Source organism: Lepidothrix coronata, unplaced genomic scaffold, assembly GCF_001604755.1.
Source record: "Lepidothrix coronata isolate B3197 unplaced genomic scaffold, Lepidothrix_coronata-1.0 Scaffold3, whole genome shotgun sequence".
In the NCBI taxonomy this organism is placed as follows: domain Eukaryota; kingdom Metazoa; phylum Chordata; class Aves; order Passeriformes; family Pipridae; genus Lepidothrix; species Lepidothrix coronata.
In genome coordinates this window covers 6,291,369-6,343,164 of record NW_016690183.1, presented here as the reverse complement: position 1 = coordinate 6,343,164, position 51,796 = coordinate 6,291,369, and the positions used below count along the sequence as shown (strand labels likewise).

The 51,796-nt window shown below is 38.5% G+C and overlaps 1 long non-coding RNA gene across 1 annotated transcript; it reads right to left on the bottom strand.

The window, feature by feature from the left end:
- Positions 1-17,855: 17,855 nt before the first annotated feature.
- On the bottom strand, positions 17,856-35,382 carry LOC108499928. The gene is made up of 3 exons (XR_001875698.1): positions 35,336-35,382; positions 35,124-35,210; positions 17,856-17,942 (listed from the first exon to the last, which is right to left on the bottom strand). It is a non-coding gene; the product is annotated as an uncharacterized LOC108499928 (long non-coding RNA).
- Positions 35,383-51,796: the final 16,414 nt, after the last annotated feature.

Sequence of the window (51,796 nt, the reverse complement as noted above, 5' to 3'; positions counted from 1 at the left end):
AAAAAAAAAAAAAAAAAAAAAAAAAAAAATAGCACAGTATAACCCAGTCACATTGGCTAGGGATAGTGTGTTAGCACCTTCATCGCAAGAACCATTTTTAAACAGTGTAATCAGGGCCTTCATTTTTGTCAGCCAAAACTGTTTGTGTGTGCATGTGTGCGTGTGTGTTCTGTGTGTGTGCTTATGTATGTGCACATGGGCGCATGTCCGTATTTGTATGTATTAATAGAGAATTAAAAAAAAGGAAAAAAAAAAGAAAGAAAAATTTTAAAAAAGCCCTTTCCTCTGTTGAATAGCTATCAACATACGTGCTTATAGCTAAGTTTTCTATCTAATTTATTCCACAATATTTAGATTGCATAATACAGCTAATGGGTTATACATTTATGTACTTTTTATACAATGCATTTTTTACAGACTTGTTTGCAATTTGCAAAAAAAAAATTAAAAAATATAACAATTGGTTAAACTCTAAATTTACTAAAGTATTCTGTAAAATATCAAGGCTTTCTAATTTAAATTATTTGCAGAAGTTTGTTGGGGTTTTTGTGTTTTCTTCCTGGGGAAAGGGAGGGATACCAAATGCTAGTAGGGAAATTATTTTAAAAAAAATAAAATAAAAAAACAAACAACAAAGATGCACAACTAATTTATAACTTAAACCAAGTTCCTGATGCCACTTATTTAAAGCAAGTAGCAGAATTTCAGTTGATTTTTCTAAAAGCAGAGCCAGGCTTTGAAACAGCAGGAGCAGGGACACAGTCTGTGAGAGTCATTAGAGAGCTCCTTTTAGTTCACTAGACTTTGGACTTTGCCTTAAAATTGGGCGCTCCAGAACCCTTATTCATATAATTGGATGTCCCAGAACCATTACTCATGTCAGCAGGCTCTTTGATGTCTACTGGTCTCTGTGCAAGAGCAGTAACACTACTGGAGTAAAGGTACGCGAGGGCGAATCACAGGTTTCTTTTGCTGTGGGCATTGTGAAGGTAGAGAAAGGATTTTGAATGAATGGCACCATAACCAACATTGTTTAATTCAATTATTTAAACCAGGCTGCTTGCATCATCCTTCATCTCTGAACGTAGTGGCCAGGGGAAGCAGGTGAGATGGCTCATGTTGATAAAAATTATTTTCTACAGTGATTATTTAGAGAGTATCAGAGACCTGAAATTCCACAACCTTCCCCTAGATGAGAATGGCAAAACTCCCATTGACTGCAAGCATAGTAGGTTTAGGCCCATGGTTTTCCTGGCCAAAGGAGAAATACCCTTTTAAAAGAGGTCTGATTCTGAGTTTGATACCAGCTTTTATGTGATGAATGTTGACTGGCCCTGGAAAATATGAAACTAGTCTGAGACAACTTCCAAGTGAGGAAAGAAAATAAGATTTTAGATGTTGTGAGCATGTTTCATGGTAGATACATCAAAACCAGAAAAAGGTTTTTAAATCAAGAAGTAACTTTTCCTAAGCCCTCCTTTTTAGCTTTCATTTGTATGTGTATATTGGTCACAAATTTTAAAGATTTCTCCTTCCAGTCTCTAGATTCAGTCATGGGGTTTTGATTTGTGGTCAGAGTTATTTAAAGTTGGGGAAAATGAAAAAATGTATGATAAAGTAAAAGAAGAAATTCGGATTTTAATCAAGACTGACTGATCCCAGCAAAACACCTCATCCCTGATAATTTGATTTAATTAAATCTGCAGGTACTTATAATAGCATTAAAAATACCATATTTAAGCAGTTGTCCTATGGCACGTAGCCTCAAAAATTACTTCTCCTTTCAGGTGCGACTATATCAAAAAAAGAGAGAAGCCCTTAACTACTAGCACATTCATTTCCATATAATCTATTTTCTGTTTATATTGAAAATACATTTTCAGTATACGCTTAATTATAGAAATATATTTGTTTAGTACATCCACAATCTTCTTGCTTCACTGTTGACTACAGTTGGTTGACTTTCCCCGTCTCCAAGTCAGATGCTCACTGGATACAAAGCCTACAAAACTGACAGAAGTGCATGTTAAGATGTTTCTTTGGGAGGGCTGAATGTATTTGTATTCTTCAGATTTAGCAAAAGAAAATGCTTAAAAATGCTTATAATTATTGTGCACTCTTATCTCACAGCAGAATACTGATCTAGGGCCCAAAACTCTAGAACTGAATGAAACGGGAGTTTTGTCATTGACTTCAATAGAAACAGCCTCTTACCAAATCACTGCAAAGTAGGACTCCATTATATATACCTCCTTCTTTTTGTATTTCGTTGAGATTTAAGCCATCAAGTTCATTTAACTGTGACGCCACAAGATCATATAGAGGCTGGCAGCAATATCTCTTAAGGTAGAGAAGTTCAGGCATCTGTAAAGTCTGTGTGCAAGATTAAATTTTTTATGGACTATTATTCATGTGGAATTGTGCCTTACTCTGTAAGCAATGCCGTTTATTTTCAGAGGGTCTCCTTTCATAGAACGTTACCAGTCAGCATCAAAAAACTGAGCAAAATCTATTTCTGAGGCATAGGTAGATGTGATGGAAATGGTTAAGTTCCTAAAGTTAAACCTCATGTCAATACTGTGCATCAGTAAAAGAATCAGATGCTAATCACTTTCCTTACACTGAAAAAAAGCTTTACTCCCCATCTGCTCTCACTACACTACTTGTGGAGTAAACAGTTTTCAGTATGAGTAAATAAAGTCATAATCTGACCTTTTGTGAACAACTATAAACAAGGTTTTCATGGGCTGAAACAAGCAGCACTTCTGGGTTATATAGCTATTTATTTTTTGAGATATAGTGAATCTGTGTTAATTCTCAGTGGGTTTCTTTGTATTTAAATACTTTCAAAAACAATACATTGACAATGGGTTGAAGATATATATATATGTATGTATACATACATCTTATATATATATCTACAGTATATATATACACACAACTATATATATGTATATACATATATATAAATTATGAAAGCCAAGATATTATGAAGCCTATTTTGTTTTTATCATTTTGTGTTTTGTTGTTGATATTATTATTATTGTTATTATTATTATTTTGCATACTACATGCAGTGCTTTAACCAATGTCTGTTTGGCTAATGTAATTAAAGTTGTTAATTTATATGAGTACATTTCAACTATGTCAATGGTTTCTTAATATTTATTGTGTAGAAGGACTGGTATTTTTTTTATTTACATTATGTTTAAAGAGGTAACAGTTTGATATGTTCTCATTTGTTTATATTAGAAGTTATTTATTTTCACGGCATTCCGTCTGGTATTTTGATATTTGGAAGGCATGCTACCTATACTTTGTACAGTTAGTGGGCAGTATTCAGCAGCTCCCAGTAGATTTTTAGGCCCTCTGTTAAGTAAAAGACCTATTTGGGCTTTTTATTTTAGATCTTTCCTATTGGTTTGCCAGGACCACTCAGTGCACTTATTGCCAGATACTCTGCCTGTGTGACCAATTTATTCCTACTGTATTTACCCAGGACAGAGGACCAAAAACCACCTCTGGTGTAAGTCCAATGACTTCAGTGAAGTTATACCAGAGATGTATTTGGCTCACAGAGAAAATGCTTGTGCAAATCAATGCAAAGAAAAGGCAAAAAGAAAGAGTCTTTGCATTTGGAATGGGATTTCAGCGTGTTGAAAATGTTTGGATCAGCTATTATTTTAATTTACTTTGTTCTTTTTGTTATTTTGCTCTTTCTTATACAACAGCAGCAACAACACAAGTGAAATAAATAAAGGGAGTTTCACCAAGCATTGTGTAATCGTCCCTTAATATGCTTTCCTTGTTGGGAAATTAACGGGAACTTGGGAAATAACAGAAAAAAATTCACCTTAAAGGTGAAACGCATGGATGCCTCTTTGGAATGAACAGGGTGATAACTTTCTCTTTGGTGTGACTTTGTTAAATGGACATTTGAATTCAAGTAATGGAATTTTATGTTGTTCACTACTTCTGAAACACATGGAGTACAAAAGCTAAAGCCAGCTGCAACTTTCCCTTGCCTGCAGGCTGTTAGGTCTTCAACTACCATCACCATAATTCCCTTGAATAATCCAGAATTAGATGCTCACACAGATAAAAGGAGAATTTTCATTACTGAGCCAAAATTGCAAGGCTGTCAGCTCACATGCACTAGTTTATAAATTGATTGGTAGTCAGATGAAATGATCAAAGAGACCTGATCACAAGCAGCTGATCCCTGCTCTGAGTGGGAAATTATTTGAACACTCTCATATTTGAAAGTAAAGTGAATTTATGAAGGGTTTTTACCAGTCATTGCATTCCTACGATGATAAATGGACTAGTGCTACATTCCAGTGGGGTGAGAATCAGGTAACAAGAATTCTGAGGTTGATCTTTAAATGGATTATTTGCACAGTGCTCAAGCATAGCCCACCACAGCTATAAGCAGAGCTTTAAATAATCATGCACGGAAATCATACATTTTCTACAAAAGCTAGAAAACTGAATTGGCTTCCCATCACTGAAAATATATTTTCAACAAATCATAGAATCAACTGGGCTGGAAAAGACCTCTGAGATCGTCAAGTCCAACCCTTGATCCAACACCGCCATGGTTACTAGACCATGGTACTAAGTGCCACATCCAGCCTCATCTTAAAAACCTCCAGGGATGGAGAATCCACCACCTCCCTGGGCAGCCCATTCCAATGTCTGATTACTCTCTCCGTAAAAAATTTCACCCTAATATCCAACCTAAACTTCCCCTGACAGAGCTTAAGACCGTGCCCTCTTGTCCTACTGCTGGTTGCCTGGGAGAAGAGACCAACGCCCACCTGGCTACAACATCCTTTCAGGGAGTTGTAGAGAGTGATGAGGTCTCACTTGAGCCTCCTCTTCTCCAGGCTGAACAACCCCAGCTCCCTCAGCCTCTCCTCATAGGACCTGTGCTCGAGTCCCTTCACCAGCCTTGTTGCTCTTCTCTGGACCTGCTCCAGCACCTCAATATCCTTCCTGAACTGAGGGGCCCAGAACTGGACACAGTACTCCAGGTGTGGCCTCACCAGTGCTGAGTCCACTTCCCTGGACCTGTTGGCCACACTGTTCCTGATCCAGGTCAGGATGCCATTGGCCTTCTTGGCCACCTGGGCACACTGCTGGCTCATGTTCAGCTTCCTGTCAATTCAAACTCCCAGATCCCTTTCTGCCTGGCTGCTCTCCAGCCACTCTGTGCCCAGCCTGTAGTGCTGAAGTGGGTTGTTGCGGCCAAAGTGCAGGACCCAGCACTTGGTCTTGTTGAACCTCATCCTGTTGGAATCAGACCATCCCTCCAGCTTGTCCAACCCTCTAAAGAGCTCTCCTGCCTTCCAGCAGATCAACACTCTCCCCCAGCTTGGTGTAGTCTGCAAATTTGCTAATGGTACACTTGGTCCCCTCATCCAGATCATCAATAAAGATATTAAACAGAACTGGGTCCAACACTGATTCCTGAGGGACACCATTGGTGACTGGCCGCCAACTGATGCAGCACTGTTCACCACCACTCTCTGGGCCCAGCCCTGCAGCCAGTTCCTAACCCAGCAGAGAGTGCCCCTGTCCAAGCTGTGGGCTGCCAGCTTTGTCAGGAGAATGCTGTGGGAGACAGTGTCAATGGCCTTGCTGAAGTCCAGGTAGACACATCCACAGCCTTCCCCTCATCCACCAGGCGGATCACCTGATCGTAAAAGGAGATCAGGTTGGTCAGGTAGGACCTGTCCTTCCTAAACCCATGCTGGTTGGGTCTGATGCCTTGTCCATCTTGGAGGTGCTGTGTGATTGCACTTAGGATGCTCCATAACCTTGCCAGGCACTGAGGTCAGGTTGACAGGCCTGTAGAGCTAGAGAAAGCCTTTGTTTTGGTTAGAACTAAGACATGTTTGAATATTTGCTTTCTTTCCTTTGTTATGATCACTAAGCACTTGGACTCAATGATCTTAAAGGTCTTTTCCAACCTAAATGATTCTATAATTATTACTGCCAGCAAAGATTAATCCAGCTGGATTTGGAAGTTGCTCTAAGAGAATAAAATCGTAAAGATAACTTGATTCCAACTGCATAAACTTCCAACTGTATTCCAACTGTATAACCTAGTACAAATGAAGCTTACATTTCAAACGTAAAACAGGGAGCTATCCTTTTTCTGTCATGACATAGAATGCAGTACTAGATAGTGCACAGTTTCTTTTTCATTTTCTGAAGCAATTTTGTTTCCTTTTTATTTTAAGAATGCTATTGAGAACTGCTGCTATTGTACAAGCTCATTGAAACACTCCATCTGAAAAGAACAGTGGAGAACTAAGAACTGCCTTTTGCACAAGTAAAACAATCTGCTAATACTGAAAAAATCCTGTTCTAAACAACTTAGACCAAGTTAATAATACACAGACAACAGCAGATAACACCTCATGATTTTTCAAAACAGATACACAGATTGTGTCACTGGGTTAGTTTCAGTGCATATCATGATTCTTTGCATGCTTGTCACAGGGTTAACAGCGTCAAAGTTTTGGTAGTTCTATGGCTGTCCTCAGTGACTCATTTCTTACCTAAGTTTTTCTGTTTCCTAGAAATACACAGACTGATTTTAAGTACTGCCTAGGTATCAGATTGACTGTCCTCCCCTGCGCTGCTGATAGAAATATAGCACAGTGATCAAATCCATGGCTTGCAAATATCTGCTGCCCAGCTTCTATGACCTCTGTGTGGTTCCTGGTTTCAAAAGAGCTGTATCACACAATGTCACCATTTGATCTCATCTCTCCTGTCTACTATTGTTTCTCATCAGCTTTGCTAGAATTGCATTGGCTGGAAAAACAGTGTAGAAAGTCATCATCTACTATAGTGTCCCAAATACTCTCTACAGGACAGAGTTAAGTGAACAGTGAGATTTCCCATTCCCATAAGACAGCCAGCAACTCTGAGCACCTGAAGTGAAAGGTTTGAAAGAAAAGTCCACATGACTAGACAGTATCTATGTATCTTTGTCTTATAAAGACTGTGAGAGGAAATGGGTTTATTTTGCCTTTGAACAGTGACACTGCAGTTCGTGGACACAGGGGGAAATTCAATCCACTCCTGTGAGACCCCACGTGGAGTACTGCATTCAGATCTTGGGTCCCAACATAAGAAGAACATGACCTACTGGAGTGAGTCCAGTGGAGGGCCACCAGGATCATCAGAGGGATGGAGCATGTCTCCTACAAAGACAGGCTGAGAGAGCTGGGGTTGTTCAGCCTGGGGAAGAGAAGGCTCCAGGAAGACTCAGGGCAACCTTCCAGTACCTGAAAGGGGCCTACAAGGACACTGAAGAGGGACTTTTTACAAGGACATGTAGTGATAGGACGAGGGAGAGTGGCTGCAACAGGGTAGATGTAGATTAGGTGATAGAAATGAATTCTTCACTGTGAGGGTGGTGAAACACTGGCACAGGTTGCCTAGAAAAGTTGTGGCTGCCCCCTCCTTGGAAGTCTTCAAGGTCAGGTTGGATGGAGTTCTCAGCAATCTGGTCTAGTGAAAGGTGTCCTTGACCATGCTGGAGGATTTGGAACTAGATGATCTTTAACATCCCTTCTAACCCAGGCCATTCTATTATTCTATGAATTATTGATATTATTGATATATTTATATATTCATATTTATATTTATATATATGAATCATATAGTTTCTATTACATGAGAAAACTACTCTGTTTCTGAGAAGATAGAAATGTGTATCAAGAGAGTTATGGCTTCCAGAATGTCATATAACAGCAGACAAAACCAATGTAACAGCTTAATTCAAACAAACAAAAACTATTCAGAGCAAAGTTAGCAAGAGATACTAGCCCCCTAGAGGGGTTCTTGAGCAGACTGCTCCTCCACAACTTAGGGACACATAAGAATGCCTCTTATGGCTGAATTAAGATGCACTTGTCTCAATCTTAATGAAGTCAGATGGGCATTACAGACCTGGATGGCTTAAATGAAAGTAAAATGAAGTCCTATTTTCTGAGAAAGATCACTGAGTATAGAAGAGCAAATAGTAAGGTGGCAGATGACATGGGCACTTTACTGAACTACATATGAGAGTGATCAGAGTTGAATGCCTTTGGAAAAAGTGAAGGTAACTGAAATCAGGGTAGAGGTAGAAAAATTCCCAGTTACAGAATGCAATTTCACACAGTCTTTCTACTGAAGGAATCCATTCAAAGGTTGAAATCTTAGTTCTCAACTGAGTTGTTTGTATTTTTCACTGACACATCCCTTCCCAGGGTCATGTTAGCCTCAGAAATGACACATTGCAGGAAGAAGACACAGCACCACTTTCAGACTTTCGACACTCATTGGTTTTGCCATCATGAGAGTGTACGAAGGCTACAAATGTATCTGAAGTCTGGGCAGACAGATTGGCTAACAACTGAGATATCACACTATTTCAATTTTTTAAAAAAATTTCTAGCACATGACATAACCCTCAGAAGCAATTCAGGCCTTTCTCAGCAATGGCAAACTATCTTTGTATGAATCAGGTTCAAATTTGGCATGCTTTCAAACGCATACCTTTTCATACAAATCCTACTCCTTTCTCACGCTTTCAGTGGACAGCCTGGTCATTTGTACACAGCTGTTGTGGCGAAATCATCTCTAGGTTTAGGCTTCAGGCTTTGCTCCTCCATTTCTATTTCCATAGCCTAAAAAAATACTCTCAGGTATAGAAGCTTTCTGCCACCCCCACGTCTGGACAGGAAGAAGAAAGATCAGATAAATAAATTAATTATGTCAACAAATAAGAGACATTCTCTACAAATAGAAACTCCAAGTCCAAACAGAAGCAGCTCAGTACCAGACCTGCCCTGCTAGTTACCCACTGCAGATACCGAGAGGGTCTGCAGCATCTGAGGAAGAGTAGAGGGACTGCAAAGAGGGGAAACACAGCAACAGCGGGTGTTTCCAATTACTCCCATGTAGTAACATTGACATCAAGTCATGATGCAGAGATTAATTTTTTTGCTATCACTCATGAGCTCTTCAGAGAGCATCTAGACAGATGCAGAAAAGAAGAAAACTTCTATGCATAACCCAATGTAATATTCTACTATCAAAACATTGTTCCGAAATAGGAAGAAGGTAAGTTGTACTTGTCCATATTTCTACCTACCTCTACTACAGTAAAATGCGTTTTCAGAAAGAGAAATTGCAAAAACCTACGAAGACTTCAAGAAGCTGAAAGGTACAGCTGAAAGGGCAAAATATTTCAAAGCAGCTTGCAGACTATTTAAGGATACTGTATTAAAGTCACAGTACTGGAAAAGACCCCAAAAGCCAGTATGATGGGTCAGCAGGATAAGGTAATATTTAAGCGAGGAAAAATTTAAAGGAACAGAAACATCAGTAAATAATTCTAAAAACATATTACATTAAGTTTGAAAAGAATCAGAGCACCCTGTAAAATCTGTAATATCTAAGAATGAGTTAAAAGGTTAAGAAGATAAGTGCAATAAGGGTCAACGTGTGCTTGTTATATGGAAAACCTATTTCATTTCTCTGAAGGAATCAACAAGTTCATGGAAAGAAAAACACACTGATATAGTCAGCTTGAATTTTCCAGGAAGAATTTACAAAGACTAACTCTTCCTAAAGAAACCAACCCATCATGCAATAAAGAAGACAACACACACACACAAAACTAATTTATCTTTTTTTTTTTCCTAATTTTAATTAAAATAGATGAAGGAAAAGGAGAGATGTTATGAGTGTCTGGCTCAGCATTAGGGACTGTGCTGTGAGCATGAAAATCTGAAAAAGGGAATGAAAAATGGCTGATGGCATGGAGTTGTTGAAGAACTTGACAAAATAATGAAAGAACAGCTGAAAATCAGTAATCATAGAATCATGGAATGATTCACATTGGAAGGGACCTTAAAGATCATCTAGTTCACAGCCCCTGTCATGGGAAGGTATGCCACCCACTAGACCAGGTTACTCAAATCCCCATCCAACCTCACCTTCAACACTTGCATAGAAATTAGCTGCTCCTCACGAAGGGACTTGAGCATTATAATGATCAGTGTGAGCTAAATGCTCATCATCAGTAAGAAAAGCAAGCTGAACATTAGGGGATTGCTAGTCAAGACAGCGTTTGTTGCTTTGTTAGACTGGTTGGTTTAACTGGAAAACACAGGCATGGTTTTGGGTATCTGTGGTAGTTTGGCCTAGGCCTTCCTTGGTGACCAGTTTGTAACCAAGGAAGGGTCCAGATTTACCCAGTATTCCCTAAGATTTTTACGTAAGCCAGACTATAAGAAGAAAGGAGGAGAGGCCTTCGCTCTCTTTCCTTCTGGCAGCTTGGAGGTGCAGGTTCCCTGCTGTTGAGTCTGTCGTGTTGGGGAGCGAGGCCTGGTTAGGCCTTGCCAACCTTGGGGACAGAGGTTGCTGGCGATCGGTCCAGAGCGACTCTCGGTTGTCCCAAGGAGAGTAGTGAGATATTTCTTTGCTAACTCTTTTAGTTGTTAGATATTGGGCTACTAATCAGGGTATATATATTTATATATTTTATTTTGGTTTTGTTCCTTTTCCCTTCCCCCTTCCCATTCCCTTGTGAAATTGTATATATTTCAATTGTATATAACTGTAACATAAGTGTAAATATATTTATATATATTTATATATCTCACTTTAGCTGTCTCTCTCTCGTTTCGGGTTTTCTTAGTTGTTTTTCTCCCTCTTCTCCCTGAGGTTTGGGGGGGGACACACTTCTTGTGGTAAGGTTTGGAGACTTGGCAGGGAGCCAGCTTCAGTATCAAAAGAGAATGGTAGACGAGGGTAAAACAGAAACTCTCACTAGACAGCTCAAGAGAGCAATTGGGGCTCCCTTTGCTCTCTCAGAGTACAACTCACTCTAACTCCTCACATACAATTTCCTTAGAGGAATAGACGGAGGGAAGAAAAATAAGACACAATTTTTAGGTCATCGTGTTTCTGCTTGGAAAAGCTGATTGCTTCCGATTCTCAGTTAGTTATGTCACTTTTACCTCAGTATAATACCACACTTTCTCTGGTAGAACAGCATGGTGGATCATATTATGAGCAAACATTGACCCTGTGTGTGCAGAAAGAATTCACTCCATGTCACAAGACAAAATTAAAGTTATGCTGCAGCAAACCAGACAGTTTGGTTATCCTTCTGATGCAGCCGACTATTTGTTTGTTTGGTTGTTGTTGAGCTTTATTTTGTTTGGTAGGTTTTTAAGATCCCTTCCTGTTAAATCACAAAACTGTATTATTCTCATTGTTGAGCAGTTACAGCCTCTGCTGATTGTCTCTGGGTCTTCTTCAAAGGCCAGTCATATTTCCTTCAAACTGTTTCAAGGCATCCCTGGGGAGACAGACCAATGGGCACATGAGCCTGTGAACAGCCAGGTTTGCCTTGCTGCATTCACGCAATAGCAACAGAGATCATGTTGTTTACATTAATATTCTGGGCCTACACTTTCTAAAAAGAAAAGTAAGGGGGGTGGGGGGGGAGCAAGGCAAGCTAAAATAAAGATGAGACTAAAACCAAAACTAAACTAGTCTTCATAGCATTTCCACATAAACAAAATTGTTTGACAAGATTCTTTTTTTTAACAGGGAAAAGGAGGGAACATGGACTGAAAAGGAGAAGTGGTTGTAACTTCAAAGATAGGAACACACCAGTGGGTAATAAATATTTATAAAATAAGACATGCATCAGCCTGACACATATGCTTTCTACAAAATGATATATGGATGACTAAAGTGTGATAAAGAAATGCAGAGTAAAGTAACACAGACCCTAAATTTAGACATGTGTAGATTTTTCCAAATGTTGCATTTTCAAGTATATTTAAAAAAAAAAGAAAAAAAAAAGACAAAAATGGAGGGGAAAGATGTTGGGTTCTTTTTTCCCCTCCATACTAAACACAACTGCTCCGTGTCTTCACTTTTGCTTTGTTTCTTCCTTTTTTTTTTTAATTTCCCTCAACTTCCAGCCTTAGTTCCTTTGTATAACATGTTGTTATTCTCAATATGACAAAAGTTGTACTTTTAATGCCAAATTGGTTAATATATTTTATAAAATAAAATGAAAGGCAGACCTCTGACTGCAAGGATATGTGGAAGTTTGCTTGGTGCTACATCCATCACTTTCAGGTAACCCCTTTCCCAGCCAAGTGCTGCCTATGCATCCTTAGAAACACATTTCCTGCCAAAGCAGCTGAACAGATCATCACTTCTGAAAAACTGAAAGGTACTGTCTTGATTTTCTTAGATTCTCATTGAGATAAAACTAAAGCTTTTCTGGTACATTTAGCAGAATTGTGACCAGATCTCTATACTGAAAGTTCTATGCCTCAAACCTGGCCCCCAAAGAATGACCTTGAGTGGATCTATGTTTGTTTCTGGTAGGAAATATAAAGTTTTACTGTTATTAATACTAGTGATCCCTGCCATTCTAACACAAAGCCTGAGCTGCATTTTTTTTCTGCAGTGTATGTTTGCCTTGCATTTTGTGTTCCTTTAGACCTCCAACGTGCTTATGCAATGCAAAAGGTCTGTCAGTGTTACCAGGGGCATGATTTGAAGAAGACAGGGTGGTGCAAGCAGACAGAGGCTTTACAATGCAATATAGCCTACACTGGTCGCAGAATCTGATGATGGTGTGTCAATAACTTGAATCATAACACTGTATTAGGAAAGACAGCTTTTTAACTTATAAAATGAGCACTTCTGCAACAGAAACAACTGTCAGACAAATATAGAACCCTGAAATGTCATTTTTATGCTCTTTTTTTCAAAGTAATACTACACTTTAAAGTACAGCAGAACATAATGACAGTTTTAAAGAAAAAAAGAACAGATTTGATTTTAAAGACTAGGTATAGGAGAAGTGAGTCAGACCTGATCTCAGGGACACCAGAAGGGATTCGATTTACTGCATTTTTATTGCTTCTGATGTAGTCCAGGATGACTGAAATCAGGATCTAGCAAACTGAAGAATAAACAAGCACAAAAATATCCTTCATTGAACACAGTCAAGAAAAAAAAAAAGAAAAAGAAAAAGAGAAAAAAAAAGGTACATAAAGCAAAAAGGTACATAAGCACAGGCACATAGCTTCTTGAAATGCTTTCTGATGCCTGATCCAAGCCCAGGTACTTTCAGCCAGTGTGAACAGAGGCTCTACAACTCTGCAAGGATGTTCAGGGTGTCATTGAAGAAAACTCTGGGGTGGAAGGAGCATATACTACTTATAATGCTGATCCTGGCAATGCTTGTATATACTTTGTCAGGCAAGAGAGTAAATAGGCAGGAAGTCAGAGAAGTATTCCAAAATATAGCAAGCAGAACAAGACAGATTTTGAAGACCAGCGTGAGAGTTCTGATTTGGAAGTAAAGCTGCATATAAATTTAGTTATTTGTTTAGACGAAAAATTGCATGGAGCCCTAGTCCTTGTCCTCCTAAACAAGGTAGTTATGGTGCTTCTGTCAAAGGAAGGTTTGCATCCACTAAGGGAGTTGTTGAAAAGTAAAGGATTTGGTGCTTTAGTGATTCATGCAAAGCTGGAAGGATACAGAACCAAAGAATATATTGCCACTGAAAGATAGAAAACAGGTAGAAACATACTCTTTCTCAGCAGCATACTTGACCAAACTGAAATATAACAATAATAAAAACATGATGGTTCAGTAAAATCTCCACATAATCATAATTCTTTAAGATTAGGAGTATTTGACAAAAACTTGCCCAGTTTTGGAATGTCTTTGTGTTATTTGGCATAGAAAGGAGAAATGGCAGAGATTGCAGCCACAAGAAAAGCCCTTTGCTTTGGTCCATATATGTTGCACAGTCATTCCAAAAGAGAAAGGCAAAGAAGTACAGCCTGCTTCAATTTCCCTGCACTGCTTTAATTTCTGATATCAAATACCCATTTCTAATTGGGCAAAAAGATCTTTCTGTGGTGGTCAGCAGTCACTTCTTTCTATTGCAGTTTCAATAACTGCTACACTTCATGAAAAAGCAATTTTTTCAGCTTTCCAATATGTATATATTGCTTGTACCTTTTATCTCCAAATACGTTTTAATCAGTGCCCATAAAAATACAAACCATCCTTTGTCATCAAATTTTGTCTTTGTAGAAACTGTTGCTGGCAGCAATGCTAACACTTTACTCGAATTTCAAGAAATGGCTAGTCTAATAGAATTATGGCAATGATGCCTGTTAGTTGCTCTTCTACACTCACTACATTCTGCTCATCTAACGTCTCAGCTATGTGCCATGTTACTCACTTTTTTACCTAAATTACTATGCAATCTTGCTTCTCGCTATTTAAAAATTTCCTCATTTCACCTTTAATACCACTAAGCAATGACAACTGAAGAAATTCCTAAAATGATTCGTGCTTAGTTTCTGGAATCTATTCAGGTAACAGGCCATACCAGTGTCTGACTGATTGCTGTGCACTTGGAATTACTCTGAACATCTAGTTTGGACATCCGAAACAATCACAATTTTCCAGAGACAAGTAGTGAGCAAACACCGTTTATAACAAATATAAAAACACTATTTCAGTATTGGCTAACAAAGGGATTTATGAATTTTTTTTACCAGAAATGTAAAGATACTATTTTGTATCCTCCAATAGAGAGATTGCAGAGAAACTGGTGAGAAAGTTTATGTTTAATAGTATCATACTGTAATTACACAGTAGAATTTAACCACACAGCTGTGAAAACAGTTATGGTGAGACACAATTATGAGGCATCTCAATCCCACATAGGTAGTGAGATGAATCCTGCTGTCCTTGCTAAGTCTTTTTCCTGAGAATACCATTGAGCTAGGCACGTGTTTCTCTGGCCCGTTGCTTCAGTGCAACAGGATTGTACCTAAACCATTTTACAATGTTTAGGAGCTACAGGTTCCCTACGCATGGTGCTCAGGGCAAAGACAAAGCCAGTCATGAGTACAGAAGCAGCATGAACTCCTTGGTGTGTTGTTGCAGAGAGCCAGCCTATTCCTGTGATGGCAATGCAAGGCATGCTCCTTCCCCCCAGCATAAAGCAGTGCTGCAAAAATAAACCCAAACCATATATGCTTTTCTAAAATGGGACCATGTATCAAAGATTGGTATTTTAAATCTCAAGTGGCTTGTGAAGATAGAAGTCACTGCCAATGGGCTAGCACAGATTGGGCTCCTTTGCACATGCAGAATTGGACTGAAAGGCTGGGGAGAGGAGAGGAGCCACGTATGAAGCTGAATCCTGAGGAAACTGGTCACCAGTATGTTAGAAGATAATGTGTCATTAATGCATTGATGCCCCTGGGAAATGGTTATTTAAGGACCTCAATGTGATTTGAACCGTGATTGAAAAGTTCAGTGTGGTAGCAGTGACCTAACAAGTCTTTAGGTACAGAAATGCTCTGTAGTTACAGTATCCCCGTATAGCACAATATTTAGACTAGGCAAGAGCTCAAAAGAGCTTCACAAAATGGAGTCCTCCTAGCTGTTGCACTTTATCATGGATATGATCAAAACATAAAACATCCTTTTAAAATAATCTCTATCCTGGTAGATAGAAAGTGACTCAGGATCTAATGCATAGGAACTAGGATTCCATAGCCCTTTCCTAAAAGGACTGGAATTGTCCAAGATGAGGCCTCTAGTAACAACTAGAGGCAGTTGTTTGCTCTAGTTCTTGCCGCAGGTCTTGCTTGCTCCAATTTATTCAGTACTTATTGCACCCGGAATAAGACAGCAAAGGGTCTGAGAGATCCCTATCCAGATTATTTACAACTAAACACAATCAGGTGAAAGCTTCTCTCATATTTATTAAAAAAAAAAATGTGCCCAAGAGAAGCTCTTTTCCGCCTATACTCCCTTTGGTTATTATTTTGTAACTCTGTATAAGCAAAGTTTCACTGCACCTGGTAAATATCTGTGGGGGCAGGATGACTCAGTCACTTAAATATGTAGCATGGTTCCCCCTATTTCTGCATTACAGCAACACCCCAGTCTGACTCTGAGCAAGTCACAGGCTGTCTTTCAGATGGTATTTAATGTGAGGTTCTCACTGCTTGCTAAGAAAGATCCCCTGGCACTTTTCACAAAAGTAGGGCTATTAACCTCTCTGACCTGACCATATTCTACTATTCATTAAGCACCATGGGGGGAAGAACTAGTTTAGTACTGACTGAGAAGGAATAGTGCCACCCACTAAAGCAAAAACATCACACTTAGCAGCAGCCCGAGTATATACGTACATAGACATATGTGTGTTTATAGTATATATACACACAGTGTATGTTGAACAGAAACCAAGGAGTAATCTGATGTGGTAGTTATAATTCACTGTGTCTTAGATTAATGTGTTACATCGTTCAGTGGCAAAACTGACAAGATGTTACACGATCATGTTTAGTCACATTGGGTATGTTGTAAACCAAATAAAGAATTTTCTCTGATGCTCAGAGTTTCAGCATCCAGGGAGAAACCCCTAGTCCATGACTGCAGCCTTAAACTGGTGAATTTATACCAGCAGAAAAGCAAAGCAGAGGAATGAGGCCCACGTTATTTCTCCCATCCCACTGTTTCCTCTCTACATTATGGCTGCTAAGAACAACTTTTCAGCTTGATATGTTTTCTTTCTGCCAGCTGCCACCTTAAATTAGCTTTTCTTGTGCAATTTGGTAGTAAGGATCTTTGGGTTCATGTCAGGAGATACATTTAACATGCTTCCAATACTCCAGCATAAGCAGCTGTGACATGCAGGCAACTCTGAACATCCACAACCATCACCATCAATTACCCCCTTTATTAATCTGACCTTGCAGTGGATACCCAGGGAGAATTTCACTGTCAGTCTAACATTTCACAGCTTCCTATGTTTCATTAATATATACATATATATTTATTTATTTATTTATATATATATGTGTGTGTGTGTGTGTGTGTGTGTGTGTGTTGTGTTTCACATTTCACTTGTTTGCTGCCCTCCCAAACACCAGCTTCTTAATTTTAGCTGCTTTGGTATTAAGACATAAATCACTTTTTTATGGCTGCTGCACCATTTTTCTGCTAACAGCTGCCATATTGCATTAGGCTACATTATACATGATGAAGAATGAGGGAGAGGTGGAGCACAACATGTGCAGCCTAACAAATTTATTATGCTGTTCAGTTGACAGGCTTATTCATCTTTCAACACTGAGAGTACAGTAAGTCCCACTAACCCAAACTAACAGCGCTCCGTGAAAATGTTAAGAATGTAGATTATATACAAATCAGTAAACTCTGATACTGTGTATTCAGCTTGAATAATCTACTCCTTGATAATGGAACCAATGTATTTTAGGCATCTGTTACCCTTAGGATGCCTTTATGGAAAGGCATTTATAAATTCAGTTTCCAAGCACAGCACAAAACTGTATTGAACAACGAAACTCTTCAGCTTGTGGTTATGTTCACACAGCTCAAAAACACTCAGGACTTGTCTACACTGCAAGCTGTGGGGTGACACAGAGATACCATATCTCAGCTGAAGTAGCTTATGGTTTCCTAGTGTAAAGTGGGCATTCCCTGGGCCCACATTTTGGAAAAAGGTGCGTACCCACCTAGAACAATGCAGGAAGTCCCTAGGGTGCCAGAATTGCTGCTCTCCCTTGCCTGAAAAGTCAAGCCTCATTCCTGTGTTTTGAAGAGATCATCCACAGTCTGAAGCATCCCCAGTCATGTTTATCATTTCAGCGCAGCTGGGCTTCTTTGATATTAGTACATATTTTTAAAATGGGCTGTAAAACCTGGCAAATGTGGAAACCTGTTTAAAAGCTTTGACCTCAAACCTGTCAGGAGTTCTTACAGCGTTTTTATTGGTTCCGGAAGTTGGCATTTCCAAGTGGAATTCTTCCAACAGAAGAAACAGTCACTTCTACATGAGAAAAAAAAAAGAAAGTAATTAAAATATGTAAATTTGGAGTTATAGTATAGATTATTTAAGTTACAATAGTACAGACTGTAGAAAATTTCATAAGTGGAACAAAGTTTACGGAAGCTCTAAAAAGAAATACTATTCTTCCTTTCTCATGTAAAGCCTCCTGCAGCTTCTGCGCTTATTGGGAGTTTCTTAAATCACAGCATTGAGACTCCCTATTAAGGAATACAAAATTCAAATTTTTACAATTCAACCTTTTCCCTTATTATCTACTGTGGTGTTCATAGTGTGGGGATACTGTAAATCATGTAATAATGTTAATTATGTTCAAATGCTAATTGTAAAGGTTTTAATAGTGATCTCTGTAACTAGAAACCTTATTGATCATGCCTACATTTGTATGTATAGTCACTTAGTGCTGGCTGAAACACCTAAATCCTAGCCTGGGTTGTACTGAAATCTGAGTAAAACCCGGGCTGGACTCCTAAGGAAAAAAAAATCTTGTTTGGGTGCTTCTCAGAAAGTGTTAAATGTCTCCCCCTTCCCCTCAAGAAACTAAAAAGTTGAGCAATATTCTATATTATTTTATAGAACTATATAGTTCTATTTTATAGAACTATAAAGAAAAATTATTGATTAAAATTTTGTACAAAGTAAACCATGCTGGTTTGCATTTAGAACATTTGCAAAACAATGCCTGAAAGAAGACTTTGGCAGATTTTTTGTTTCCCATCAGGATATCAGCACTATTGTACCTAATGAGGTCCTCTTATTTCTTATGTTTTCTGAGACCTATATACAATTATTTCAGTCTCTGCTACTTCAAATGGCTCTGTATTTAACACACACAGAGTTATTTTAGAATACTAGTCTCCTTTTTTTGTGGTTGTTTGACTTCTATTGGTTTGGGGGTTTTGGGGGGGGGGCATTTTGTTTTGTTGTTGGGTGAGGGTGTTGTGTGGAAACAGTCTGTAGACTTGGGACAAACTGGAGAGATCTGTTTAAAAATTCACAATGCATCAAAGCACAGATTTTGTGCTTTCCATCTCTGTTACTAAGCTGTGCAGGTAGCCAGGATTTTCCTTCATGAAAGTTTTTTTCATGATCCACAAATCATTTATACACAGAGCTGAATAAGCAAGGGTCAATACCATGTCACAATATTTGGGCAATATCTCAAAGGGTCTTTCTCCGGCACATGGGAGTTAAAGCTCCTGAAAATTTAGATTTTTTGCTAAGATTTAAAAGAGCATTGGACACCACTATGTTCGGTCAAATTTGCTGGCTGCAGTGAAAAATAAATGAGACCACATTTTTTGTTGTCTTCATCTTTAAAATTAAGTTCATGTGAGCTGCCTTCTGCACTAGCATACACGCTCAGAAAATCTGCAGTTACAGCTTACCACTACATAGGGGTGTTATTACTCACTCCCTCAGTGCAGCCATACAAGACCTAAGCACATTTTGCTTTGAAGAGGTTAACCATCTCTGAACCTTACGAAGTGTTTTGAGTGTTAATGGTCTCTGTTCAGTTCTGTATTGCTTTGAAACAGACCAGCTTATGCATCTGTTTATTTGAACTTAGATTAGCTAATGCAGTTGTTTATTTTTCCTTAACTAGAGCACTAAAACACTTATTCTATATAGTTTTAAACATTAATTCCTAAGAAACACATTTTGTCAGCGTAAGAACTTGGAAAAAGTTGCTTGCTTTGAGTGGGAAGAGTAAGATGATTTTACCCACATTTGGGTCTTATTGTTTTAAAAGTGGAAGAGAAATGACAAAATCTTGAGACCATTACCTATATGCAAAATTATTTGGTTTTTGATTTTTTAACTTAGTGAAATGCATGAATTTATTTAAATTTTGTTTGGATAAAACTTTCCCTTGACACTATAGTCTATCTATTTTAATTTGGTTTACTGCCTGGATGCTTTGCATAAAGCCACAATAAAAAAGTACACTCTCCAGCTATACATAAGAAGATTGTTAGTTAACCACTTTTTAACCTTTCCATTCCTATGTAAGGAAGCATCATCAGTATCAAAAAGCTTGCTCTAATTTCCTTGCAAGGAACAATCTTTATAACTGCAGAATGAAATTTTTGTGTTAAAAGAAACATTTTGAAACATCAGAAAAGAGCATATTGATTGTTTTCAAACAGAAACTGTCCAGTTTTCATTTTGCATTAAGGATTTCTTTTGAAATTTACCTATATTCATCTTTAATGAATGTTAAAAATCCTACATGAAATGTCTTCTGACCTGAAATGACATTTCTTTCAAATTTGTGTGTTGCTGTTTGGCAAGAAAATAGACAAATTTTAATTCTGGGTGGACCAAAAGAATTTTTTTTATTGTTGTTGATTTTTTGGTTTGGCTAGCAAACAAATACAAATAAATAAATTTTTTGTACAACTCTAGCCTTCAGATATAACTTCATCAGCAAAACTCTCCTTTCAGTTTTACACATGTAAACAAGTAACTGTATTTGTTTTCACAGGGTTACATCATACTTATGCAAGAGAAAAAGAAGCAAGATTTCCTGTCAAAATAATAATAAAAAAAAAGGTTAAAAAAAGGAAGGAAAAGAAAAACAAATCAGTGTAATAGAGCCACATCTCTCCTGTGTGTTGCTTGACACAAGCTGAAACAAAACTGGCTTGAGACTCTGCAGAAGCATAGTTTGGAAGCGAGAAAAATAAATTGAATCCTGCAGCAGTATAGCAACTCTCCCAGACACTGCACTGGGAGGAATCAGGGGAGTTTCAAGGGGCTGTGTGTGGAAAAAAGGATTAGGAAGAGCCAGTGGGACTTGGCCGACCTTTCTTAACTTCCTGACCCCCACTTTCCACCCCTGGGAGCCGGGTTCTGGTTGTGGGAACAACACCTGCCTTTCCCAGCCCCATCTCCACAGGGGCTGCTGCTGCTTCCCCACGGGTATGTAGGGCCAGAAACGACTACGGCAAGGGGAAAGTCTCCTGTGCTTCATCTGCCCTGCTCTGGGGTCCACAGGGAGGGGGTAGCAGTGGGGTGAAAAACATCTGATGTGTGGTGAGCAATGTGGTTCATTGCTGAAGGTTTTTCTACAATGCCACCAAGCAGAGCATCCAGCCCCATCTCCTTGAGTAAGATCTCAGCTGGTGGGGTCCCAAGGGCCTGAACCAGAAAGACAGCACACAAATAGAAGCTGCTATCATCTTTAACTGTGCCCAAAGGTGGTTTTGGGTCACACAGGTGGACAGCAGAAGTTAGCCACTTATCTTTTTGAGTCATCTATAGCTATACCATCAGTATTTCCCTTACAGCAAATGTTTACAGATATAAGCTACAAGAAATAGATAGGACTGGACAACATACACAAACTGAATACTGAATGCACTTTCTGTATCACTTTATATCTCTTACTGTAATGCAAAGAACTATAATAAGTTACACACATATTTTAATACATGTGTGCTACAGACTGAAAATGTATCCACACTTGGGTCATCACCTATATTTCTGTCAATTTCTATACAGACAGATTTTCATATATAGTCCTATGGGTGCACTCTGAGCACGTGTGAGTCTGCACACGTTTATCTAATGTGCACATTGGTTATCCTTAAATTCCTGCTTAGAGGAATATTATTTACCCTACAGTTGTTATAAATCACATACCATATGATGTGTCAACACAGTGGTCATAAATGACCGAGTATCCATACAAAACACAGGCCAGTGACATCACTACTATCAAACATTTTGGCCCTGTAAGGCTGATTGCAGACCCAGGGCAAAAGCTGAGAGGATTTTTGTTGAAGCACACTTTCTCTCCTTCCCTGCTCTCTATTCTTCCCTTTGGTTTTACCCTTCCAGTTCTCCTTTCTCCAGCTCACCTTTTCCTTCTTCTGAGTAATACAACTATTACATATTTTTCCAAGTGTATAATGCCTAATCAAATTAACAAATCCTTATAGTAGCATTACCATAGTTCTTTTTATATCTCTCTTCTGTAATATTTCTCTCATTTCTATGACTTACACAGAAATAATATTTACATTTATTTGCTTTTTTTCAACAGGAAACTACCAGATTATTTGTCATGTAAAACAAGAAAGGCTTGTAAATGTCCAGATACAGGACAATTAAAAATAATATACAAATATTGTGTTATTACACAGATACCCACACATATTTTGTATATCAAAACACAGGAAAGGTGTTTTAGCAAGGTTAGTTTGCAACTTGCCATTACATCTCTGTGCTTGCCTAGCCTAGTGTCAAATCAAAGTTAATTAAGTTACTGTAAAAGTCAAGTCTTCCTTTCTGGTTCCCTACTTAACTTAGTAAGAGAGAAAAAAACTGCAGCTTTGGATCCACCTTAATTACAGAAGTTGTATGTTTCACAGAATCACAGAGTATTATGAGTTGCAAGGGATCCACAAGGATCAAGTCCACCTCTTAAGTGAACAGCCCATACGGGGATCAAACCCATGACCTTAGTGTCATTAGCACCATGTTCTATCCAATGGAGCTAATCTCAGTTGTTCCCTCTTCCATCATGACTCCTGCATAATGTCAACCCACCTTCATGGCACTATGAGGAGTAGATTCATAAACTCCTCGGCCCTTAGGAGCTGTGGGTACTACAGGCAGAGCAGATAAGGGGAGGAAGCCTGCTCCCGCCTCAAGTGTGCTAGTGGGCAATTTGGATAAATCAGAAAGGAGATAGAGTTAAAACACAGAAACACTCCTAACCTTTCATTGGCCTTTATTATTCACTATTTTATTATTACTATGCGCTATATATATATCCCTTTTATTTTAATAAGTAGAATGTAATAATGCAATTAAGATACAGTGTGAACATACAATTATTCAATATTGAATTCTACATGCAAGTACTAGAACTTGAAGCGGGAAATTATTAATGCAAATGAAAACTGGATAGGTTGATGTCTGCAGATAACTACAGGTTTTGAGATAAACAGTGAAGCAACTCACTGTCTGAAGAATCAGCAATGGGAGGGAAAGAACTGTCTCTCAGAATATCAGATCTTGGTGGTTACTGCAATGCCTATTAGGTAAATAAGATTTGGATCTGTCTAGAAGTATAAGAGAAGCAGGATGAGGAGAGACCTTCATTCTGATTTTGATCTTGCATCTTGAGACCTGTCCATGTCATGATTTTTTGTCTTGGTACATTTCTCTTCACACCTGCTGCCCCTTCCCCATCCTCGGAAGGGCAGAAGTTGGCAGATAAGGACTTAGGTGCCTGGTTGTTGGGCCCCTGTTACATGAGAGCATAGTCCACACAGGCTATGGTCATAGGTCTGATCTAGGAGTGGTACGTTTCTTGTAGAGTAAGAGATCTTGAAAAAAGTGAGTTGAGGAGTTCCCAAAGTGAGTTGCCCCAGGTGGTAGTTAGGCTAATGCCATAAAAGTGAAAGCTCTTTTTATGAGCCTTTAGTGAGAAATAAAACTGCAAATAAGTTGCCGAGATTGTTTTCAAGAAGGCAGGTCCAATAAGGTCTTATATCTCTATTTCAATAACAACACAGAAACCTGCTGATTTACTCCGATGTGTTTTTAGAAACTTTGGGATGCTTCAGGTGGCTACAAGTAATGCTGGAGCTTTAAGCAACAAATGCTTGGATGAGCTCAAACATTCCGGGTTTTCCTGTGCTTAATATGTTGCATTGCTATCTTGGTATGTAATGTCACAGATGGTAATATTAGTCATGAAAGAACAAAGAAGCCAAGTCCATAGAAAAATTAAGGTAGTGGAGAGGCAGAGAGAGAGAAAGGAAAGAAAGGAAAGAGAGAGCAGTGAATGCCTACAGCAAACAAGTTTTATTTTAAAGATTCTTTATACACACTGAACACCTCCTCAAGAGCTATGTGTTGGTAAGAGTAGCCATAGAAGGCTATAAATCCTTAACCTGGCTGGTATCCACTGCAAAAAGTAGAGTAAGTAGTGTGGTGAAAATACTTGGAAATTAATAGATGAACTTAATTTAACAATGGGCAGCCGTCCCACAAATCCCCATGCAAACTGGTGGTGGCTTCCTCCTTTTTTTTTTTTTTTAATTAACTATACAGCCCTTTTTTTTTTTTTTGCATCTAACTTCTTTGTGCCTTTCAAATGTCTTTTTTAACTGTTCACATACAGTTCACATTATGTACCATGAAGGGCTTAAGGGAAACAATCAAAATTATTAAGTTCAAGTACGAAAAGGAAGACTAGACCAGTGATCGAAGGCAAGTTATAAAGCCCACAAAACTACATTTACTGTATGGAGTTGTGAGTGAACCTCTTCCAGTTCCACATACAGCATGCTCACTAGGGCTTCTGCTTGCTAAGTTAACTCTTTCCATGATCCGAGGAAGTAGAGCTCATGTTAAACAAGGTAGCACACTTCCATGAAAGAAACATACATCTTGAGCAATTTCTAAAGGCAAATTTGCACTACTATTGAAACAATTTCAAGTGTAGAACTGTACCAGTGAAATTGCCCTTCTAATTTCTGAGTCATTTAAACATTTGGGAAGACATTGAGAAAGATAACAATTGGTCCAAAGAGTTATAAATGGACACAAATGAGAAATTTTGTGAAAGAGGAGTAAAATATTTCACATGTAGTAAAATGTAACCATTTGTCCATAAATTCAGCTTAGAAACAGATTTCCCACTTTTCTTTTACACTTTCTCACTTCACAGAGTCTGGAGTATATATCATGACAATTTGCAGGAGTTTGGTAGTTGAATTCTCAAGAAGGAAGGACAGAAAAGTGTGGCTTACAGGTGTGAATAAGGCAATACAAATGAACAAACCTATTTTTAGGAGGAGTAGTAGGGAAAATTTCCAACACTGATTTTATTGTGCTGTGGAATTCAGTCTTCAAGTGAAAGGGTAGATGCCTAAGAGCCTGAGATAGAAAATACTATATACTGAGAGTACACTTTCACTGGCAAGGAAATGCAAAATTTAATAGGTCTTTTCCATCTCTGTGATACTATAACTTGGGGTTGTTCCAACAAGTAAGGTAAAAGGAAAGATATATTGAACTTCTACATCTCTTTCATAAAGCACTTGACCTATCTTGGCATATACAGACATATATATTAAAGCTATTTTGTTTTAAATATTTTACTATTTGGAAGGAGATTTGATCATTCTCCAGAGACTGGACAAATATAGTGAACACAGAAACAATGGCAAGTGTTGCCTTCTCCCTTTAATACTATTTATTTTATAATCCAGACTTGACAGTCTTGCTGAACTGCCTGGATTTCCTTGAAAAAGAAAGAGCAAACTAAGTTGTATTGCACATGATGATTTTGTAATCTTCCTCACATTTGTCATACATCACTCTCATTGTCTGTACCCAGTGCTTTTACATAGCCATAAAGCAGAAAGTCAGATTTTCATTTATCCCTTTGTTTTATTCTATACTTAAGGGCTAAGACAGAAATCTACAGTCACTTCTCTGATACTGCAAGAACTTAACAATACACAGAAATTGGGCCCATTCAAAGCCTTCTATTCAACTGAAAGACCAGAACATGGATAAACTTTTTTAAAGACCCAATTCAACATTTGGCAGAAACATATTTTACTGACATAAAATCAAAGGGTTTACATGGTTACAATGACTGTTTCTGAGTGATTTGGGACAACATAAACATCATCTCAGAAAACAAGAATACAAGAATATTAATCTTTGGTCAACTGCAAATGTATTGCAATTAAGTAACACAACATAGAGGTCCATTCCATGGGGTGTTGTTTCAATGTGCTAGATGCATGAGCACAAAAGTTGACCATTCACAACACTGACATCAGAGGATCCCCTGCCTTCCAACATTCTCTCTGATGTAATCTGTACAGTTGGACTAACTCACACATCTTTTCCCGGACCATGAATCTTGTTAACTATACTTCAGGAAAAAGCACTAAGAACTGCTTCTGCTCCAGAACAAACTTCAATCCTTGGACACCAATGATTATTTCTATTCAGGATTATACTTCTTTCCAGTGAAAAGTGAGATTTTAGAATCTTACTTCTTAAAATAACAAAATGCCAAAATGTGCATGGGTAAATAACCTCATTTTCCTTCACACTAGCATGTACAGTTTGTAAGAACTGGATTCACATGGATGTCTAAAGAAGTGGAAGGGTGGAAAAGAATTTTTATGTATGTATATTCAAACAATGTAGACTTTATGAAAATCTATCAGGGGAGAAAAAAAAATATGAAAGCAAGAAAAAAAGAAACTGAAAAAAATACAACATGATCTTGACCACCTTGCAGTGTCAGAGGTATTTAATGTGTCAGTGGCCAGCTGACTGCCCAGCACATATCAGGTTGTGGGACATGGTTCTATTACCATGGATCCCAAAACCCATACTACTGTAAAACACTTAGTTGGATATTTAAGTAAGTTCAGGAAATATTTCTCCTGTAGCTTAAGAATGAATACTATGACAGTTCTGAAGATTAGGTGTCAGAGTTAACAGTACATGACAGAGTCCTGTTAGAGAAGGTGTTCTTACAGCACAAGAAATATAGTTACCCAACGTAAGGTTTACTCTAGGTAGTAAAGAAGGTTAAATGTTCTCTTTTGTGACATTTCAGGATTTGACACACATGAACAATATCCTAAGGATATTGTCTTTAATATTCCAAGTTGTATATAGTTTCATTTTCTTGAAAGAGATTTGAGCCTTCTGTCTAAACATTTGTCTTTGTGGAGAATTCATACCACTGGTTAGAATATATTACTTAAACAATGGCCTTAGAATTACACAGAAAATAAAACAAACCAAAAAGCCTCAAAGTTCTTCTACTTCTATATTTTTCCTTTTTTTTTTTTTTTCTATTGGGATCCATAGAGTAATATTACTTCCTTTACACAGGATTGTAATTCTATCTGGTCCTGGAGGGAATAGGAATCCTTTTCTCTTCTTTGGCAAGTCTAAGATTAAAGATCTGGGGTTTCTTCACCTGATCTGACAGTCATAATCCCAGAGACAGCGTGGCATGCATCACGTCTGGGTTTCTTTGCTATCTCAGCATCACTTTGAGGAACAATGGAAAACATGGACTATGAACACATAGATCAAGGAACTTTCTGAACTTTATATCATTTATCAACTCACAGGTGAGGTCACAAGATACAGATGGGTTACATGTGCTTTTTGTTGACTGTCCCGATAGCCAAAGATGTCAGCTGCTGGCCCTTGAAGCTGTGCAAGAAAGCTACCTCTACATGCAATTCTTCTGTATGTGCCTTAGTGAAATTGCTTTGACAGAGCTGGAGAGCTGTAGCTCTAGAGGAATCATCACTTTTGAGGTTTTGCTGTTTCAATATTGATCACTCCTGCTTTATTCCAAAAGGTGCTAAACAAAACATTCTTGATTGCATGATCAGCTTTCCCTCCCCTCCCCTCTTCTCTCTGTACTCTATTCTCTCCTTAGGTTGAACAAGAGAGCAAAACTAAGCTAAGAAAATGGTCTAAAAAATTTTTGAGGATAGGTCTTTGGTAAAGAACCCATATTGTATGTTCCACATGGCTGAATACTAACTAATGGGCCTTTCTTGGACTTAAAGAGGAGAATGGACTAGATGAGCCTCGAAGGTCCCTTCCAACCTACATTTTTCTGCTGTTCTATGTGATACAACCCCCCCCGTATTTCACAGAAGAAAGGTGGATCTGTGTTTCTCCCGAAAATGTCAGTCTGTGAAATGATTCAGCAAGGTACATGACAGGTTAAAGAGGTGGTAGGTCCAAGACTCTTTGCAACACGTTCTGGCTTTGGCCACCCCCAAGCATCCTGGACCTCTGGGGAGAAAGTTGTGGAGAGATATAGTTAAAGCATGGCAGCTCATGCAGGCCCTAAAGATGTCAGAGGCATGACAACAACACAGACTTAGATAGCTTTTGTGTCTGCATTGTATAGCAAAGCATCCATACATTTGAGCACAACCTGCTGCACTTTTGCCCTGCTACACGGCCTGTTGTAAGAGGGGGCCTGGCTGTCCTGCAGCTGTGGCTTCCAACTCTCTTTATGCCTTTTCTTAAGGGGACATGAGGGCCAAGGAAAACGTACCTGGTTGAGGCTGTAGGCCAAGGGAACACTGTTGACAGATCAGGGCCAACCTTCCTGCTGAGACTCTCAACAGAGGAGGAAACAAAAGGCACATATGGCTCATATGCCTGTGGCTTTTCTTGGACTAACTTGATCCCTGAAGCCTGCAGGAAAGCAGAGCTGAGGAGGCAGACTGCTCCAAAAGTAAATGCCCCCTGGGGACTTGGCTGGGAGTTAGACAGACATGTTACAGATCCAAAGTGTAAATCTAAAATTTTGAAATAAAGTTTGGAATTTTCCTGAGAAAAGCTTGGCCACCAGGAGGTCTGGCTGTAATGCCAATGCCAGAGGATGCAGTAAAAACTGGACTGAACTTCAACAAGCAAGATATTCCCTGATTGCCGGTGATTGACAAGCCTGGCTTCAGCTCCACTCCTTGAACACACTAGAATAGCTATGAGAAAAAGGCACCTACTGTAAAAAATACAGAAGTTCAGTGGGTGGTGAGTCTGCTTTTCACTCAGGAACCCCTTAGGAGTAAGTTAGGAGCAGCACATAGGTCTCAGTAGCAGCAGAGAGCTTATACAGTTGAGAAAACAAAGTTGAAAACAAACAGCTGCATAATGTATTGCAGTAAGGCTTTCACAGCACAGAGATAGTGGGTCATAAACAAGTCCCCCAGTAACTGGATATTATCCAACAAGGCACAAGGCCTAAAAAGAACTATTTGTTTTTTTACTCTTCATGGGATGAAATGCACACTGCAGGAAAATCCCGTTCAAATCAACATAGCGTCATGGAAACCACGAGACCATCAATAAAAGTAATAAATGGAAAGGGTTATAATAATATATACTTAGCACTTTACATTTTCAAAGTGCTGACAGGACATTAATCCTCAAAATACCCTTGTGAGGGCAAAGGCAGCTTTAACATTTTGAGGTGAGCTTGAGAAACAATTTTTGGTCTCAAATTGATCTGACCTGACTTCTGTTCACTAGGATCATACTAATCAAAGTTAAAATGGAGTATAGTATTTTCACAGCAGAGAACATGATGCTACAATGTTTCTCCTTCTCTGAATATGAGAAGCAGAGCCCAGTCGCTGTTTGCTACACTACACGTTAATACTAGCACTGTAAAACTGCTTTCTAAGGTCAGTTCTTCCTCTCAGCTTGGGCCTATGGCCCACTGTGTTTATCATCAATGGAGAATCTTATTACATTCAATTACTCTGCTAACCTTTTTCTCATTCAAAAAACTATGCAAAACATAGTTGCCAACAATTCATATACCAAAATATGCAGATTAGCCATTTCTAATGAACTGACAGGAGAATTGCCCCCAAGATAGTCAGGAAGGAAAACGAGTTATATTTTATAACTTCAAAGGGCTGCTTTTTATCTTTCACAGATTATTTGTTCAACTGCAGTTTTGAATTAGCTCTGGCTCTCCTTTAGTTCAGGTCAGGGACAGGGAATGGGGGCTGAAGTCAGTTGTTCAGTTTGCTGCACATTTTTGCTCCCATTTTCAGTTGTTTTTATTGGGGCTGAGATTCTTCTACTACTTCTGTTACTGTTTATGATCTCAGTAAGTCAAAATGTCATAAATGCTGTATAATCCTCTGTAGCTGTGCAGGATGGATTTAATTTAAAGCATATGAAATGAAGTAGATGGCTATAAATAGAGTACCTGTCTCAAAAGCACAAAGGTTAGGATTTTTTTTTTTAATTAAAAAATAAAAAAGGAAAAAAATGAGTCCAAAATTTTATCTTCAAGAGGACCTTGAGATTAGCTCAGTTGGTTAGAGCATAGTACTAATAACACCAAGCTCATGGGTTTGATCCCCGTATGGGCAATTTACTTAAAAGTTGGACTCGATGATCTTTGTGGGTCCCTTCCAATTCAGAACATTCTGTGAGTCTCTGAAATGATAGAAATGATTCATTAAAACCAAAACTAGGAGAGGTGAGTTGGTGACTGTAGGAAGAGGAAAGATGGAGAAAGAGTAGAGATCTAGAGACCACATAGACATGTACTTCCTAAACATATGTGTTACACTCCAGATTTTAAGCCATAACCTACCCAGAGTAGTTACATTTTATTTAAGACTTTTTAAAAGCCTTTTGGTTTGTTATAACCTCGAATTCGCATCTGGAAAAAGAGTCACACACTTCTCTAAGGGAAATTCTTTTAATTTAGTGAGAAAAATAAGATATTTTGGCAAAAGGTTTTACAGGAGTAAAATACAAGCAAGAAAAAATATTTCACTAAAACACTCATCACAAAAAACCCATTCCACAGGAAAAAAATGCTACAAATAATCAATATACCAGCTTTAGTAAAACACTATTCATTGGTTTAAGTTACCCATAAGGGAAGGAAAAGAGTAAAAGAAGAACAAAGATAAAAGAGTAAAGAAAGAGAGATGAAAGACAGAAGGAGAGAGAGGACAGGAAAAATGGTTACCAACAAGATCTGATGGTTCACGTGGTGCAGGCAGCAGGAGAAAAGAGAGAGACAGAGCTCACATGGAGTCTTGTGTATTTACAGAGTTCCATTTTCCCTCCCAGGCAGGATATCCAGTCGGTGCCTTCCAGGCCAGAGTGAGGTGTGCTGCAGGCAGTCACAGGCTCCAGGGGCTTGGTGTGGGTGGGCTACCAGGCAGGTCTGCCTTGACTGACAGCCCGGCTGCACCACCTTCAGTGATGCCGTGGGCTCTGCATGGGCTGAACCGCCATGTGGGCTGCAGGACCTTCCAGCTCTGCCCTGTGCCCTCAGCAGGCCTGATGTACAGGCCTTACCATGGACCTGCAGGTCTGGGCCCAGCCCTTCCCCACACGCACACACACACTGACAGTGAGTTGGTTCTGACCCATATCAATAATTCAGTGAGATTCTGATCCTGTGTCTCACAAGCAGTTCAGTGGATATTATATTCAGCCCAGATGTATGATATGTTCTGCCTGTGTAACCTTAAAATTGAATGAGGAACTACTCAAGAAGCACGTTTTTATAAATATTGAGACAAATAGCATTCACTGTTCTAAACCCTACTGCATATGATAACAGAGCAAGAATGCTCACTATAAGTAATAGATAACTAAAAAGATCTAGAAAAACCAATCTCACCCCCTCCCAAACAAAACAACACTCATACCAGCACAAAGTGAGATTTCCTGATAAAGGAAAGACTTACTCTTTTTCAGAATTTATTAGGAATGTTCTTCTCAGAAAAAGAAGTTTGAACTAAGCAATGTCCTTCTTTAGAATGACACACATACAGTGACTCGCATGGAAATGCCATTGACCACCCATAAGAAGAATGCCTAAACAACACATTGGTAGCAAGAATTGTGGAATGAATATGTGCTGCCGAACAGTGGCACAAGCAGATGTTTTGTGGAGGCTTATGGGGGATTTCTGCATGGGCATCTAGGAGAGGCAGGGAGACTGTAGTTGTGCTCTATCAGATCTTGCTATGCTGGAGATTCCTAAATGCATCTGTAACATCCAGCAGAAGATTTCTAGCAGACATCTGGGTTGTGTCCCTCTATACTGCTACACTAAAGAGATAAAAAGAGAACTGAGAAATTACTTCAAAATATGTAAAATATTTTAAGGATAAAGTCGTCTTAATTAGTATTGATAGTGAGAGACTAAAAAGAATTTGAAATGACCAACCACTTCATATCACATATTGGGAAATCACCTCAGTGAATGCAATCCAGCAAGCTAAATGTCCTGACAGTGCCCTAAAATTTCTTTTCTGCTGACAATTGGATGAAAAGTAATGAAAATTCTGTCTGCACACAGGCTATGGGTACAAGAGTTCAGTGACTCAAGCAGATCCCAGACAGATAATAACTACTGCTTTCATTTCTCCAAACTATGAGTTCAGAAGCTTAAGCTGATACAAATAGTGCGTTTTGCTATTGTAAGCTCTCTCTTCTGCTTATCTTCATATTTTATGCTGTACTTATTGCAGTAGTATTCCTCCTAGGCTACTCTTCCCACAAAACACTCTTGCCAAACTCCTAATGATCCATTCATCTTGTGTCTTGATATTAAAAACCTCATGCAAGACATGATAAACACTAAGGCAATTAGCTACACCACCTGCCCCATTCCACTTACTTGCCTGACGCTACAGGTGACACCACCACATCAACAACAACTACAAATCTGAATCCAAATCCAGACCAATAAGATGTCCTTCCATAAATTTATTTTTGGCTACTGAATAAGACAATCTTCCTTCTTACATCCTATTAGTTTATCCCAGGAAGTATTTAGAACTAGAAAATGGAAAAGCTTCACTACAAACTATCACAGAAAGATGAAATTTTAAAAAAAGCACAACAAAACACATAAATTGCAAACAAACGTATGCCCTTCAGCCAATTGGCATAGCAGAAATGTGGACATTCCTTTGGAAGAAAGGACTTCTATTTTGTGGCAAAACTGAATATATAACTCGTGCTTTCTACTAAGTAAACCCTAAACACTATACATAATGCATATGCATATTTGAGGTTGCATGTTGGCTGGGGGATAGAAAAATATAACCAACCAAAACCAGACATTCCTTGCTTCAAGATGGAAGTACCTATTTACTGTTTTAAGAGGGAACAACTAAAGATCTCCTTACTTAAAACTGTTCCCACAAAAAAAAGTATATTAGCACAGCTACACCAACTCTTTTGCAAAAGAGTTGAACAGAACAAAACCATATAGACATGTAAGGCAAGTATAGGGTCCCTACATACCACTTACAGAAAAAATATGGTTATTACTGCAGTTGTTTTCCTTCCCAGTTGTTACTAATTTCAGTGAAAATACTTCCACTGCTTTAAGGTATATAAGTCTGACTCAGGAAAATATTTTAAAATACAGAGCTTTAAGAATTTGCATACTTTCAGTGATTTTAATAAGAATCAATGACAAGCACTAATTATTCACTTAGAAATCCTGCTAACCGGGAGCCATAGTGCACTATTTCTATAACAATGGAATGTAAATAATATTGTTAGGTTGAGTACTGTAAAATTCAGTGGCTATTCTACTGTAGGCTAGCTAACAATACTTTCTGGAGGATTGATATGTGTAATACTATTTAGATCTGTGCAACAAGAGAAGTTACAATACTTATGAGGATAACTGTATTACTTAACATAGCACTGGTAAATACTGGAACCACAGACGTTACTTTTATCTTTCCATTACCATGGCACTAAAATCATGGAGCAATTAAAAAGCTCTTGTGACAAACATTTAGGAAAAAATCTACGTCAAGTGAAATAATAGAAGAACTTTTACTTCTAGCACTTTCGGAAGAAGTATGAGCTTCGTGCTTAGCACTGTTTCTGATCTGAAAATTTTGTTCAGCCACCAAATCTTTCATTAAAAGATAGTGGGAGACAATAATTTGACACATAATCTTTCTTTCATTTCCTCATCGTAAGAGAGAATTATATGAAACATATACTCAAATTTTCTAAATTTTGCAAAATCTTATACTATTAGTTGCTAAAACAGAGTAACTGAAAAAAATTTGGGTATATGGTACTATTTTTTGTGGACACATTGTAAACCCACTGGAAGATTAATTCCAAATTCACTCTCCGGGACACTTTCATTGTTGAACCTTAATTTCTTGTTTCCACTCAATTATAGTTCCTCTCTTAATATCAAATTAGGGCAATTTCTCTAATAATAACTAGATAATGACTCAACTCACACAGAGGCCAAGGCAGTTGGGCAGCAGAATGGAGAACAACTGTGCCCAGTGTTGGATCACATGGTTTCTCCTTTGAACGCAGTATCTTGGCAGATATAAATGGAAGAAAAGTCTAATTTTCATGGAATCATAGAATTACAGAACTATTTGAATTATTAGAATGGTTTGCATTGGAAGGGACCTTACAGATCATCTAGTTCCAGCCCCCCTGCCATGGGCAGAGATGCCACTCACTGCCCTGGTTTGCTCAGGGCCCCATCCAACCTGGCCTTGAACACTGCCTGGGATGGGGCATCCACAACTTCTCTGGGCAATCTCTTCCAGTTTTTCACCAACCTCACAGTAAAAAAAAAGTCTTCCTTATGTCCAGCCTAAATCTATCTTTTTTCAGTTTAAAACCACTGCCCATTATCCTGTCACTTCAGGCCTTGGTAAAAATTTTCTCTCTGTCTTTCTTATGAGCCCCCTTTATATATTGAAAATGCTCCAGTAAGGTCAGCCCAGAGTCTTCTCTTCTCCAGGCTGAACAATCCCAGTTCTCTCAGCCTGTCTTCATAGGAGAGGCGCTCCAGCACTCTGAGCATCTTTGTGGCCTCCTCTGGATTTGCTCTAAAAGGTACATGTGCTGGGGACCATAGACCTGGATGTAGTACTCCAAGTGGGGTTTCAGGATAGCAAAGATATTTTCAAAATAACAGTATGTATACATTGTATGCAGAAGAGGCAGACAAAGACACCATTCACTGTGTAATTATTAGCCAGATCTGAAAACAAAAAAAATATTTTTAATCTTTGTGGTTAAGCCGTGTGCTCCATTTCCCTTAGGCAAGCCATTTGTTGCACAATTTATGCTAAATGAAGTGTTCTCCAATTCACAGTGTATTGTTTCATAAAAAGAGGGAAAATGCAGATGAAATGTGCCCATCCCTCTGACCAGTTCACATGACACAAGACAACCTTCACCTACCATTAGCAACAGCGCTATAGCTTAGCAATATTTGTTTCTAAATATCTAACCTGAATGCAATCACCAGGCAAGCTGCACCAAGACATTTTTGCTCCTTTAGAAATATGAATGGTTGAAAAGAAAATGTCAACAATAACAAAGAATTCCATACACTTTCTACAAACTGGAATACTTTTGCAGATGATGTAAATCTTTTGTTCTACAGTGGATTGCAATTATCTAAACAAAAGGATTACAACTGCCAACTGATTTTTTGTAGTAATACTGAAAACTGACAGAAGTTTCAGTAAGAGATTTGCCAGTTGGCACAATAAAGAAGGGAAACCCCTCCAACAGGCAGCACATGATAGAATTCCTCCCTCCCAAACACACAGAAGCTGCAGTGCTTACTTGGGATTTTCTTCTTTCCTTTTCCTTACATTGAGGCAGCTTCCACAGCTTATATTCAGGTCCTCAAAACTTGCTCTTGTTCCTGTGCTACATATGCAGAACAATTATGCTTATGTGAGTGGGCATCAAGAAGAGAACCTGGCAGAGAGCATAAACTGAAAATAGCTTGTTTTCCTGACTCATGAGCTCATAACTTATCTCAAACCACTTACTCAGGGCAAAACACCCCTTCCGTTCCCCATGCGCACCCTGTGAGATGGCTCCCACTATGACACAGCATCACAACCAGCCCTGGAAAACTCTTGTGAAGCATTTGGAGCTCCATCAGCAGAGCAAAGGGTGGCATGGGTCTGCTTAATTTCATGAAATGGCAGTGTTGGAATTACAGTGTGGTGACAGGATTCATCAGAAGAATTTATTTTCATGCTATGGGCCTGTGGCCTAATGAATTGGAAAATATTTGTCTATGTTCTCTGCTTAAGCTCTAAATTAAGCTGACACCTTTTATTAAAAATGCCAGTTTTATGAACTGAAATACATGACATGCTATTGCCTGATTGATAATACAAGTTTCCTTGCAGTTCTGTGTATAATAACAACATTTTTTTTCTTGGCATACACGGGGGCTATAAATTCTCCACAGGTGAAACTCTTATATCCTGAATAGTGTATTCAGTACATTATCTGTATTGTTTCTATGTAAATCAACAAGTATATTGATTAATGCTAGCAGGGGTATAGTGCTAAATTTATATTCTAAATTACAGATTGCTGAATTCTTATTTATCTGTTTACAGTCTCTGAAAAAAAATAGTCTGTTGTCTATTCTTTAGGCTTCTGGCTGATGAGGTAGGGATTTAACATTGCCTCAGTTTTCAAGAAGGGCAAGAAGGATGACAAATTAAAAGGCCTGTTTGTGTCACTGCAGTGACCAGTAAAATTATGGAGATTATCCTGGGATGTATTGGAAAACACCTGAAGGACAACGCAGTCATCAGTCACAGCCAGCATGGTTCCAAGACGGGAAAGTACTGCTTGTCAAACCTAATTTTCTTTTATGACAAGGTAACCCACCTAGTTGATTAAGGGAAGACGGTTGATATAATCTTTGTGGATTTCAGCAAAGCTTTTGATACTGTCTCTCACAGTATCCTTCTGGACAAAATGTCCAGCACACAGCTGGATAAACACATCATGGGGTGGGTGAGCAACTGGCTCAGGGGTCAGGCACAGAGAGTTTCAGCAAATGGGGTAACATCAGGCTGGTGACCAGTCATTAGTGGGGTTTCACAGGACTCCATCTTAATCCCACTTCTCTTCAACACCTTCATAAATGACTTGGATGGAACACTAAGCAAGTTTGCCAGTTGTAGTAGATTGGGAGGAGCTGTTGACCCCCTCAAAGGCAAGGAGGCCCCACAGAGAGACTTCGACAAATTGAAGGGCTGGGCAACCCCCAACCCTATGAACAAAGACAAGTGTCAGATTCTGCACCTGGGATGGGGCAGCCCTGGATGTATGGACAGACTGGGGAATGAGATGCTGGAAATCAGTGCTGTGCAAAGGGACCTGGAGGTCCTGGTCAATGGCCAGTTGAATATGAGTCATCAGTGCCCTGGCAGCCAGGAGGGTCAACCATGTCCTGGGGGGCATCAGGCAAAGCATCACCAGCCGGTCAAGGAAGGGGATTGTCCCACTCTGCTCTGCACTGGGGCAGCCTCACGTGAAGTTCTGTGTGCAGTTTTGGGCACCACTATATACAAAATATATAAAGCAATTAGAGAGTGTCCAAAGGACGGCTGTGAAAATGGCCAAGAGCCTTGAGGGGAAGCCATATGAGAAGTGTCTGAGGTCACTCAGTCTGTTCAGCCTGCAGAAGAGGAGACTGTGGGGAGACCTCAAAGCTGTCCAGAGCTTCCTCACAAGGGGCAGGCACTGCTCTCTTCTCTCTGGTGACCAATAATAGGCCCCAAGGGAACAGTAGGATGCTGTGTTAGAGAAGGTTTATGTTGGAGACTGGGAAAAGATTCTTCACTTAGAGAATGGCTGGGCATTGGAACAGGGTCCTCAGGGAGGTGTTCACAGTACCAGGGCTGTAAGAGTTCAGGAAGCATTTAGACAGTGCTCTCAGGCACATGGTGTGTTTCTTGGGGCTGTCCTGTGCAGAACCAGTAGTCAGACTTCAATGATTCTTGTGGGTCCCTTCCAACTCAGGATATTCTATGATTCTATTATTAAAAGGCAATTTCATTGAACTAGGGCTTTCATTCTTGGGTTTCTTAGAGGAGAGGAGACTACCCATGGAGCTTTAAGGCTTTTTAATGGAGGAAAATCAAATACTGCCTATGCACAGTCTTCTGACTCCATGTCACTAAGAGGAAAGCAGCATGAACTGTGGAGAGCTGCCCCTAAAGGACTCCTTGCAGCATCTGCTGGAGATCTTCCAAAGAGTAATGCTACTCTGCAGTGTAAAGAAATGATTTGATAATACCCCCTCTGTAGCTTGGAGAGTCAGATAAAGGCAGCAAGAAGAGATTTAATTTATACTTCAGAGGCTTACAGTTGTGTTCTGCTAACGAAGTGGTCTGACTGTTAGCTTTTCTTGCTGAAAAATATAAAGACTGATAGGTCATGTTAATGACATTATTATCAGTAGTTTCAGGGATGACATACATATTCTGTGCCTGATATTTTGCCTAGAGCTATATGAATCTAAATAGTCAATTGATACAATCCAGCCAATTCTGTGCTAGAGAGGCTAAAGGAAAAGTGAAAGTAGCAGCATTACAAGTAATGAAAGATAATTTTCTAAATTTCTATTTCCTTAAATAGATTAAATGAAAATTCTCCCAAGAATCAATTCACATTAAGTGATAACAGGGTAAAATATTGTTCAAAATGAACATAAACAAAACAAAATTAATCCATACCCCTTAAATCTCCAAGTATTTGTGTTAATTTTGAAGGAGCTGCCAAAACCTCTGCAGCTTCCTGAATGAACTGTTATTACTTACATTATGCTCACACAGCTTAACCTGGACATTCCACAACTCAGGAATGAAAAATCACTGATCATCAATACTCACAGCATTCTTCTGTGTTTGCTGCATACTGCAGGTATGACGGTAAGAGAAGCACGCTATGCTCAGAGGTCTCTCAACATGGGAGTTCTGTTCTCCTCATGAGCTGCCTTCCTCCTACCCTGTGAACTGCTTGTTTTCATTTTTTTGACCATCTTGTATTTTGTGTTTCCTCTTCCCTCCTCTGCCCACAACAGTTCTTAAAGATCCCTTTAAAGAAAAAGTTTTCATTTCCCTCTGCACATTACATGCAGATATGCAGACCTACTCATCTGTCACTTAATGGTGTTTAAATCGGTGATGTTATACCAATGTTAAGGTGGTGTGAAAGGGCAATTTGGCTCTGTCTAGTCTTCATCTGTTCAAGCTCATAACAGCACACTGAGTTCCAAATAATTAGGAGCTTCTCTCCAGCTGGTGTTTTGGTAGGAAAGGTGGTTGAGCAACCAGTCTGGATTTTCCTACATCTGAAAGAGCCTGAAGATGCCTTGAACATTACATACACTTTCCTAATATGTTTTCAGTGTCGGCTATAGCACAGCAGTGGGTGGAATGACAAATAGGTATTCTTTGGGAACGAATTGTCACTGTCAGGGTTCAGAGGGGTTCAGAGGAATTCAGAGCAGTAAATTTATATTTATTTACCGGTGCTTTTTACTGTTTACCAGGATTTTTCTCCTGCCCAATTCATGCAGCTATATTCAGAGAACTCTCTCTGTTTTGTTGCCAGATCTCCCTTGGACTTCATCTCCTGCAAAGTCTGCACACTGATGAAGGAATACAGGGACTTTGAGTGATATTTTGCATATTCAGGTTTCTCTCCTGGTCCTGCTAGTGATCTGCTGTGCCACCTTTCTATGCAGGCTTTTTGGAGACACATGAAGCACAAGGTTAATGGGGTGTGTATTACACAACTTAATGTTACTGATTAGATTTATTTCCTTTAAAACTAAGAGATATATTTTTCTGCAATAGGTTGTGAAGCAACAAATGGGTAAGATGTCAAACTTGCTCACCTCTCAACCTCTCCTTAATAGTATATTTTAAAAATGAAAAGGGAATATGAGGGCTGAAACCAGTCAATGGAAAACTTAACATGCCATTATATAGGCTTTCGGATATTATAATTCTGTTTCCACTGGACTTCCATCCAGAAATTCAAGTGGTTTCTGTTAATAGCTAGAGCATAGTGAAGATTTCTAATTTAATATCTGAAAAACTGTTTTAAAGAATAACTACATTAACAAGTATTACGAGCTTCTTGCTTAGACTAAAAGAACTTATTCTTTTAATACACCTAACTCCAGGGTGGGATTTTTTCCCATCTTCTGCCTCCTCTTGTCTTCATTTCCTTGGGTTTCACAAATATAGAGTAACAATTAGTTATGACTCAGACCAAGGTGGTTAACACAGTACTATTAATAAAACCGTTCAGGGGAATTATAAACTACCTTTGCATTCACAGAGTACATAGGTAGCAATATTTATCCATGCATTATACATCAGGAGATGATGAGCTGGATAGGGCAGATTGTATTAGGGTGGATAAATTAGGAACAGATGATTAGGATTTCTTTTTCCCTGTTCTTTCCCTTTGTCTCCTCACCTCTTAAGTTATTTGTATAAAACTTGTAATGCTCCCTCTGCATTTCCAAGATTCGTTCAATTATAATATTATGGGAGGAAAACTGAAACAAGAAGTATCACTACTAAAATAACAATAACAACAGCTTTGCAGAGGAGAGAGGATATAGTAAATGCTTGATTAAAACAATTCCCAACATTATTATTTGCACTTCCATCATTTATCTGGAGGAAAAAGTGATAAAGTCACTAAAGGCTCATGGCATGCTATTTAGACATAAAGAAACGTCAAGAAACTCTTTCCACAAACACATTAGCACTGGAGCTAACCTAATATATTGCTAATAACTGTGGCTCATGTAGAGCTTGCACATCACATCTTTGAACATACAGAAAGTAAAACTGCAAATTACTTCATATATAAGTCCTGAAATGGCTGTCCTTAGATGATAAAGAACCAATAATACTATTGGATCACACAGTGACATTAAACATCAGCTTCAGAACAGTGTAGCTTAGTGGTGAAAGAATTTATTTAGATACGCTGTCTCATCCACAGAAATGACAAAATGTGTATTAATTTAAGTGGTGCTCAGATCTCATCCCCAAAGTGTCACTAGCTGTATTAAAGCATGACCTAAACAGGGGTTTACAACTGTCTTACTGAAAACACACATACACACACAAGGAAAAACCCCAAAACTTCAAAATCTCAACCTGCTGAGACAACCTATTAAATAATGTTAAACAATCCATCAAATAGTCCTGAATTTGCTGTTTAATTTAATTTTAAATAAGATTGCACTAGATCTGACAAAAAGAAAGTGGCAATGTTTTTCATTGGCAGTAAAATTTCAGTGGGAAAATGGTCTGCATTTTCAATAAACACTTCAGCACAGTTGCAACTCTCTGATTCAAATATTTGAAATATTGAAGAGGCTTTGCTATTTAAATTATGGATTTCACAAAGGAACCAGGATATATCTGAATGAAAATTTTTCCCTATTTTCTGAACAAGTCTAACTGCCACACTATAAAGAGAAGTTTGCTCACTTATTGAGTTATACATACCTAAAACCTTTCCTTTATGTACTATTGCTGGGGGGGGAGACACATCTGGAAGGGGAGGATGAGAAGAATGGGACATTAAGAAGAAATTTTGACATCAAAAGTTACTGCAAAAGAAAAAGGAGGTACTGCCCATTTTCATTCTTTGTTTACTTTCCTTTTCTTCTCATTACTAACTCACTTCAAGAAGCAGTACATTCCACTTCAGATTTCTTCAGCAAACTTTGCAACTTTGCATGACACATTCTTTTTTATTTTTAATTTTTAGTGAAAAGGTAAAAAACTATCTTGTATTGCAACTATGATGTATTTAAAACTGCTTTTTTTCCAGTACCATTTAATGGAAAAAGTATAGGCTTGATTATTATTAAGCTGTATATATAGTTACATACACACACACAAGCACATGTACACACTCCTTTCTGTGGCTTGGAAAAATTGCAAAGGACAGATGGACTTGGGAGGGGTTTCACAAGTACTGCAAAAGGTCTCATGTACTCATTTGTTTACACCAAGTATTTAAAAACACATAAATCAGCCACTTCAGGGCAAGCAAAGCAATAAAAAAAGGAGATGCAAGTAAAACACATATGTACAGAAAGCTAACATATCTGCAGTAACATGCAATAAATGTGGAGAATGTAACCTGCTGTAGCTCATGCTGCTCTTTTTGCCCTTTTATTCTGCTTACCCAATGTTTACTATTGGGTTATAGGGATATCAGAAAGAAAAACATACAGTAAGAAGAGCATAAAACTAGTCTGCAGTCAGAAAAGGCCATAGACAAGAAGTTCCTGCACTCAGATTGAGGCTTATGTAGAGCCTGTACTTCAACACAAGAGAAAAGGTTCCTAAACAAGTCCTGGCCCATTGTAGTACACCAGGCTTGACAAAGACTTAATCCTACTGAGTAAAGGGCAGAGCTGTGCTGAAAAGTGGTGTTAAACACATTGAGTGAGAAATAGCATCTGAAAGCAATAAATCCCTTGAGGGGATGTATGAAGAAACTTTGAAGAAACAGCCTTTTCCCCTTCCCAGAAGCCTTTTTAGGACTGCTGTGTGTGGGAAGAGACAGGTAATTCCCAGAGAGGCTAGAGGGCTTGCATTTCAATGAGCGGTGCTCACATAAGTAATCTTTCAAGAACAATGTTTACTGGCCAACTCCCAAACTCTTTCTTTCCACTTATCTCCTAGCAGCCAGGACTTTGGTCCCTGATGGTCCTCGAAGTCCCTGGCAGTAATTGCTTCTCCTTTAGGAAAGCACTGGTAGCACCAGGACAGGTCTATCTACCTGTTCTGTACAAACACAAGTACCCTTTCATTCAGAAAAACAGTGCAGTAGGCCAGCTCACATCTTCTTCCTCTCTCTCTTGTTTTTCCCCTCCCCAGATGAATTTTTTTCTATATTTCTCCTAGTTGCTGAGACTGTAACTCAGCTAATAGAGCTGTAGAATCAACATTCTCAGCATTTTACAAAGATGATGTACTTAACACACCCATCTGCCTATGTTTGAAGATGCTGCATGCACTTCCAGTGCATACTTGGATTTGAGTGGCAGTGTGCTGCCCACTCCACAAAGCAGTTGGTTCATGCGAGACCCTCAGAGAACTTTGTGGTGCTCCACATATGAAAATGCATGTTTTGCTTTTAGCTTAAAGTCAGCAGAGTTTATTTAACCATCAAATTCACAAAGCCATTTTTTTTATATTTGGCAAAACATATTTATGTGGTCAGTCAAACGTGTAAGTCAATGAAATAGTGTAAGGAAGGATCTAATTATCCCAGTTAGTGGCTGGATCCATTCTTCTCCCTTTCTGCAGGGAATAGCTTCCACTGAGCTTCAGTTCCCACACTGTGAATAAGAGAGAAGAGGCCTGAAAATTTTGCACTTTCACAGTATACTCATTACTGAAATTCCTCAGAGCTTCCGAATTAAAGCCTTCATCTGAAGGCTTTTTGGGGATAAGTTTTTTTCTTTCTATTCATTTCTGGATAGATCATTTGAAATTGTGCAAAATCATATTTCCCCAGACAACAAAAAAATAAATCAATATGCTCTCCACTCCCAATATTTTTGTACAATTCAACAATCCCCCACATTGCTATTGTGTGTTTTCACTTGAGAATATAAAACCACTTTTCAGTAATGATGCCACTGGTTAGCATTTACTATAAGATCTGCAGCAATAAGAATCGAGGCATGGCAAAATTCATGGCATGCTCAGATTCACAGGGTGTGTTAAGAGATATTAGACTTTAACTACCATTGTGCCTGTAGTCCAGCTGAAGCAAGTTTGTGTGCTGATGCTAAACATGACCTTAATTTTGCTTAAATAACAAAAGGCAGGGAAATCTGCATGCCATGCTGATCTGAATGCAGAAAATCTGACAAAAAGTCATACAACTTCTGTATTTAAACATGCTCTTACTGGCAAAGCTGTTACAAAATCCAGCAACCCTGGACAACCCTATTTCCACTTCTTTGAATTCAATGTTTCCTATTTCAGCACAGGCCAGATGTAACAAGAGGGAAGAACAAAGTTTTACCTCTGCTGTGCATGATGAATGTGCATAATATTACAATATGCTAGACAAAATTATCCATTATTCATTGCAAAGGAATTATCCAGTCATTCAATATATGCCAACAGTCAGAGCAAAAATATCAGTATCAAAATTTCCTTAATCCAAATCACTATTAACTTCATTATGTTCTGTCAAATCTTGAAGAAACTGCATTTAATTTAATGAGCTGCTTCTATCCCTTAAGTAAAGAATTTTAGCAGCAGCATAACTGTAAGACAACTCAGAAGACCCTAAGGGGGTTTCTGAAAGCTCTCATAACCACTTATATTGTATGATACTGTTCAATCAATGCCATTCATTGAGCATTTTTTATGATATCAGAGCTTTAAAAGGCTGCATGCTTGGGTTCATGCACAAGACGAGATTGTATTGTTTACTATTTAAATGGTCAAAATTGCTTTAACAGGACCAGAGGTGCAATATACCATCTTTCACTGACTACTGTGTTCCCTGGTTTTCTTAATGTAATGGCTGCATAGATATGCTGGATTGGCTTGCTAAGAAACCACAATGCATCAGTCTTTCTTCAGATCTGCATCTGCTGTCAGTCTCCTCCACTGATGTTCCACTCTCAATTTTCCTTCAAGTCTTTTAGGCTTTCCTACTTTGTGCTTTCTCTCAGTTTCCTCATAAATCTCTTTGTTTAGTTCATGTGCAACTAAAAAGCAGTCCATATATTTACTCGCTACTGGTGAGCCTTCAAAGCAAGCCATATGGGGAAAACCACAAATGAGTGCCATGAAGGTGTTATTTAGAAAGTGATTGTATCATATCTGGTAGGCTTGTTACTCTTACAGAAATCCCCGGCAATAGCTACACTTTACTCAAGTGACAGAAAGACACTAAAATCCTCTCTTTCCAGGGACATGCACAGAGCACTCCTCATCACTGGGTGTCAGCTGCAGTTTTGGTCTCTGACGTACACCGAACAGAATTTAGCAACTGATAGGCAGAAGCCAATCTCCACAGTCAGAGGGGTTTATGTTCAAATTACACCAATTCATTCTGATAACATTGAAAATATCACAGGATAGTCAATGAAGTGTGATCCAGTGACATGCTTGCTATAAAAAGGGTCTTATTCACTCCAAATGGAATCCAAGTAGAAGAGTTGGATTACTACCACAAGTCATTTGAAGATGCACTTAATGTGCCTTATATTCATCTAATTTATAGAGTGTTTAGTGAGGGAAATATTGGCTAAGAAGTAACAAGGGATGAGATTCAGGTGCTTAACTATAGGCACCTAGCGCCATTTTAGATACACCCTGCTGTCTAAGACATTTGCAAAATACTTACAGGAGACATTTGAACAGACACTAAAGGCCCATACTGAAACACACAGAAACTTATCTCAAAATATGTAAAATGCACAATAATTGGAGGAAGTCAGAAATAAGAAAAACATTTTGTCTAAGAATAAACAGACAGATGCTTAGTTAAGGAATCTCCTTGTGCTTCACTGGCTGGGGTCATTGTAGGGCCTGGCAAATCAAGGGAGTTCTGCTTCGCAGGTTACTGGCTTGAAATCTTTGAAATTACCTAATGGATACAAAAAGTGGGAACCCACTCACTCTGTGCTAGAACTCAAATTAACCTTCAGGTTCACAAGCAAACACTTAGAAGTTGCTCATAATAATTCCATTGCTGTCATGAACAAATACGTTCAGATGATCACTTTAAAAAGTCTGGTGATCATCATCAGACTCACCAAAACCTCATTTCAAGATGTCAGAAAACTTAATTATAAAACAAATTAATATGTGCCATTGTGAGCATTATCAATTTCTGTTCGTACTTAACAGAGACAACTAATTCTTCTTCTTTTTCTGTGAACAGAGCAAACACAGGAGAGGAATGAGATATATCATGCACAGATGCTGAAAGATGGAATTAATGACTCCTAGGAAGGTTGGACTACAACTTTGGAGCCTGTTAAGGAGTGAGTATGGAACGGAATAGCTAGAACATTTCACAGAGTAACTGGTATCGTGCAGTGACTTAGATGAGGAGGATGGACATTAAATGAAAGCAATTAAAAAGCACTGCATTCAAATGTATGACTATTATGCCCACACTGCAGGAGACAGCAGGAGGCATTGAATCATCCAACATTTAAATCAACACCCCCTTAAAACAAAATGTATTCAGCTCAACGTGGGTATCTCCAGCAGGCTCCAGAAGTTCTGACAATGTGTGGCATGGTTTACTCACATAATGCTCTGCCCATAATGCAGCCACCATTTAGTAAGCAACTTGATTCAGAGGTATAGATAGTTTCTGATGAATCATAAAATGCTCAGAATCTGATTTAAGGGTTTTCTGTCACCACTGTAGATTTTCTAGTGCTAATTTTATGTAGAGAAGGGCTTTCAGGGACAGAATGATGATAAGGTTGAGAGGTGGAATAGGGAGGAAAAAAAAGAGAAAGGAGAAGTGAATTCAAGGGTCTTGGAAATTGACAGTGAAAGTGCTGCGGCAACATGCACGTTTTCTGCATTTTTGTTTTTGTTTTTTAAAAGCAGTGAATATTGAGGAGACATTAATCAAGTTGTTAAAAATCTGGCAGAATAAATGTGTCAACAAAACTCCTTTTTTAATCACATTCTATTAAAACACTTTGAAGGATTTCTATGGAAACAGTAGGCTGTTACAATAGGAAATACCCAGCATAGCTGAAAATGTCAATCTTCTTTTCAGCAGTGGACCGGCCATAAATAGAGATTCAGTGCAGCAAAATTCATATCACTTGGAAGCAAAGCCTCAAGTAAGGGAAGTACAGCAATGAAGGAACACTTAAAATCCAAGACAAAGAAAGCGAGTGCCTCTCTCAGTAGCAATAGCAGCATGCTAACAATAAAATATATAATTACGCTACTTTTGTTTTGGAAGAGTGTATTTGGATGTATCAGGATATAGCATCTACTTGGATATATGAGAATAGTTCTTGCTTCTAATATTTTTGCATTTGAAGATAACTCTCAGTGACAGAAAAAGAGGGATAGCTCACAAATTGCCCATTGTATTGGTTTGTCTTACAAACACCCCACATCACTCACAATTAGCAATACTGCCTCTGCATTACTTACTGCCCACTCGTGCCTTCTCTTTGACCATACCATTTTCAATGTCATGTTTAACTCTTTGATGTGCCTTTCCCAGTGCCCAGAGTAGAAGTACTTATATGGATTTTAAACACAATCCTAAAACCACATTGTATTCTTTAAAAGTGTGTAAACCAAGAAAGAGCTGCTCTTGCTCTTTTCAGAAGGTCCTCAGTTATGCACACACTCCTTCCCACATGCTTCCCACACAGAGATCCTATGACTGAAATAGCTTCTCCCTAAAGTGTGAAATATTGTGAAGGCTCACTTAAAATCTCAGACTGTTAATCTCACCGGAATCTTTAAATCTCTAAACCATAAAAAAAAAAAAAAAGAAAATTACCACTCTTTCAGTACTCTACTTGTTGAGCAATGTATGTGAAGAGCATATTGGTCCTTACTACTAATAAGCACTTCAGTAACTTCCAATGAACAAAACAGGTACCAAAATGCTTACATAAATAAAGATTTTTTTCCTATACTTTGCAAAAGAGTGCAGGGAAGCACAGAGACATCGTAAACATACTTTTTATGACTGTTTCTTAAATTCTGCCTCTGAAATTCTGGATGGCCACCTCTTGTGTGCCACCATTTTGCACACAAATTGGAGTCAAAGGATTCTCCTGGTGGCAAGTGGTAGTTTGGATAAATGAGGCAGTGATTCACTGGTGATGTATATGGTAGAAGCTACTGGTCTTGGCTGCCATAATGCTTCTGTGTTAGATTGGTATCACTGCCTCCTTTAGTCATCAAACACATGAACTGCTGTCAAGTACTAATAAAAATGCACTATTTTTTCCCATGTTTCTTATTTCCCAAGAACAGCATGCTTCTCACATATGGACGATGAAATCTGGAGGGCAATGACATAATTTGAAAGAAACGTTGCCTGTTGCATTGTTATTTGTTGACAGGTCCATTTATTTAAGTGTGCCAAAGTAATAACAAGTTGGAATCTAAGATAAGCATTCCAGAACATATTATTGAGGAATGCTGTGGGCAGCATTGTGTTTCATGCCCTGTGTTGCCTGTTGTATCAGTAATGAGTTCATGACTAAATATGTTTTTGGGCATTTGCCAAACTAATGGGATTGTGAAAGGCTGAGAACCGCAAGAATGATGGCCTGATACTACAGAGCCCAGCAATGCAGAAGGTCTTTTCTAGACCAGCAGAGGATTTCTCTGTAAATTATGCAATTACAGCTGATTAGCGTCAAACTCAAGTGGACACAGGGATTGAATCAACACCATACAATTACACTGCACAGAATAAAACAGAACAGCACTCCACTACATTAAATAGGACTTTAGCAATACAGATGACATATCTACTACAAAAGTAACTATTTTGTCAATGATAAGTTTTTTTTTATTGCAGTCTAGTCTCAATCACTGCACACAAAGATTAGGGGGAAAAAAAAAGAGTCTAAAACTTGGAATTTGTATTTTACTTTGGAAAAAAGTTCCAGTGTTCAGATGCTTACAAGGAAACAGAACATCCTGACCCTGTAGCATCCAGTTTGTAAAATTTTTGGGAAGTCTGCCTCTAGCTGCAATTGGGACCATTGATTTAATTTTTAAAAACAGTGTCTTATGCTTGATTTGAAGAGGATGGAAAATTCCTAGGGGACAATACCTTCCAAACCCCATGTTTCTTTGAGAATGCTTTGAACTGGGTATCCCAAGGATGACCCATGTTTACATAACTAGTTTCTTTTTAAAACTTAGGTGATTTTCTGGTTGCCATTTAGAACACTGAGATTTTTAAGTATAGTCAGAACTGAATCTTAAAATTAGTACAATCAACCAGTAAAAAAAAAAAAGTTACTTGCAGGTAGGGAATTTCTTTTTCAGCAAGTTCAATAACTTGTTCCATGCCTACATTAGGAAATATAGCAAAGATGCAGTTTGAGTTACTAAAAAAAAAAATCACTGCATAAAATACTTCATATTGTACAAGCAAGGAAAATCATAAAAACTTCTGTCAAAAAGGAAAGAAGTGGAAAAAAAAAATCACCATTTTATCATTACGAGAAATGGTAGAAAGTTCAGAAAGGTTCAGGTGGAGAAACAAATTTCTGCAGCAAATTGTACACCAGATTTTTTACTTTTTACATATTGCTCTATCAGTCCAGCCATCCTGCTACATTAACACTGGGTGAATAACTGCTCATCAGTACAAGATATAGGTTCACAACTGACAGTAACTATCTCACATCCAGAATGTAAAATCCATAATTTAAGTATAACAGCACAATGAAAATTTGTCTTGGGTGAAAATCTCTTCATTTTATTGCAGGTTTGAAGAATAAAGACATATAGAAATTAACAAAGTATTAACAGAATATGTTGCGAAGACTTTAGGGAATGAGTTTGAATCAATTTTAATGACCAAAAAAATAGCTAGGGGCAATTGCTGACTGGCAATTCTTCCTAAGATGACATATGGCACCACTCCTGACACCACAAGGCTAACAGTGCTACATGATTTTGTTTTGTTTCTTCTGGCGATATTACCAGAAAGGGGAGGATTTCAGTGAATCACAGTGGATCTGCTACCTCTTGGATTTTCACTCACTGAGATGCACAGTTATATTAACATAGTGAAAATGGCTTTATGTTATTTTCTCAAGTTGTTGTCAGGACTTGTTTCTCAAACATTACTCTAGCTGCTTTTAAAATGTCATTTTAGCATGTGTGTTTCATTCATAAAATCAAAAGCATGTTATCTTTTAACAAATGTAATCCTGAAGAACTGATCTGTTTTGAATTCTACTGTTTTTCTTGTTGACAGCAAAATACATGCCTCTGAGATGGAATTACTGAGCAAAAGTACTTGATTGTGTTAATAGCCTTCATATGGGTAAAGGAAAATTAATTAAAGTAAATATATCTGTGTACACAGACAAAAACAGCAATTGAACATCTTGGGAAAAAAAAAGACCTCTTTGAAGACTTAGGACCCATGTTAATTTTAGAGGTACTTGAAAGTCATTCTGCTTAACTAAGGAACAGCTTAACTAATGAAACCTCTGTCTTTACAGATATGTCCCTTCTGTCTCATGAAGAATTTCCCCTTGCATTAACTTCCCTCCCATTTTGTTGCTGACATCCAAGATGATGTCTCTTATCCACCAGAGATGACATGTCCTGTCACTTGTCCAGAGTGGTACTGAGATCTGAAAGCCTTGTAAGACAGAGGCCACACTTGTTCCTCCTGCTTTATCCTCACTGTGTCTTCCTTCTGGGCTCGCTACCCATCTTGGCTGATCATGCCTAGAAACCTGCACAGGCAGACCCATCTTTGAGATGTCTATTTGCCTGCCAAGCCTGGCTGGAATGACCATGAATTAAATAACAAAAATTGTGGCAGAAAGGGTGAAAGACGGGGAAGAGAAGAAAGCAGAAAGTCTGAAGACTGACAGATAAATACAGACCACTTACTTAATTCTTGTCTCCTTACAAGGATAAGGAAATTAAAATAAAAATTACATATCTAAACCAGCGAGAAGATGGATCAGAAGATGCTGTAATTACATGTTACTCAGACCACAGTCTTAAGGGTACCCAGCTATAGCACAGCAGATATGAAGCACATTTATTAAGCTTTTGTCTCTCATATTAAAAAAAAAAAGAGTGTGAATAAAAAGTAATTTCTTTCAACCCTTTTCAATAAGAAAGTATCTTCTGTAACATCAAACTATAGCTTTTCATGAATTTGTTTTAACTCACTAATACAAGATTTCAATATTACTTGGGAACAAGATTGGACTTTTTCTGTGTATTATTCAATACCTGTTTCAGATACAGTTTGAGGTAAGGAATATTAATCAGGGTGTAGTTGACTGTTGGTATTTGGTAAAACATTTAATTGGAGTTCAGCATGGAACTGGGGCAGGATCTAAAGTCTCACTCCAATTGTTCCAAGGCCATTTGTATATACATATGTGAAACTTTTGATGGCTGCTTTTCTTTGGGAAGTGTCCGTTTCATCAGTCAAAGACACTGTGCAGGAATCAATTAAAGTTTAGTGCATTGTTCACCAAAGATGAAATTCTGGAATATAAACCCCCTCCAGACTCTCTTAAAAAATCTGGGACCAGTTCTCTATTAATCTATTGGTTCGTGTCAGGCTTTCCTTCCTCAGTAAACATCCTCAGTGGTGTGCTTAGCAACCCAATAAAAAAGAATAATTCCAGCGTGCTTGCACAAGCATTGGAGAGCACTGAGTACAGCAATGTTGGAATGAAAAAACTGAGAGTATGAAGTGAGAGTATGACAGAAGTGGCTATGCAAACGTACCAAAATCCAATTTACCAGATGGCGTCAGAAGTAGAAAAAAGGAGGGAAGAACACGGAAAAATATTCCCCAGTGGGGCTTTCCTGAAGATCTCATGCTGCTGCTAAGAAGAAAATTTCAAAATTCCAGAAGGTCAGTGCAGAATTCATACTGTTTCTGCCAAAAGAAATGTGAACATGTGTCCGGGGGCAGGGTTTGTACACTTAGAGCAGGTGTTAACATCAGTATTTTCAGCATCATCTTTCTTCTCATTAGAGAGGTTGAAATGTGAAAGCAAAAAAACCCCAAACCAAACCAAACTGAAACAATCCTACATTTAAAAGCCTGATTGACATGAACTATAAATACTCCTATAATTCTTTAAAAATATTGTTTTGTTATGTTCACAGCTAATGGCTTACACTTTAGACATAGGAGCTACTGCTACCATAAGGGCCATTGATAATTTTACCACAATTTTATTAAAAATAAATAAATAGTCAGACCTTTTAGTTTGTAATCCAGGGAGGGAGACACTTTTCTTAATGGTATTCAAGTGTTTTAGCCAACACTGACTCTTTTTATAACACTGGTCCCTTTGTTGGAGATAATAACACTAGGGGAAAGACCTTGGGAGGCAAACCACACATTTATTTGGTCTTTAAGATTCACAGTGGTGTTGGCTTCTCTGTGATCTTTGTAAAACACAGGGATGCAATGCCCAGTGTTTACAAAGACCACTTCCAGCACATGACTTTCTCACTGTTATTTCTTAGATACTTCTTGTACTTGGTTGTGTGAATTGCCCTCTGATTCTGTAGTCTTGACTATGTGTTTGGTGTTCAGCTTCCCAGCTTATTTTCTTGAGTTGGATTCAGCAGGGCGTAGATGTGGTATTGATGTTGCTCAATGTGTTCAGAGAAGACTGTTAAGTCATGATGCTACAATAACCCTAAGCTTGCTTACCTGTG